This window comes from Mercenaria mercenaria, chromosome 10 (assembly GCF_021730395.1).
Source record: "Mercenaria mercenaria strain notata chromosome 10, MADL_Memer_1, whole genome shotgun sequence".
Lineage (NCBI taxonomy): Eukaryota > Metazoa > Mollusca > Bivalvia > Venerida > Veneridae > Mercenaria > Mercenaria mercenaria.
In genome coordinates this window covers 65,290,026-65,362,114 of record NC_069370.1, presented here as the reverse complement: position 1 = coordinate 65,362,114, position 72,089 = coordinate 65,290,026, and the positions used below count along the sequence as shown (strand labels likewise).

Genomic DNA, 72,089 nt, shown 5'->3' with positions numbered 1-72,089 from the left:
GCACGTACTAAACACATATTGTCAAAACGCGCCATAGAATACTCAAAACGAAATGGAAAAAATCAAGGTGAATCACTTGGAATTGTTGAAATTAATGACCAACCAGAACGGTCCTTAACTTATTTATAAGTAAACGAGTTCCGTACAATTTTTGTAATTGGTGGTATTTGACCTCTTGCGAAAATAGAATTGATTAATATGAAATTATGTAAAATAAATGATATTTAAACAATAGAGACATTAATAAGTTAATGCACTTTGTAGTTTATATCACCATTTAAGATGATAAAAATATGTATATATATATATATATAATACATGTATTTGTTTGTATTTTTAACTTATGAAATTGTATCCTTATAGACCACATACCTAGAGAATATTTGTTTGTTGCAGTGTGATATCGAAATATATCATCACAAGGCAACGAAGGGAGGTAATTTAAGAATATATTTCAAGGGAGATAACTTTATCTTAAAAAACAAAGTTCGGCACTGTGAGTATATGGAGTAATACCTCACTGATATTTTTCAGTATTTCACCAGTTAGTATAAAATAAATCCATTTCTGACATAGCCCTTGATAGAGGACAAACTGCAATTGAGACAGTGTTGACAGAAAATTTTAACATACACCTTAAATGTCTTGCCAATGGACATCAACCAGAGAAAGTAGTTAAATTGGATACCCTTTTTACAACAATCGAGGACCGGGAAAATTACCATAATATAAGATTTAAAACTAAATCCCAAATATCTGCAATGATAGAAAATGAAATATCTGATATTGCTTCACTTGGCAATTCAGAGGAAGCTTTGGTCCTGGAAAGGCAGTGGGAAAAGATTAAAGGTATTACGTAACATGATAATATCAATATATATCAATAATAAACACGTTTTAAACATTTTATTGAGTATATGGCCAATAATTACATGTTATTTAATTAATTCATTTTTTCTTATTATTTTTGCACATGTTCAGCGCACATATATTTCACATGTTGCGGCATACATTGCAACTATCCCCTTGCTCTGTTTCTTGGCGATATATGAGCATTTTGTGTCGATTCGCCGTAAAACCCAACTCACTCACTCACTGTTTCTGCATTCACAGTTGGAGGATCTGGATATATGCCATCACTTTTTATGAGCATCTACTTCTTAAGATGGTATAGATGTAGAAACTGTGAAAATAATAGTGAAATGGGTTACTTAGAAGAATTTCATCAAAAGTAGATATAAAAAACGAGTTGTCTGAGGGCAGTTATGGTCGACTATTCAAAAGCATTGTCCTTTAAAATAAAATAATGAACCCATAGACATAAACAAGTGAGAAAGAGACGAACATTTGAACCTGTTATGATGGTTACATAATACACTTTAAATATTGCAAACTTCACAAAGGGGTATAATTCTATAAAGTAATTAAATTTGCAATATTTCAAGTTTTTGAACCTGTGCGCTGCATTTGAGATCATCAAAGTGAACATTAATTTACTGACATACTGACATACTGATTATTGATACTGCGATACCAGGCTTTATACAAAACTTCTCCAAATGGGGACGTGGACACTAACGAGTGCCATTGTTATACATATTCTTCGAATAGTCTATCTTAAACATGAAATACAAATATTGCCTTTTTGGATATTATTTTAAGATATACAATCGCCATCTTTCACTAAAATATTTTATCTTAAGATATTTACTTTAAATGTATAAAATCCGCATAAATGTATTTAACTTTACTTAAATTAATGTATGAATTAAATTTGCACATAGAACTACATTCGTAATTAAATGTCATTGAGTTACAAACTTGCTAATTTAATGTTTACATAAACAATATGAAGTAATTGTTTATGTTTTTAAATATGAAATTTGGATCTAATACTCCTATAAATTAATTTTTGATAAGAGATCAGTACTTGCTGCATCTGTTTTATCTGTTTTAAAAGTTTCCACTGCCCCGTCTTTTCCATCTCTCCATTGCATCGAGATTTCCATCCCTGATTTGCTGCGCAGTTCCTACATCTGTGACAAAATACACGTTACATAGGAATAGAATACTAAAATTGCAAATGTAATGTTGTAATATGTCAGAATTATAAATTTATTATATATAATACCAGGGACAAAAGACACACTTCTTCGGTTCTCCAGAGAAATAACTAGAGCAGTACAAGACGCTACAAAACCCAGAATTAGAAACAAGTAAATCTTACTTTTTCTTTAATTGTCTTCGTACGTTTTGTCTTTGTTTCTGCTTTCTTTTTATTGTCTTCACATACTCTTGACATTTTCCCACTGAAATGTTTCTTTGCCCTACACTTTTGGCCTTTCACATTTTACCTGGATTTTTTCTGTACATGTAAATGCTATAGCAATATAAAAGGGTGTGTAGTAAATTTGTTCCTGTTCGTTTTGTTACCCTAATAAACTGAATAGTGTCGAATAGATTTTGTTGTTGCACGTCTTGCATTGTTACTGTAAAACCTGTTTAGTATACAAGAATGTCATCGAATGCAATCTGGCATGTAGACCGTAAGCTAGATTTCACTTTTAAAAAGTGTGCCAAGTTTGGATAATGCCATTTCGGATAAAATCAAGCTGTTGAATATTTTACAGCTTTTCAATTTCGTAACTAATATTGACTGAACGTTTTCATTTTCTGATGAACTTACCTATAAGCTACTTTAGCCAGAACCATGAATTCATTTAAGTGACCAGAACATGTAAACTGTATAATTAAGTGGATGGGGGCAGTGAAAATATTTGCCTTCTCGAAATTGAGTGATTTCAAAATATATATGTTTTATAGACGAAGAGTCCAGTTTGTCCGGCAATTATAATATTTTTATTCAATTTTCTAAAACTGATATGCGTTCTTTTTTGAATGTTTAAATTACAGCGGCACTTGAAAACTCATTTGAAAATGAAGCCTATGGTGAAAATAGGAACGAACTGTTTACACACCCTTTATAAGAAGAACTCTGATTTGTCTTACTTTCTAATCATACCAATAGGTTGAATTTCTATATATTAGTACATTGTTTTGAAAATTGATATATTTCAACTTCCAGAACAATAATAACAATGTTCACGATAACTTCAAATTTAGTTTACATGTATTATTACACACAAACAACCTATTTATGTTTTTCAGACAGCGATGAAACAAGTGAAGATGAGTACGGAGACGAACCCAAAGATGAAAACCTTTTATAAATAAATAATACTTACAGCCATAATGCCTCGTTCAAGGTACTCAAAATTCTACACTGTTCTTGTTCGGACGTCCTAAAGTCACGGTAAATCCAGCACGGAAAACACGTGCGACGTGTATATATACACACATTTGTATACTCTCTAACGATTGTTTATGAAATATACTATTCATGTATCGAAATATCGAACTGCCCAATTGAAAATATGTGCAGTCCAATATATCTTATGTAGACTGTAGCAGTTATTGAAACAATAGAATGCTGACAATATATGCGTTTTAGAACAGTCAATTCAGAATTTGCAAGGATTTTTTAAAGATTTCTTTCTCATAAATGTATTTATTTTGTCAAATGAATTAAGTTTAGGACTTTCAAGAATCGCCGTCTAGTCACTGTATGTGATATGGGCATAATTTCACACTTCATTTCACAAGAAGAACTTATTCGGTAATGAGCCCTGGCCACAAGACAAATGCTCTGAAAATTAGAGCACGAAAGAGTATAAAACACCTTTAGGTCATACGATTACTGTTCTTATTTCTAGGAAAATTCTTAGAAAAATCTAAAATGCCCTGACAGAAATACATATAAAGTATTAGTTGTGCGCTTACAATACGGCATGGAATAAAGTAAAAAGTGTTGTTTTTTTTTTCTTTATAAAAAGTCACGTGTTTTACATTTTTCACTTACAAACTTTTCTGTCTGGAACAACGATGTAGTATTTCCTTTTTTAGCTCACCTGAGCAATGCTCAGGTGAGTTTTTCTGATCACTCGATGTCCGGCGTCCGTCGTCTGTCGTCCGTCTGTCGTCTGTCTGTCGTCTGTCTGTCAACATTTAGCTTGTGTATGCGATAGAGGCTGTATTTTTCAATTAATCTTCATGAATATTGGTCAGAATGATAACCTTGATGAAATCTAGGCCGAGTTCGAAAATGGGTCATCTCGGGTCAAAAACTAGGTCACTAGGTCAAATCAAAGAAAAACCTTGTGTATGCGATAGAGGCTGAATTTTTCAATTCATCTTCATGAATATTGGTCAGAATGATAACCTTGATGAAATCTAGGCCGAGTTCGAAAATGGGTCATCTCGGGTCAAAAACTAGGTCACTAGGTCAAATCAAAGAAAAACCTTGTGTATGCGATAGAGGCTGTATTTTTCAATTGATCTTCATGAATATTGGTCAGAATGATTGCCTTGATGAAATCTAGGCCGAGTTCGAAAATGGGTCATCTCGGGTCAAAAACTAGGTCACTAGGTCAAATCAAAGAAAAACCTTGTGTATGCGATAGAGGCTGTATTTTTCAATTAATCTTCATGAATATTGGTCAGAATGATAACCTTGATGAAATCTAGGCCGAGTTCGAAAATGGGTCATCTCGGGTCAAAAACTAGGTCACTAGGTCAAATCAAAGAAAAACCTTGTGTATGCGATAGAGGCTGAATTTTTCAATTCATCTTCATGAATATTGGTCAGAATGATAACCTTGATGAAATCTAGGCCGAGTTCGAAAATGGGTCATCTCGGGTCAAAAACTAGGTCACTAGGTCAAATCAAAGAAAAACCTTGTGTATGCGCTAGAGGCTGTATTTTTCAATTGATTTTCATGAATATTGGTCAGAATGATTGCCTTGATGAAATCTAGGCCGAGTTCGAAAATGGGTCATCTCGGGTCAAAAACTAGGTCACTAGGCCAAATCAAAGAAAAACCTTGTGTATGCGATAGAGGTGATATTTTTCAATTGATCTTCATGAATTTTGGTCAGAATGATTACCTTGATAAAATCTAGGCCGAGTTCGAAAATGGGTCATCTGGGGTCAAAAACTAGGTCACTAGGTCAGATCAAGGAAAAACCTTGTGTATGCGATAGAGGCTGTATTTTTCAATTGATCTTCATGAATTTTAGTCAGAATGATTACCATGATGAAATTTAGACCAAGTTCGAAAATGGGTCATCTCGGGTCAAAAACTAGGTCACTAGGTCAAATCAAAGAAAAACCTTGTGTATGCAATAGAGGCTGTATTTTTCAACTGATCTTCATGAAATTTAGCCAGAATGATTACCTTGATAAAATCTAGGATGAGTTCGAAAATGGGTCATCTGGGGTCAAAAACTAGGTCACTAGGTCAAATCGAAGAAAAACATTGTGTATGCAATAGAGGATGTATTTTTCAATTGATCTTCATGAAATTTGGTCAGAGTGATTGCCTTGATGAAATCTAGTTCGAGTTTGAATATGGGTTATCTGAGGTCAAAAACTAGGTCACTAGGTCAAATTAAAGAAAAATCTTGTGTATGCGATAGAGACTGTTTTTTTTCATTTGATTTTTATGAAATTTGGTCAGGATGATTGCCTTGATGAAATCTAGGTCGAATTTGAATATGGGTCATCTGAGGTCAAAAACTAGGTCACTTGGTCAAATCAAAGAAAAAACTTGTGTATGTGATAGAGGCTGTATTTTTCAATTGATCTTCATGAAGTTCGGTCAGAATGATTGCCTTGATGAAATCTAGGTCGAGTTTGAACATGGGTCATCTAGGGTCAAAAACTAGGTCATATCTAAGAAAATGCTTGTTTTATCGCAAGAGACCAAATTTTTGGTCCAATCTTAATGAAAATTGGTCAGAATATTTGTTTCCATGAAATCACTAGGTCAAACATGTTTTACACTGTTATGGTGTGTTTCTTAGGTGAGCGACCTAGGGCCATCTTGGCCCTCTTGTCTTTAAAACGGATTGTACTTACATACCAAAGTAAGATATGATTTTATATCTCGTGTTGCTATAAAGTTGTATTAGTTGATTCATTACCAGTAGCTATTTCACGTTCATGCGAAATTTCCTATTTAAGAGGCTCGTTTCTGTTTGTCTGTTGTGTCACTAAATGAGACAATTAACAACTTTTGCAGACCATATAAAATACGTTGTTGCAATCCTGGTTAATTTCTAGTAAGAAGTTAAAAGCTTAGGAAACAGACTGCAGTAAATCTATCAAATATGCACTTGCTTAAGTAATCTTGACATTGATTGATCAATGGTATTAAAGTTGGTCAGAACTGGCGCGCACATGGAATAGACACAAATGCTGGTAAAAAAAAGAAATAGCGTTTCATCAAAACTCCATTATAGGCTTGTCTATATTTCTGACAAGAATAAACAGTAATGTAGCATAATGTGCTCTGGTCGGCCGAAACAAGGTTAATCGCTAATACATTTTCTTAAATGTGAGACCTTCATAAACAAAGTTGAGCGTAAATTTTATTGCAGATAAAGGAGCCAGAACTGTCGCAGGTTCGACTCTAAATATTTGATAATAATTTCTTCACTCAAGTGGATGTGCAATTATCTGAACAAACAAAATAATCGTGTTGCTTGTACAAAAGTTTACTTCTTACATGCTTTTGTTTCACTTAATGGCAAGACTTCATCACTGTTTATGTAAGCTAGAAATTGGACACTTGTACAAGAATTCCATTATACCGAGCGTTTTGTGAACTGAATTCGAGAATCTTCTCGTCTTACCGTCTCGGAAATATCAGTCGAGCACACCCTGTTTGTCCGGAATGTAAAACAGGTGTCGTATAGAAGTCTGTAAAAATGTGCGAGTAACAGCATATGTAGACTGTATCAGTTTGCTTACCAATTTGAACTCGGTAAATAACAGTGACGACGACCATAACTTCTTATTTTGTACTGATTAGCGTCCTTCAATATACAAAAGAAAAATTGGTAATGTGAAGGGTTACTGGTTACATGGATAATGCTATATGTACCATTATTCAAATAACGTCAAGTATGTGTATTTTAACACTTCTCGTACATGCATTTGATCAGGTAAATAACATCAAAACCATCTCTAAATGTTTATTTCGGGAAATGAATACAATAATTATTCAGTCGTCTTAGTTAACGAAACGTGTACACCACTAACGCCCCTAGCACCGTAACACATCAAATGACCTCTATGGTCACAAAGCCCGGAAAATGGCCAAGTAAAAACATTTACTTCTTACATTCTTATATGGTGTGCTTCATAGAACTTTCTGAAGTATCGAGTAATCAAAGGAGAAAGCAATGTACGCAGAAAAATATTTAAAATTCGTCTTATATAGATGCTGTGAAACAGCACAGAGATACTGAACAATATTGCTTGGAAATTTTATCAGTAAACATAGACTTCAATGGTTACCACAAATATGGAAAAAGTGTCACCTGAATTAAAATGGAAATGAACGACCTTTTCCCTGTCTTTTAACTGCTTGTTATAATAGATAAAAGGGCATTTTACCTAGAAGTTGCATTTTAACTGCCAATTATTCAGCGCTACGCAATTTGATTTCCTGGTAGGAAGAATTTTATCACTAGAAATGAATGAATGATTAAAGCATGTTGACACAGCAGTTCAATATCCAAATAATCTATAGACTCACATTGGGGAAGAGCAGACATATTTATCTTTAACTTAGAAAAGGTGTCTGAGACGTTCTGTGAAGAAGTTTGTTTACGCTTTTTCCCTTCTTGACAAGACGCATAATGTAAACAGAATGTTGTTCAATAGCCAAAAAGTTACCTACTACGTTGTTCAATTGCACATGACTTGAGTGTCGTATAGGCGGCAGTACTTTCCCTGTTGGACGTTTGTCCTTTCTTTTTATTAAGTTTTGTAGTTATTGTAGTTATTTCTGCTCCATTCAAAGTATAAAAAATGCGTTTAGTGGGCGTTTAAAGTGTACCTGCCATGAACAAACTCAGAGTCAAAGCTAGTCTGCTGTTAAGTTGCTTTGATGTGGTCTGTACTTCAAAATAATCTCTCTTTAGGTTCGATTGTACATTGAAAATATCGTAAAGCTTTATAACTTTATGAAAGAAATATAATATATTATGCTTCGTTGTGTTGTGGTGTGTATTGTGTTCTGAGTAGTATTGCATTGTATTGTATTGTGTTTTGTTTTGTTGTGGTGTGGTGTGGTGTGGTGTGGTGCGTTGTGTTTTGTTGTGTTGCATTATATTGTATATTGTATTGAATTGTCTGTAAGGATCCACTACCTTAATGACACCTTCTGACAAAATATAATAGTGTCAGTATTAATTTTTACTTATCTAAGACAAAACCTAATACAGTCATGCATCATTGTGTCATTTTGGGCCTTTGTATTCTTCGCTGGACAAAATTAAAGTATGTTGATAATTAAGACATGTTCACAAACGTTCAATTTCCAGCCACGACGTGGTAATATCGACATAATTATTCATATGATTTTAGAACCTTTGTTAATACCAGCTCTCTTGCACTGTAGAAAAAATTTTCTTTCCTATCTTTAACTGTAATAGAAACATTCACCAAATTTTCATAATGTTCATCTCGTTTCATTTTTTTCTCTACTGTTACGAACGAATCTTGCAAAGCTGCAATCAAAGATATTAAACAGTATGATCTTTGCATCCAGTTCGTTAATTAACGACAAGATCGAGACTCATTTTTAAGGTGTAAATGCATCATTTTGACATACATGCGTAATGAACGTCTAGGTTTTAAACAAAAAACTCACTTCCTTTTGATGGAAATTCATATGACCGTACTTTCTGCTTTCCAGACAGAACAGTTGTGTGTTTAATTATCTTCGTTACAGATGAAATAGCAAGTACATTGATAGTATTTAAGTAGAGAGTACAGGCAATGCAAACTAAACTATATCTCCAGAAGTCGATCAAACTATTCCACGTTGCTTTCTCCTCAAGTCATTCCAACGTCCATGGCTTAATATCAGAGAAAAACAAAACGTGCTTTACATTTAACTATGTCACTTATAAAGACAGAAAGACATGGCAATAACTGGTAAAAAGGCAGCACCGTTAATGACGTCATTCAAAAGATACACACTAATTGGTTCCTGTTGCAAGTAAGTGTAGACGAAAAAGAGATCGCGTAGGATCGATTCCCTGTCAATTTACAGCCTCCGCGCAGTAATAATGTCAAATTATACTGATGTGCAAGACGTTGCGGTTCGGACAAGTTATGTGGACGCTTATTAGGCACAAAGAAAAGCGTATTCTTCCAAAAAATCTGAAGTCAGATGCTCTGTGCACGTGCCGGAAGGACACATTAATTTAAAATCAGTAGGATCGATTCCCTAAAAACTGCAAACTGATCAGCCATGTAGCATCTTCGTTCAGTTTTTACCAGACACATAAAATTTCAAATAAATTTTATCTTAAGAGCCATGTTTCATTTGTTTGTTTAAACAGTTGTGTCATATTACATACACTTAGGAGTTCTTACAGCAAAGTCTAAAGTCACTGGTTAGTTCAAATCCTACATATTTATTTCTTAAAAACACAGTATTCAGATGTGGAAACATTTTGCTAAAGTGAATTGTACGTTTTCTGTTTTGTATGTGTGCCTGTTTGGATTAAACCATTACGCACAATTTAACTGTATTCGGTTATGCAATCGCGACCACATACAACCGAATCGGTTACCGATGTTCCTGAATTCTGGATCAAAAGTACATGTAACATGTCTGCAAGAACCTACGTTTCTCAGAGATCAAGGGGGAAAGAACTTGGAAACTCTCTCTCGTGTGAGATCGTCACTGAACACACGCCACACCCATTTAACAAACTCTTGTCACTCGATTAATAGTTTTCTGCTCCATCTACTAAGTTTATAGGGCTGTTCGGAAATGAAAATTAGTTTAAAACAACCTGTAAGAGTAATAAAACATTGAAAAGACAAATTAAATGAGAAAATATGCATTGCATTTGTGAACTATCGGTACGATACAGAAAACAAATTTCGCGAGCTTTTAAAAAAGCGTCAAGCAAAATGCGTTTACTTTAATAGCAGTGCATTGTTGAATTCTGCGACACGTTATTTACGTAATATCTGGTGGAAATCCGATAATAAAAGGCGATGTTTCTCTACAAAAGCATTAATCAGCAAACCGTTCCTTGTGTCTGAAGGCCCAATGCCTCATTTCCCATTACCTAGAAAACAATTAACATCTTGTCTAGAATGCAGTTCATATAGGCACTCGATTTTCCCTACAAGGCTGAACTGATTGCGCAAATGAGAAAAAAAAAAATATAAAGTAGATGTCCATTTCTAACTAATATTCCACTTTTTTTATAAATAGCATTGAAACTCAACAGCATATTGAAGCAAGTGTATCGGCGTTATCTATGGTGGCTGATTTCTGCCATTTCGTGTTGGCGGGGAGAAAACACGAAAACTCGACAAAAACCGAATTTCTCGAGTTTTCGTGTTGTCGTGTCGATTGGGCGAAAACACGACATATTTTAGGCGAAAACTCGACGATTAGAGGGCACCGACACGATAAATTTATCTGTCGAGTTTTCGTGTTGGCTGATATAAATATGGCGTGTTGGTGCCCTTTATTTGTCGTGTTTTCGCCCCGCTGACACAAAAACACGACAAATACATTATTTGTCGAGTTTTCGTGTTTTCACCCCGCTGATACGAAAACACGACAAATACTTTTCAGACATCTCTTATAAAACGTAGAGTTATTTTAAGCCAGCGGAAAAGTGTTTAAGATGCACTTTTGTTTCTATTCGAACGAACCGTCAACTCAGAATTTATTTATATTCACTAAAGCTGCATTAGGAAATTTGAGATTATAAAACAGTACAATAATATGTCAGATGTCAGTTAATATCGTTTTAAAAATATGAAGCGTATGTATAACAGACCCGGTTTCAGAAATATTTCATTTGGATGGTGGGACGGCACCAGTTAAGAATGAAGGCTGATTTCTGCCATTTCGTGTTGGCGGGCGAAAACTCGAAAAATAATATATTTGTCGTGTTTTCTTGTCGGTGGGGCGAAAACACGAAAGCACGACAAATAAAGCGCGCCAACACGACATATTAATACCCGCCAATACGAAAACTCGACAAATAAATATGTCGTGTCGGCGCCCTCTAAACGTCGTGTTTTCGTGTAAAATATGCCGTGTTTTCGTCCCGCCAACACGAAATGGCTGTAGTTTCCGTTGTCAAAATATAAAGTTATGGATTATAAACTAATATGGTTATTCAATTCATATCATTTTATACGGGAAACTACGGAATCCTATTGGGGCCATTTATAATGTCGCCGTCGCGTTTGTGGGGTCGACACACGACAACGCGAAGTGACATAGCGACATTACGAAGTGACACCCGACAATCGCAAACAACGGCGACAATCCCAAACGACAATGTCGCGATATCCACTTTGAAATGTCGCCTTTCAAAAGCACGATATATAGCGATGTCACTTCGCGTTGTCGAGCGTCATGTCGCATTGTCGCTTTGTCACTTCGTAATGTCGCGATGTCACTTCGCGTTGTTGTGTGTCGACCCTGCAAACACGACGGCGACATTATCAAACGAAATGCGATAATCACAATCGACGCTCGACAACGCGAAGCGACATTTTCCAAATGTCGTATCGTATGTCGCGAGTTTGGGTGAGGGTCGACGCGCGAAAATTCCAAACGATACACGACACGCGAAGTGACACTCGACAAAACGAAGCGACATTTTCACTTCGTGTGTCGTGTATCGTTTGGAATTTTCGCGCGTCGACCCTCACCCAAACCCGCGACATACGATACGACATTTGGAAAATGTCGCTTCGCGTTGTGGAGCGTCGTTTGTGATTATCGCATGTCGTTTGATAATGTCGCCGTCGCGTTTGCAGGGTCGACACACGACAACGCGAAGTGACATCGCGACATTACGAAGTGACATAGCGACAATGCGATACGACGCTCGACAATGCGAAGTGACATCGCGATATATCGTGCTTTTGAAAGGCGACATTTCAAAGTGGATATCGCGACATTGTCGTTTGGGATTGTCGCCGTTGTTTGCGATTGTCGGGTGTCACTTCGTAATGTCGCTATGTCACTTCGCGTTGTCACTTCGCGTTGTCGTGTGTCGACCCCACAAACGCGATGGCGACATTATAAATGGCCCCAACAGGATTCCGTAGGAAACCTGAATTCTGTCTATAGTATATATACGTGCATATGTCAAAGTAAAACTAATGTATCGTTGGACTTGAGAATATTTTCTACTTAAGGACCGTTTTGATGTTGTTGTTACCATTGTGTTGTTGTTGTTTATGAAGTTACTACCACAATGACACTACTTCGCAGTGAAGAGCAAGCATCATTTTATAGATCAAAAAGGTAAATCATATGTATTTGTCAGAAATTTCTGTGACACTGGCTTCCATTTAATTGCTCAATTGATTAAAGTACTTTACAGATACATTTCTGAGAAGGAATGGAACAAAATTACATTTACTTTTACAGGCAGGGATTAAACAGCGTAACGCTTTTTGCGCTGACGTCATTATTTTACGCGTGACGTTATGCAGGAGAAATGTATAAATTATTCTTAAAACCTTAAAACCGACGAAAACGACATGCAATAGTATTTAAAAAAAAACAACATGTAATAACAAAACTGTCTTAAACTCCTGAACACAAGATTTCTCATTTTACGTTGTTACTCTTCTGCTACAATGACACAACTAAGAGAAACAAAACTATGTTAATTAAATAAACACATATTCCTAAATTGCATGAATGCAATAGACGTCTCACTGACAAAACATATTGCAAAAAGAACTTATGCGGTCGTACGAAATTAGTGTACATTTCCCGCCGAATGGGCAGCCGATAATTTCTTTTGAAATTTTGCAGATTAATAACAGTTATGATAATATGTAAAAATTTGATTTGCATTCATTGGCAATTATTTCTCATCAAATAATTATAACAATATCAGCTTGAAATTGAGAAAGTTTATGGATATAACAAAGTTAAGTACAAGAAGTGCAAATAAAATTTTGTAATTACATACACAACCTAACAACGTAATAGAAATAAGCTCAGTTAAAACAGCTTACAAACTCATTTAATGAAAAACATGTTTACGACAGCGAAAACGGAAGTACATTGTGTCATTTGAACTTTCTAAAATAGGTCAAGTTCAATACGTAAGCTTCAGCCTACAGTCTCGCGCCAGTCAGAACTGACCACAACTGATTGAAGAGCTTTCATTATGCCAATTGTTGTTTTCCTGAGGTGAAAAGCTGTATATCGCCACGTATTCACGTCACTGCCAAATGGAAACAGAAAGTGAAAACGTGCTTTTTAGCTAACTATGCTATTTACCAAACGGGAGATATATTCCCCAATCAAATTACACCAAGTTTTCATAGAAGTATCTCCGAAAACAAGAAAGAAAAGAAACAAAACAATCGATTAGCAACAAACAAATTTCCGTCTTCGCAGAGTTTAATGCCCCTTTGTTGAATTTTAAACGTTTTAATGATACGAAACAGTAACAACTGTAATTTAGTGTTTTACTTACACAAAATGTAACAACTATTAAAAAAAAAGGAATACGTGTTTAACTATGTGTACATATCTGAGTTGTAAAATCGTTGTGATGCATAAATACTGATTTTACAGGAATGCATAAAACATCGTTCATTCTTGACTAGGTTCACAAATTTGGCCTTTACTTTGGCAGATTATGGGGCCTCCGTGGCCGAGTGGTTAAGGTCGCTGACTTCAGACCACTTGCCCCTCATCGATGTGGGTTCGGGGCGTTGAATTCTTCATGTGAGGAAGCCATCCAGCTGGCTTACGGAAGGTCGGTGGTTCTATCCAGGTGCCCGCTTGTGATGACATAATGCACGGAGGGGCACCTGGGGTCTTCCTCCACCATCAAAGCTGAAAAGTCACCATATGACCTATAAATGTGTCGGGGCGACGTTAAACCCAACAAAATAAATAAATAAATAAATTTGGCAGATTATACAACAATGGACAAAATGGTATCACAGCAAAGTCGTACAACACTATCTTCTAAAACTTAGTTCTAGATATGGTCGTTTGTTCGAAATAAGCGTGCCAATGTTACAGAACAACAACATTTTAATTTTGGTCGTGTTTTCATGTTTTCTGGTTTACATTTTTGACTAAAATCAATCGTTATTGTTCACTTTCGTCATGTCAGTTACTAATAACATTCCTGAATGTTGATCTATGAATGATACGAAAATCATCCGTATTAATTGAAATGAGAGCAAATGAGCCGTGCCATGGGAAAACCAACATAGTGGCTTTGTGACCAGCATGGATCCAGACCAGCCTGCGTATCCGCGCAGTCTGGTCAGGATCCATGCTGTTCGCTAATGGTTTCTCTAATTGCAATAGGCTTTGAAAGCGAACATCATGGATCCTGACCAGACTGCGCGGGTGCGCAGGCTGGTCTGGATCCATGCTGGTCGCAAAGCCACTATGTTGGTTTTCTCATGGCGCGGCTCAAATTACCTCATCTCGAAATATGTTTGTGACACACCAAAGTGATCTTTGTAAATCTTTGTAACACACCAAAATGAAATAGTTGGAAAGTGGACGACAGTAACGGGTACCTTGGTGGTAGAACTACGAATCTTCCCTTAGACAACTGAATGGCTTCCTCACATGAACAATTCTATACCCTATGCAAAATATTTGATGTCGCCACAATGTTTCATTTGTATATGTTACATATATGACATATAAGACTAAACTATACGTTTAATTGTATTGTGTTTATGTTTCATGCGAAGCATAGTGACAACAACAAAATATCCGAACGAATTTATCAGTTTATCTCGTCCATTTAATGTTACAGCAAATAATTTAATCCATTGTTTCAATGTAGTTTCAAAAGATGCTTGTCAAAGAATCAGTGTAATAGCGGAAATGTGGTTGAAAGTATATTAAAATTGCGTGGTGTTTCTGAGGTATACAGACATTTTGGATCCAAATATCATGTCGTGTACGAGTATATGAAAGCACAAAGTCATATTTTGCATTAATTATTATGGCAAACATACTGTTGTCTTCAATACAACACAATGAAACTGAAAATGGTTTCCTTAAGTAGATTATTTTCATTTAAAACAAAGTTTAACAAAATATATGTTGCTTGTAGTAACTTTTATTTTCAATTTTCTTTTGTTTTCCGTACTGGCGACCCAGATTCGGACAATTTTACAACATTTTCAGCTGTCATATTTCTTTTAAAGCAAGATCCATGAAATGTCACCTGAAATAAGTTCAGTTCTTCGGTGTCATAAAACGCGAATTTGTTTGTATCTAAAAATAAACTGAACACGTCATTGACGCCCGAAAGAGGGTATGTAAATTTAACGTTTTTAGCGTGTTGCAGGACCCAGAAATCGGACAGTAGGATTTGCAATTGTTGCAGTGGATGCTACACATAAAGCAAGCGTCTGTGTACTTGTCAACAAATGATCAAAAAGAACGCCGAAATAAGCGTTTACGCGACTGTCCGGGTTTCTGGGTTGTCTGAAATTCTGGATCGCCAACCAGTATGCCTGGAGAACATTCAAAATATTTCTACTTCGTGCTTTATATTTATAACATATTTAAAATGAATGGTACTGTAAGAATTGAAGTAATATTGTGCCTGCTGCATATGAATCAGAGGACGACGACGACGACGGAATTCAGACACAGTGTATTTTATTAAGTCTTCGGGGAGTACATACGGCCTCACCGGAGAATTGAACGCACGACCCTGCGATCCGTAAACCTGCACTCTCCGTAATGAGTGGACATTGTGTGATGTGTATGACGTTAAAGAGGGACTCGCAGCATTTAACAGTATGACCGATGATTTCTTCTCATACCACATGGGAAATAGCAATTTTCATACTGTAGGCGGGCATATAATAAATCTTATAATTATGACAATGGATCTGACATAAAATCACTATTTCAGGGCAGTATACGCTATTTAGAGTGTCCTAACATTGATCAGATAACGTCATACTATTTTGGAAATGGACAAATTTGCATTTGTCGTGACCTCAGTGGGGCTCGAACCCACGACCTGTGTTGAACGGCCGACACCTTAACCACTAGACCAACGAGGCTCCTGTCGAGTTACCGCCTAAAGAGTTACCCGAGAGCCGGATATTCCCATCTGCACCTATAACCAGTGACAGAATCTTTTTTTTTTTGCATACCGATTTCAAAAAATGATAATAAAAATAAAATCAATCGAACGGCTTTATTTTTAGAACTATTTCTTATAGCAGCATATTAAAACAAAGCGCGGGAAACCAACGTCCGTAAACACGAAAGACGTCATTACGTTTCAAAGACAAATAACAATGTTTAGTTCCGGTTTTGTTTTATCAGTTGCAGCGTAACGTTATGAATTTTTGATAAAATAACGTGTTTTGAATCGAGAAATATACTATCAGGAACAAAGAGGAACTGTCAAGGTATTGGATTTTTATTCCATTTTTTAAAATAAAAGATAAATTACTACATAAATCTTCTACATATATGTAGTTTGTAATACGTCATTTACAGCACGAGAGTCATCTTACACCCTTGGGTAAAAATACCGGAAATCCCCGTCTGGTATGCAAGAATTTTTCTTCTATCACATTTCCAAAACTTCTACTTTGTTATTGGCAGAAAAGGATTGATTAATCAATTGCATGAAGTGAAAAAAAAAATGGCATGGAATAATCCATCGTTCCTTCTTGCGCGGCGTTTTCCAATATGTCTATATACAGACGCATACAGATAGAAAAAGATAATTTTGTAATGAAATACAGATTCCCGGACCAGAAAAAAAGGACGAATTACCGGGTAATCCAAATTTGAACGAACTGAGTATGAAAGATATTTTTAACGCGTATGCATCGGAAACGCGAGATGCTTCATATATATATATGAATTAAATGAAAATATTAATCAAAATCATTCATTCATTCGTTCAATAGTGGTCAATCACCAAGTCAATAAAAGAAGTTGCATTGTAAGAGTTTGCAAAAAGGTTATATAAGATTTTTTTTAAAGATGTTATCATGCTAAAGTGTATTGTCGTGAATGTCATTGGGGTTTAACGAGAATAAAGTTGTAACGAAAAAAAAATAACTTAAAAGATAAAAAGTTTAATTTCGTAGAAGCATTTTTTTAACTTATGCAGCGTGTGCGTTCATTCATTCATTCATTCATTCATTCATTCCAATCCTGAATCTCATGAAAACAAGAATTTGCTATCCTTAGAAAATGGGTAGTCAGTGCATCATTTGATACTGATAAAATAAATGAGCCGCGCCATGAGAAAATCAACATAGTGGGTTTGCGACCAGCATGGATCCAGACCAGCCTGCGCATCTGCGCAGTCTGGTCAGGATCCATGCTGTTCGCTAACGGTTTCTTTAATTGCAGTAGGCTTTAAAAGCGAACAGCATGGATCCTGACCAGACTACGCGGATGCGCAGGCTGGTCTGGATCCATGCTGGTCGCAAACCCACTATGTTGATTTTCTCATGGCACGGCTCAAATCATAATAACTGTTGACATTCCAAAAGCGTGATCAATTAAGGCACGTTGACACATGCGTTCGATTTTCAGACAAGATTTTGATTCGCAATGTGCCATTACTGACATATCTAATAACGAGGGAAAAGGTTTTATGTCTATAATAATGTGAAGTATGTCTGTATGTTAAGTCGTTTGTTTATGCAAGATCTCTAATACTGTACAAGGACAAAGAAGTAGCAGTGTCTGGCCAGTAGGGTGACATGTTCTCCTATTTGCACTAATAAACATGACTTGTGTATCCTTAGACAGCTTAAATTCGTCTGTTTCTATTTCTAAGGAAAACGTGGTCGTAAAACCCAAAAATGCTCGTGTTAATAGTTATAATATAAAACAACAGGACAAAAGTCAATCACCTGACCTTGACTGTTTGATCTTGAATATAGGTATGACACGGTAACCACTGTGTTTAGTATTAACTAGAGGCCCCTAAAAGGAGCCAAGTGGTGCCACCATTCGAACAAGTTCGGTAGAGGAACTTGCAATGATGCTACAGACCAAGTATCATGAAAATGAATTGCGCAGTTCATGCGAAGAAGTCATGTAAATGTTTTGTTTTCTAATTTTACCATTAGTGAAACCTAAAAGGGGCAAAGTGCCCCCATTTGAACAAATTTTGGGGAGGACCCAATAATGATTATGATGCTACAGACCAAGTTTCGTGAATATTCATTATTCGGTTCTTGAAAAGAAACCGTTTTAAAGGTATTTTCACTTTTTAAATCAATCGGCCCCTTTATAAAGAGGCCGAGCACCCCCATTTAAATGTAGAAGAGGACCTTATTATGATGCTACAGGATCCATCAAGCGATTCATGAGAAGAATTTGTTTAAATGTATTTTATCTTTAGCTATAGCAGCCTCTAAACGGGACCAAGCGACCCCATTTGAACGAAACTGATGCTACAGACCAAGCCCCGACACAATTAAAGAGGAATGTATAGTGTCCAGCTGTAAAAGGGCTGAACACCTATCATGCGGAGAGTCTAAAATGTCGAGTCATTCCTTCTTTATGTAATAAAGTGTTACAATTACACCAAAAAACAGTTTGAAAATCCAATGGTACAGAATCTTATGAAGTTTGTGAATAATGTTAATAATGTACATTTTGCCTGCGACATATTTCGTGAAAAATATCGACTTTCCTGCAGATAATGTCACTGTATTTAAACTCATCTGTTGCCAATCCGTTTAATTAGAGACAGTCTGTCTAAATTCATCACTTTCTTTTTTTTAAAGGTATGTTTCCGTTTTCCTTTTTTACTTTAAAGTCAACGATCTCCTTTACATTACGATTAGACGGTATGTCACTGTTAACCTTACAGCTAGCACTCTCTCTTCCTGTTTTTTACGTTGTCTTCTAGCAAGCTATATATCTAGTATCAATCTCATTGATACATCTACGAGTGTATAGAATATTAAGTTGACACTAAGTCAGATAAATATACTTAAAAATACAATAATATAACTAGAGATGCATTTTAAAAAAGCGCATGTCTCGCACAACTGCCTAATCATCTGAATAGTAGTATATGAGTCAACCATGCACCAAGACCTCAACTGCCTAACCATCTGGCATGATTAAATCTTGAGCAATAAAGGACCCATATGCTACTATTCACATTAGTAGTATATTGGTCCTTTATGTCCCCACGACCTGAGCGATTTTCGGTAATTCAAGGGCCATAATTCAAAAGTGCCTTGGCCGATTTGGCTAGTTATCGAACTTGGCCGAGGACTTATTGGCAAACACATTTTGTTCAAGTTTTGTGAAGATCGGATGAGAAATGTTTGACTTAGAGTGCGGACAAGATTTGTGACACACAGACACACACATACACACACACACACACACACACACAGGAGTAAATCAATATGTTTCCCACCACACAGTGGTGTGGGAGACATAGTTATAAGCGTATGATGCAAGTGAATGAGTGCAATGTAAATCTGGAGAAAAAAAAACATTCAGCTTGACATGTTAAATATTTTTTATAAACACATACACTTGTTTCTTTTAAGCGAAATGAATGTTTCTCCTTGGACAAAATGCATGTACGCATTAATACTAAAATGGTTTTTATGTTTGCCATATAACATTTCCGGATTTACTTCATTTATGGTGACATAATAAGCTACTAGGAAAATGGGAATCTGTAGTCGCATTAGATTGACAAGCATCAGATTGCCAATTCCAAAATTGGGAACAAAATGTTAGTACCTGTCCGACTGGTATCATCTGGTATGTATAGGCAACGTAATATTTAGGACTCGCAGGACATCTTCACTGTTTATCTTCTGTGATAAAAGATTTTGCAAGATTTTTAGAGAATGAGGATAAACGACAGGGAAAAATATGAATTCCCTCCCACAATCAAAGGTTGTAAAGGAGTCAAAAAGGCACAAATATTTTGTTTCTAGATTCATTTTTTTAAAACATCCAGTTTTTCCAGGTTGTTCTGCACGTTCGAGTCATTTTTTTTTACAATGTAGAAATTGATAAAACCCTGATTTTTCGAAACTTCAGTTTATACGAAAAAAGTTTGGAAAATAAAAAAAGATAGGATCATGTGCTTTCTTATATAGATTAGAAATTGGTGAAATCTCACTTTTGATGAGACAGGAGCGCTGAATGTTTAACTCTGATTGGGGTCTGTCATGTAAACAGACGCAAGAAGTGATTTTTTTTTTTTCAAAATTAAATTGTTTACTGCATAAATAGTAATTTATTTTACATTTTGACAAAATTTACCACATTTCAAGTGTATTGAAAAAAACGTTTTATCAAACGAATTTCTCCCGCCATGGCAGCAGTGAAAACAGAGGGTCATCTCATTCACACGAAAATTATATATGTTTTTCGTCGAATATTTTGGTGGATCTAAGATAGTTCTCGAAAGAAATGTAATTAGATATACATGTTTTTCGATTTATGGAAGGTTGTACATGCCATTTTTTAAAATGGAAGTCTATGGGAAAACAATTGTGTTCTCTAACCTTAACAACAGAAGTCAGCAAATACAACTTCGATAAAGCTAATACTACGTATGTAGCAACAGAATTTTTAAAGGTATTTTCGGACATTGAATCATGTCCAATCAGTTTGTAGATTTTTCGCTTTAGATTCACAGTAAGATTCGAGAACAGTATTCATAAGCTGACTGGTGATATTGCGGATAACTTGAAAATCGAGGTGAACCAAGTGCATTCTATATTGCCGAAAAGGTGACGGAGTAAATAAGTCGTCTGCCCTCGCATTGATTTTATAATCATTAAGAAGACACTGTCATTCTAACAGACAGCTTGACAAGTATATCCACTTATTGATAAGGACAACACTTCATCAAAATTGCAGAAGAGCTGAGAAAAAGTTAGACAACTAGACTGATCGAACAACATCAACTGTTGTTGAAATCACCAAGGTTGAAAAATAAGAAGTGTAGACAAAATTGTGCCACTAGTTACATATATTAACTGAATTTACCAGAAAAAAACTTTCTCCGGTCTTGGCATTTTAGAATGCAAATCAAAAAGTATTTGTCAGTGAAAATGGATACTATTTAACAGGTCATTAGAATTTTGTTTTCTTAATTGCATCAGTTCGTGAGTGATCCTTCTCCCATAAAAAAAAATCCCGTTTGTTTTATACTTAGAATTTGAAGATCTACATATTTAGTTCAATAAATGTTGGAGTGTTATGTCTTATTCTCTTGTTATCCTTCGAAAATGATCCTTAGATGTGAAGGCCTAATTGTAGTGGCCATATTGAATTTTTGGGGGAGAAATTAAATCATTTTCGTGTCAATTCTTTCACACAAGTTTTAGTACTTTTAAATCATTATTAATCGAGTGTTGAGCGCAATACTGACGTAACCCCTTCTTTATTTAATAGGAGTTATGGCAGTATTGCGCTCAACCCTCGATTTGTAATTTGAAATATACTGCCAAGGTGTAGTTTTTCCTCTAGTTCCTGTTTATATAATTGGTTTTTGATGACATTCTTTCTGTTTCTTGCATTGGATGAGAAACTTTTTGCAATCTGGGAAAATATCATTGACCAATCAAATTGCAGCATTTTTGTGCTTCTCTATAAATATGGACTTGTTATTTCTTTGTTCTTCTAATTTACAATTTTGGATTGATTTAACACTTCTTGGTTTGGAAATTATGGAAATTTAGAGCCAAGTTCAAGAACTTTGGACTTTATTTTTATTAGAAAATCAATTAGAATTTTCGAGTTTTATATTTAAGTGTGTTTGCTTTAGAATATACTGAAATTTATGTGAACTGTATATAGAATTGGTGTATATTTTAATAAAGAACATACAATACTTCCGCGCTCAGCCTGCGAATTGTAACCTGAACTTGAATTTACTTAAAAGTAAAGAGTTTTTATTACGAAAATTCGTTTTTCAGCAGGTGCCGTATCAAAGCAGCTAAGTCCCAATGGACACTTTCATCTGTTCGTCTGTCAGGAGCTTATACTTGAAACCCATGTCGTAAACCCAGGTCCTCGGGGATAAATGTTCAGGATGACCGACACCCCGGGTCCATTATTTCAAGGGTAAGCCAGGATTCCTTATAAAACCACTTTTTGGGTTAATTTCCAATTTTAAATGCCAAGTGCTGCAATAATAAATTTAACTATCACACCACTTTGATTATAAAGAAGAAAAGTCAATACGCATGTAAAATTAAATGAAGACACAAGTATAAGCTCAGTTTAATAAATCTATTAAAATCTAAAGTCCACTCATAAACATACACTCACAACTTCAAAGATCTAATATGTTTATTGATAACTTTCTACAATTAAAATTTTTGTCTGTTGTGACACTGGTGTTTTTGAGCTTTTGTGATCGCCCTGTGTCCGTCGTCGTCAACAATTTGACTGTTAACACCCTACAGGTCACAATTTTAGCTCAGTCTTAATGAAACTTGGTCAGAATGTTACCCTCAATAAAATCTTGGACGATTTCGATATTAGGTCATCTTGGGTCAAAAACTAGGTCACCAGGTCAAATCAAAAGAAAAGCTTGTCAACACTTTAGAGGTCACATTTATGACAATATCTCTATGAAACTTAGTCAGAATGTTAAACTTGATGATATTTTGGTCAAGTTCAAATCTTGGTCAGGTGGGTCAAAACTAGGTCACAAGGTCAAATCAAAGGAAAAGCTTGTTAACTTTCTAGAGGCCACATTTATGACTGTATATTCATGAAACTTGGTCAGAATGTTTGTCTTGATGATCTTTGGGTCAAGCTCGAATCAGGGTCATGTGGGTTTTAAAACCTGGTCACCAAGTCAAATCAAAGGAAAAGTTTGTTTACATTCTAGAGGCCACATTTATGATTGTTTCTTCATGAAACCTGATCAAAATGTTAATCTTGATGATCTTTAGGTCAAGTTTGAATCTGGTTCATGTTCAGTCAAAAACTAGGCCACTAGGTCAAACCAAAGGAAAAGCTAGCTAACACTCTAGAGGCCGCATTTAAGACCATAACTTAATGAAACTTGGTCAGAATGTTAATCTCGATGATCTTTAAATCAAGTTTAAATCTGCATCAGGTGGGGTCAAAAACTAGGTCACCAGGTCAAATCAAAGGAAAAGCTTGAGGAAACACTCTAGAGGCCACATTTATGAAAATATCTTAATGAAATTTGGTCAGAATGTTAACCTTGATGATCTTTAGGTCAAGTTCGAATCTGGGTTATGTGGAATATGACCTACTGACTTACTTTCTTGTTTTTTAAGTTACAGCCTTGAAATTTGGACATGTACAGTTTTGCACACCGATCTTTAAACTTTCAGTGACCATGAATGTGACCTACTGACATACTTTTTTGTTTTTTAAGATACAGCCTTGAAATTTGGATGACATGCACAGTTTAGCACATCGATCTCAAAACTGACTTTCAGTGACCTACTTTCTTGTTTTATAAAAGATACAGCTTTGAAATTTGGATGACATGTACAGTTTTGCAGACTGATCTTCAAACTGAATTCCACTGACCATGACTGTGACCTACTGACCTACTTTCTTGTTTTTTAAGATACAGCCTTGAAATTTAGACGTACAGTTTTGCAGACTGATCTTAAAAACTGAATTTCAGTGACCATGAATGTGACCTACTGACCTACTTTCTTTTCTTTTTTTTAAGATACAGTCTGGAAATTTGGATGACGTGTACAGTTTTGCATACCGATCTTAAAACTGACTTTCAGTGACCATGAATGTGACCTACTGACCTACTTTCTTGTTTTACAAGATACAGCTTTGAAATTTGGATGACATGTACAGTTTTGCAGACTGACCTTTAAACTGAATTTCAGTGATCATGAATGTGACATACTGACCTACTTTCTTGTTTTTTTAAGATACAGTCTAGAAATTTGGAAGGCATGTACAATTTTGCATACCGATCTTAAAACTGACTCAGTGACCATACATGTGTCCTACTGACCTACTTTCTTAATATTTTAGCATCAGTTTGACATTTGAAACATGTAGCTCATATTAATCAGGTGAGCGACCCAGGGTCATCATGACCCTCTTGTTTAAAAAACCTTGTTTTCATTATTTGGCAGTTAAACAGTTTTTGTAACTTCTTTCTCAAAACTGTATATTTACATTTTCTCAAAATAGATAAATCGTTGCAATACAAATTCATCGGCAAAATAGGTTAAATTTGTCAAACACGGAGATACGACGATTTGCTTCTTCGTCCGGTAATTTGCTGTTACTCGACTACGATCGACACTTAGTTCACAACTTACGGCAATGCGTCATTTATTTTTTAAGTCAAATTTGGCTAACTCAACCCGGTAGACAAGGATATATGAGATGTAGCATTTCGTTACCGGAAATTCATTTTTGCAAAAAATGAGGATTTCCTACAGGCGACTTGTCTCCTGGCGTGTATCTTTGGACCGCTGTTAATGGTCTTTCTCTTGTTGATCTGCCTTATGTAAAAGACATTCGCGCAAGTAAATGGTTCATGACCTCACAATTTAACTCTTTCGTTTTTTATACAGACCTATTCGTTTCCATTGCGTGTCTGGAATTCACCAGGCAGGGATATTTGTTTGCATTTTTCTGTAACCTTGAAGCATTGCTGGAGTATATAAGGTTTGTTGCGTACCATTGACCATACAAAACTGCGGCCAATGACCGTCCGAAGAAGTATCCCACTGTGTTCCTTCATTTGTTTGCTATGCCAAAGTTATCTAACTGTTTAACTTTGTCTATGTATTATGTGCATATCATAAAGTCTATCATTAACATACTAGTATACACTGATGTAAGTGGCTGCTTTCTTTGAACGTGCCTTTATTTATTTTTAATTTTCCTGGCTATAAGTAGGAAAATATCATACGGACAGATGAAAGGACCCTTATAGAAATATTCCTACTTTAAAACTCAGATGTGTAAATGCATATTTTTTAAGTTTTTTATAATGTATGTACCATTCTTAAGGATGTGTGTGTGTGTGTGTTCGGGGTTAACGTCTTTTTCAACGGTTTTTCAGTCATATAAATGACGGTGTCTACTTGTAGCAGTAAGCACAATGCCCAACTTTATAGGGCTGCCTCACTGGAATATCACGCCGTACACACGTGAAATGACACCCCGCCCAGTCACATTATACTGACACCGGGATGACCAGTCCTAGCACTACCCTCTTAATGCTGAGCGCCAAGCGAGGAAGCTACTAGTACCATTTTTTTACGTCTTTGGTATGACGCGGCCGGGGATTCTTAAGGATGTAACAGCCAATTAAGCTAATAGTATTGTATGCCTTTTCCAGCTTAGGTGGTGGAAGAAGCAGAACCACACACTTTCAATGTACCACCTGGATGGATTCAACAAAAGAAAAAAATTATACCCGAAGCCAGGTTTGGAGCCTACATTTTGGTGAGGACCTGTGATCAGAAATCAGCTATCTAAACCAGTCGGCCACGGCAGCCCAGGTTAAGTACATGCTACTGCTGACAATATGGAAACGTTCGCTTGTCTGTGATCTGTTTAAGTTGAGACTGGCTTGCTTAGTCAAAAAGCAGATTTATCTGGATAAGTAAAGTGCACGCCTGCCCTAAAGTAAGGCAAGGTTCCTTGAAAACTGTAATACGTGGGTCTTTCAATAAATTTTGTAACTGTCCCAAGTATTTAAAGTATCTAAGATACTAGTTTTATTGAATAAATCGAAAGTTAATGCATTATGTTGTAGGATGTTTCTTTGGAAAGACACTAGAGAAAGTATGATCAGATTCCATGTATAAGCATTATAACAAAACGCATAAACTATGATTGCAACGTTCTCAGTATCAAATTCAGTGTTACCTTTGACCTAATGATCCCAAAAATAATAGGGACCATCTATCAACCACAAGCAGTCAACAGTCAACTTATGCAAGTTTGACGGTTGTAGGATACTGCGTTGCGTTCTCCAGTTATTGAGCGGGCATCATTTTCAGTCTCAATGTCAATGTGACCTTGACCTTTGACCTACTGACCCTCCACGATACAACAGGGTTCATCTACTGTCAAGTAGAAGTGTGAAGTTTGCTGACTGTAAGCAAAAGCGTTCTTAATATATAACTTATTATCCAGAAACTTATGTCTCAAGGTTACCTTTGACCTAGTGAACCCTAAAACAATTGGTATCACATATTAAGTTTGACCATTGCAATACCAAACATCCTCTAGTTATTACCCAGAAACAAAATGATCTGCCAAAACAGGACCATGATGGATCCTGAATCACTACTATCCCCAATCCCAGGTTGAACCGGTAAGACGTCGTATTCTAATTATTTGACATAGTACACTGTTTTTTGACACATGTGACTAATATCATCAAGATAAAATAATTCTGACCATTTTTCGATGATCCATTGAAAACAAAATATGACCTATAGGTCACAAGGTTTTTCTATTATTTGACTATGACCTAGTTATGAAGCATACCACTTTTAAATCTGACCTAGATATCATCAGGTGATACATTTGACAATTTCATGAAGACTCATCGATAAAATATGGCCTCTAGAGCAGTCACAAGGTTTTTCTTTGATTTGACCGGGCTGACCTAGTTTTTGACCGCACATGACCCATTTGGAACTTGCCCGTAGATATCATCAAACATTCTCACCAATTTTCATGAAGATAGAAAAAAATTGGGCCTCTAGAGTGTAACAAGGCTTTTCATTTTTAGCAACTGACTAGTTTTTGACCTACGTGACCCAGATTCGAACTTGACCTAGGGATCATCAAGATAAAGATTCTGATCAACTTTCATGAAGGTAGGATCATAAATGTGGTCTGTAGAATGTTAACAAGCGTTCCTTTGATTTAAATGGGTGACCTAGTTTTTGATCCCACATGACCCAGTTTCAAACTTGGCCTAGGAATCATCAAGATAAACACTCTGACCAAGTTTCATGAAGATAGGGTCATAAATATGGCCTCTAGTGTTAACAACTTTTTCCTTTGATTTGACCGGTTGACTTAGCTTTTGTCCCGAATGACCTATATTCGAACTTGACCTACAGCTCATCAAGACAAACATTCTGACTAATTCTCATGAGTTTCAAACTTAAAACTGTGAACTCTTAGAGTATTAACAAGATTTTCCTTTGATCTTGCCTACTGACCTAGTACTTGATCCCACATGACCCAGCTTTGAACTTGGCCTAGAGATAATCAAGACTAACATTCTGACCAAGTTTCATAAAAATTGGGTCAAAATTAACTTTGGCTACTAGTGTTAACAAGGCAAATGTTGATGGATGCGGGGGTTATGGGAATTTACGCTGTGATCTTGTTCAACTGCACCAAACTTATGTGTGAAGTTTCAACCAAGTATCTACATTATTTTTGGAGATAGGAATGTCCATGCAAAACGTGAACCTGCATTTTCCAAGTCCAAAAAGAGGCATCACTTTGCCAAAATACAATTCAGAGTGAATCAGTACTGTACTATTTGAAAAACTTTCACAACTTTAAGTAAAATTTCTAAGTTAAAAAAGGGCATAACTCCGGAAAGACTGTAGGTAGAGTTAAACATCCTGTCATACTAATGTACAGTGTCTCTATGAGAGAGTACAGCAAGTTTAAATTAAACATTTTAATAAAGAAGATGTTGGACTTTATAAAACCTTAAGGAACAAAAGGGCCCATTTCATCGAGATAGATCCTTATTAGAAATGTTTGTTTATTATTTTTCATGAAATTTTGAAATTACTCCACTTTAATACAGACGTTTTAAAAAAGTGGACTACTGCTTTCAATTTCAATATAATTTCTAATTTCACATTTTGCATTTGAAACATATTGAGATAGTTTCAAACTTGCCTAGATATCAAAGCAAGATAACATTCGATAATTTTCATGAGATTCTTGAAAAATATAGGCTTGAGATGGCGGATACTCACTGAGTAACTGGGCTTTCAGCCTCTAGAGCGTTAACAGGTTTTTCTTTTGATTTGACTGGGTAACCTAGTTTTTAACCCACATGACCCAGATTGGAACATGGTGTAGTCCAAATTTTTTTGCAATAGACAGACAGACAGGTGGATATGGATAGACAGACGGAGAAATGAAACCACATATTTATGAAACCTATGAAATTTACTGATTGCAATGGGTGTCAATTTCAAAACGAACAGCTTTTTTATATGAAAGAAAACAAAGATAAACTGTTTCAAGATTTCTTTCTCTTTTTCAAAAGCAGCATGCATAGACAAAAATATTTACATTTTCCCCATTTTATACAAAGAAAGAAATTATTTTTGATTCCATAATTTTAGCAAACTTATGACAGAATTACACTTATCAAAAGTATATACCAACTAGAAGATGCTTTTGTAGAAAAGCGCATGTCTCCCCAAATGCATAGTCATATAGGCAGGAAGTCAATAGGGGACAGGAGCAAATGTCAAAGTGACACTGATGGTTGGTTGCAATAGGAATCATCTACTTGGCATGTCCAATCATTCCACAATGTTTCAACATTCTGGGCTAAGTGGTTCTCAAGTTATGAACTGGAAACTGTTTTCCATGTTCAGGCCCCTGTGACCTTGACCTTTCATCGAGTGACATAAGTAGGGTTCATCTACTCTGCATGTCCAATCATCCTATATACTATAAAGTATATAGTTTCAACATTCTGGGGCAAGTGGTTCTCAACTTATTGATCGGAAATGGTTTTCCTTGTTCAGGCCCCTGTGACATTGACCTTTGATGGAGTGACCCCAAAAACGATAGGGGTCATCTACTCTGCATGTCCAATCATCCTAATATGAAGTTTCAACATTCTTGGTCAAGTGGTTCTCAAGTTATTGATTGGAAATAGTTTTCCATGTTCAGGCCCCTGTGACCTTGACCTTTATTAGAATGACACCAAAATCAATAGGGGTCATCTACTCCACATGGCCAATCACCCTATGAAGTTTCAACATTCTGGGTCAAGTGGTTCTCAAGTTATTGATCGGAAATGGTTTTCCATGTTCAGGCCCGTGACCATCTTTATTACAGTGACCCCACCAATTTCAACAGGGGTCATCCACTCTGCATGATCAATCATCCTATATAAGTCCATAATGACAACAATGAAGTTTCAACATTCTGGGTCAAGTGGTTCTCAAGTTATTGATCGGAAATGGTTTTCCATGTTCAGGCCCCTGTGACCTTGACCTTTGACGGAGTGACCCCAAAAACAATGGGGTCGTCTACTCCATAAGCCCTGCCATCCTATGAAGTTTGAAGGTTCTAGGTCAAATGGTTCTCCGGTTATTGATCGGAAATGAAGTGTGACGTATGGACAGATGCAAGGGCAGACAGATGGACAGGGCAAAAACAATATGTCCCCCCAGAGTAGGGAGACATATTAAATCTACATATATTGGAAACTATCACAGTCATCTTTTCTAAACAGGTTCAAGACATTACTTTTTCCTGTATTTCAATTTAAATACACAGTGCTTGTTTGAAATGTTGGCATGTTCTCTAATATCAGAGAAAAAAACAAAAGTGTGTTCACAGGCAATCTTGTTCTGAACATATGCATGAAAGCTGTTAAATTTGTTATTTTCTTCACTTAAGGCTTTTTGCAAATAAATAACCACAAATCAGTAAAATTCTAAGTCAACCATTATATATATTTTTTACATTAAACAACCAATTTAAAAACAAGTTTGTATAAACAATTCACTGACAAGCAAACATTATATACATTTGTAATTTCTAATGCAGCAATCAGGTCTATTCTCAAAACTGAATAACACAAGGTTTTTACAGATAAGAAAAGTCAGTTGTCTGGTTGGTTATCAACTTCCATATATTCACAGATAATGAAACAAAAAAAACTGCAGCTAAAATGCACAGTCAAAACAGCAAGACAGACAGACAGGTTTTTAAAAAACAGTATGTGAACTGCACAAGAATTTACTGGATATTCTGCCACATACTGGAAAACAGAACCATTCTGAATGTGTTATTAATTTAAATATATCTGAACATTATTCTGCAGTTTTTCTGCCCATTCCAAGCTATCAAACAAAATAAATATCCTGTCAATTTCAATTGTTTTAAAAAGTATGTTACAGCCACTGTTGAACCAGCAAACTTCTATATTGTCCATGGTAACTCTGTATCATGTTAACTAGAAAACTAGAGGTATATATCTTATTTCAAAAAGTCAGCTGTCCATTATCATAAATGTACCCAATCTTTCAATAACAGCACACAATCATGTTGTTTTTAACAAAAACCTATAACAACCTAGTAATTGTTATATACAGAGATTTTTGTGCAGGATTTATTTTCCCTATATTCGCCAACATTCTGTAATCGGAAATAAATACTCACAAAGTGCCACAAGCAACTGTTCAAAAGTTGGCTATATAATGCAAGTATTCTCATCGATGAACTAATTAAATTTTTTTAAAAAAAGAAAGAAATTTTTAGCATCAATAAAATACCTGATTTTAGAGTAGGTTTCCCACAGAGAAAGCAAGATGCTTGTCTTTTCCAGTTTAAGAGAATGTACAAGGATTGATGCAAAAGTTATGTCACTGGAACCATTTAAATGTGTATAAAAAGAAAGCAACAAAAATTCTTATCAAAGTTCCTTGATCAATTTTCAATATTTTTTGAAATATCAAAAATTATTGCTTACTTATCTAGATACTGACATGCAAAAAAGCATGGTAATGAGGATTGCCACATATCACTGATGTAAGAGACGTCAGAGATCAATATTTTTGTCACTAAGCAACAACAAGGCCTAGCACTTTCTAGCAAACTTTAACCTACTATAGTTTTAACAGTTGACTGCTGAAAAATGTAATATCACATCATTACAATTTCTTATATGATAAGGTACACTGCTTGTTATTTTGATGTCAGACAGTGATTGTAGTCGTAATGTAGTCGGTGACGTATTTTGAAGTTCTTTGTATTTAAAACAAAACAACTCTAAAAAAAAATTTTTTAACTTTGTAATCACAACTGAATGAACGTACCAATATATCTTGATATAATTTATATAGTAATATAACAATGAATAATGCACAATGAATGAAGTGACATTACTTTTGGGTCAGCCCTTGCACCTGATCTTTCAATTATATATATGCTCAAACATATGCTGTTTGTAACAAAAAAATGATCACATCCATACAGTTCTATTTTGGTTTCCTATTCAGAAAGCCTGCTGTCTGTTTCAGTTCCACAAGATATCAATCAATGAGATTTTTCAAAAGCTTCAGACGTCCTTTCCTATAATCTTCCTCATCAACCGAAACAAGAAGACGTAGAGGTTCATGTCCAACGGCTTCATTTAATGACTCTGGAAGTATACAAGAATGTTTATTTCACAACAAAAGATAATTTGGTGTGACAGACATGGCATATTCATTTTCAAAGAACAACTAATAAACAGTCTGACATATAGTTTAATTCATGTTCAATCTTCATGAGCATTCAAAAATTTGACCTACTGACCTAGTTTTTGACCTACGGTACCCCATTTTTGAAGCTGACCTAGATTGCATACAGATACACATTTTGACAACGATTTAACATATTTAAGATGAAACTGAAAAAGTGACTACTAAAGTGTTCACAAATTTTTTTCTATTATCTGACTTAATGACCTAACTTTTTCCTAAGTTACAAATTTAACCTAGAATTTAAACAGACAACAAAGTCTCATGAAGAACTGGTAGAAAAGTAGCCTATTTGGTGTTAACAATGTCTTTCTATGAGTTAACCAAGTAACCTAGATTTGACCAAGATGATTTTTAAACTTGACCTAGATTTTAAAGAGACAAAAATTCTGACAAAGTTTTATGAAGATCAAATGGAAAATGCGGTCTCTACAGTGTTAAGAAGAGTTTTCTATGAATTGATTTTATGGCCTAGTTTTTGACCTAAGATAAACCAGTTTTGATCTTCGTCTAGATTTCACAGAGCCAAACATTCAGTTTGGCTACTTTTAAACTTATTCAATATTTCATGGAGACAAACATTCTGACAGTGACTTTCATGATGATCAAGTAGGAAAAACTGACCTCTAGAGTGTTAACAAGGTTTTTCTATGATCTGACCTAGAAACCAAGTAACCCAGTTTCAAACTTTTCCTAGATTTCATAGAGACAAACATTCTCACTAAGTTTATGAAGATGAGGCAGAAAATGTGGCCTCTACAGAGTTAACAAAGTTTTCCTATTAATTGACCTTGTGACCTAGTTTTTGACCCCAGATGACATGGTAATGAACTAGCTAGATTTTATTGACAGTAATATTCTGACGAAGTTTCATTAAAATTTTCAAAAGCTGTGACCTCTAGAATGTTTAACAGTCAAATTGCTGATGACGAACTATGCATGATGCATACAAGACAACAACAGACAACAAACACAGGGTGGTCACAAAAGCTCAACTTCCTTGAGCACTTTGTGCTCATATGAGCTAGAAAATTCAAGCTCTTCTATAAACAAAGGGGAATAAAAGGTGTAGGCAATATATTCTAACAGGGTAAGGAGTAGTCTCCCTTGCACAGACAAATTTTTTTTTCCAAAATAGATACTTAACAAGGATTATCTGTCACTGTATGGTCAAAGACTCTTGTTGGCAATACAGGACTAAATAAACTTTCAATTTGTCTTTCACTGTTAAGTAATAGAAACTGGAAAGTTATGTCTACCAGTCTAGCAGACATTACCAGAGAAAAACATGCAAGAAACTGAAACAAGAGGGCCATGATGGCCCTATATCGCTCACCTGTTATCATTGCACTTGAGGACAAGAAGGTCCTCAGAAAAAATATCTAAGTTCAAAGGACAGGAACAACAAAGGAAGAAATCTAACCAAAAAGAAAAAAAATCTTACAAGGTACAGATATGTCAAAATACACCTAAAAATTGGAGGTACCATCCATGCTGTGCCATAGAAAAGTGGTCTCGATTTTTCCCTACGGCCAATAGTAAAAAAGTTACTAAAATAAGCTATTTATATTAACGTAAAGGGGAAGTAATCAAAAGAAAATTATTGTAAGTGATCAAAAGAAGAAACTGCCAGATAAATCTGTTGACATATTAAATGAAATTTCAGATCAGTATCTCCATTAGTTACGGAGATATACCCATTTTAATTTGAAATAAAGGGAGGTAATTTGACATAAAATCAGTCCATAGTTATCTACTTTGATTGGCTCAGTCCAACTAATGACAACAATGAAATTTCAAATAAGTCCTATAAGTACTTACTGATATAAATCCATTTTGACTACAATCAGGGGAGGTAATCAGATATAAAATAACTCTGGAACCTACGATTGGATCTATTTTGTCATGGAATCCAAGATTTATTGTTGTTGAAGATATTTCAGAAGTTTGTATCAAATAAAACCATAAATGAAAGCTCTATATGGCTGCAAAAGCCAAAATAGCCAATTTTGGACCTTTAAGGGGCCATAACTCTGGAACCCATGACGGAATCTGGCCAGTTCAAGAAAGGAACCAAGATCTTGTGGTGATACAAGTTATGTGCAAGTTTGGTTAAAATCAAATCATAAATGAAATTGCTATTGTGCAAACAAGGTCAAAATAGCCAATTTTGGCCCTTTCAGGGGCCATAACTCTGGAACCCATTATGGGATCTGGCCAGTTCAAGAAAGGAACCAAGATCTTATGGTGATACAAGTTGGTAAAAATCAAATCATAAATAAAGCTGCTATTGTGCAGACAAGGTCAAAATAGCTAATTCTGGCCCTTTCAGGGGCCATAACTCTGGAACCCATAACGGGATCTGGCCAGTTCAAGTAAGGAACCAAGATCGTATGGTGATACAAGATGTGTGCCAGTTTGGTAAAAATCAAATCATAAATAAAGCTGCTATTGTGCAGACAAGGTCAAAATAGCTGATTTCGGCCCTTTCAGGGGCCATAACTCTGGAACCCATAATGGGATCTGACCAGTTCAAGAAAGGAACCGAGATCTTATGGTGATACAAGTTGTGTGCCAGTTTGGTAAAAATCAAATCATAAATAAAGCTGCTGTTGTGCAGACAAGGACAAAATAGCCGATTTTGGCCCTTTCAGGGGCCATAACTCTGGAACCCATAAAGGGATCTGGCCAGTTCAAGAAAGGAACCAAGATCTTATGGTGATACAAGTTGTGTGCAATTTTGGTTAAAATATAATCATAAATGAAGCTGCTATTGTGCAGACAAGGTCAAAATAGCTAATTCTTGCCCTTTCAGGGGCCATAACTCTGGAACCCATAACAGGATCTGGCCAGTTCAAGAAAGGAACCAAGATCTTATGGTGATACAAGTTGTGTGCCAGTTTGGTAAAAATCAAATCATAAATAAAGCTGCTATTGTGCAGACAAGGTCAAAATAGCTGATTTTGGCCCTTTCAGGGGCCATAACTCTGGAACCCATAATGGGATCTGGCCAGTTCAAGAAAGGAACCGAGATCTTATGGTGATACAAGTTGTGTGCAAGTTTGGTTAAAATAAAATCATAAATGAAACCATTATCGTGCAGACAAGAAATTGTTGACGGACGCACGCACGCACGGACGAAGGGTGATCACAAAAGCTCACCTTGTCACTATGTGACAGGTGAGCTAAAAAAAGCTGGTCGAGGTGGAGAAAGGGAAATAATGACAAAACTATAATATCAAGAAACACAGGATACAAAAAAGAAAAGAAATAAGTTGTTATTTCTTTTTTGCTGTTGTCACATTGACTAGTTTAGGTCATATGGTCACTTTAGAGCTTTAGGTGGTGGAGGAAGACCCAAGGTGTCCCCCAAGCATTATTTCAGGCACATGCTCGCCCCTGGGTTGAGCCACCTGCTTTCTTTAAGCCAGTTAGATGGCTTCCTCATGTGAATGAAGTGATGTGAAGTTTTAAACCCCTTAAGCAGTGAATATTTAAATGATAAAAATTACTTTCAGGGGATTAGCAGTTTTGCGGTTTATAACAATCAAAACACCTATTTGCACATCTTCACATGCTGAACCTATAGCATTTCTTTAACGTCTGATGACTCTAGGTAAAACATTTTCTGTGACACATGGAACTCAATTATTTAGGCCCTACATGCACATTTTGACCAGGTAAAGGGTCATAATCATAAAGTCTGACAAGAATATTTAAGTGTTCCCAATGTATACATATAGGGAAAAATGGCCACATCCCTGGCTGCCATGTTTTTCAATGAATCAAAATAATTTGAACCATTTTTGTAGAGGGTCACACAAGGACCATTTGTGTAAAATTATTTCAAAATTAGGCCAGCAGTTTTATACAAGATTTTTAAACTTTCCACTATTATACATATACAGAAAAGTGACCATGGCCCCTGGCAGTGATGCTTTTTTGATGAATCAGAATGATTTTAACAAACTTAGTGGAGGATCACACAAGGACCATTTGTGTGCAATTATTTCAAAATCGGGCAAGCAGTTCCAAACAAGAAGACAAGAATCAATGCCACCTTAAATATGACAGACATTTATATGATCCAAAACAAATGAAGCTGAATTTTGGTTATTAAACTAAAAACATGTACCAAAATAATATTTTCTATGTCAGCTGATTGTGAAAAAAGATTTCAAGCACAAAATTAAATTGGAACTAGCTTTCTGTAAACTTCCGATGGTAAAAAAAAAGTTACAACGAATTTTAAGGCAATAAAAGACTTTTATAAATATCAAATAGATAGGAAATTCTAAGAACTGAAGTATTAAATGTATGTTTTAACAAAGAATCTGCTGAAATGTTCAATGTTGAAGTGTTTTAATATATGAAGTTTTATTCATTGAGATAGAACCGATTGTTTTCCCTTGTACCTCACACAATCTCATTCTTGAATTTATGCTCGTGGATATAATTAACACATTTATTGTCAGTCAGTACATCATAATGTTTATCACTATGAGTCAATGACAGTGCTTTATTTACCTGTAATAAAGACCACTTTCAGGGCCTCAAGTAAAGCACCATTTGTATAATCCCTCCAGAAAGCATCAAGGCTGGTTAACTCTGAGAACTTTATATCACATATGACAGTTCCGAGGTCTCTCGATTTCAGGATCGTACTCGCCTGGTTAAACTTTTCAAACTGTCGCTCTATCTCATGTTCTTTGTGACTGTGTACGCTATTTCCTAGTACCTCCTGATGGTCCACATACTCAACCTTCACCCGTAATCTTACATCTAAGGGAAACAATATAGTAATTAGAATACTTTTATACTAAATTATAAGGTCCATTTCTAGATTTGTACGAACATGGGTTTAAATGTGTTCAAAGCAATAAATATTTACAAAAATACTTAATATGCAGACTGTAAAATGTGCGGAAAAGCTGTTTGGTTTGCTGAGCTTTAACTCACACTGATACATTATGTCAGATGGTGAATTTCAGGTTTCAGGTGGTGGAAGAACACCCAAGTGAGCCTCTAGGATTTAATTTAGACATAGGTGGCACCTGGATAGGACCACCGAAATTCAAGCTTGCCAGAGGGCTTCCACACATGGAAGAATTCTACAATAGCAAGGCTGGAAGGTGACAGGCAAAAATAAAACTCATCAACATTAACAACTTAGCAATGGAAGCACCTCTCTGCTATTCTACATCAGTCATGCAGAAGAAGTTTAATGTAGAGATTAAGGAGTTTAGTCTACTTTACTTATCATGCTCATACTGTATGTAATTAGGACTGGGACGATTACTCGGTTAATCGGATCCAACTCGATTACTAGGTGAAACCGGTTTCAATTTTGCAAAACTGGTAATCGCTCCCAAACTATAAACACCACGAGTTGTACTTTATCTTTGCACATTTCTTTGACCAGCATATAGATCCACAGTATATTTCCACTAAAACACATCAACTTGAACATAAACAATATTCTCGGATTTGCCCGTCATGATATATTTTAATAAAAAAAAAAGAAGAAAAAATACGACTTATTAACTGTCATACTGCTTGCAAACGATAAAGCCGGTAAGTTTTTAATGAATTCAGCTGCTTGAAGTACCTTGATACGGTCGTGAGGAAAGAAAACAGCATTTTCAATATGGCTGCTGATTAACCGGTTCGATTCAATTTCAAACTATTGATTAACCGGTTTTAAAATTTTGAAATCATCCCAGCCCTATATGTAATACTGATTTATGATTAATTTTAAGTTTCATAGACCTTGTAAATTTTATTAAAAGTGGCAGTCCAAATACATTAGAAAGTATACAATCATAATGACATGATTAGAAGGCACTATTTTCAATACTGCCCAATGTCATGATCTTATATGATCAGCTACATAAAGGAAGGTATCAAAAATTACAGCTTCAATAATACTTCCTACTACCTGAACCAGATATTCAAACTTTCGACAAATATGAAAATAATTATGAGAAAACAGCTAACAAAAGCAAGACTTAATGAAACAGTAATGAACTTTACGTTTGTTATAAAAAAAATGTGACAGCCACATCAAAAACAAAGTCATTATGACTTATGAGCCTTCTGAATATGTTGGTATTAATATGATGTACATCTGGAGGCTTACACCACTTCAATAACTGTTTCTGTATCTACATGTACATTGTAGCATCAAAAAGAATGCTGGTTTTATGCAACACTGAAATAGTTATGTAACAAAACTAAAATTTTAAATTCACATGTAAATTGACAATCTATCACATTATTTTTACCATGCAATTCATGTCAGAGTTTTTTTTTTCTAAAGGTTCGTGATGCATACCTTAAAGGCTGTCAATCACATTTGAGCAACATTTTATGACACTTTTCAGTTTTCATATACATATATTCTGTTAAAAAGGTTTACTTAAGGAACAAAAAGACCCATTACATAGAGATCCCTAATAAAAATGTATATTTTATTTCTTTTTATGAAAATCTGTAATTACCTCCCTTTAATATAAAAGCATCTAGAAAGTGGTATGTTTCTTCTGATTTCAATTACTTTCTAGTTATTTTAAAATCCCTTTATGGATGGCAGAGTTATGGACCGGACACAAAGTGTGACTGATGGATAGACAGAAGGAAGGACGGAAGGAAGCAGCCTATTTCTATATCCCCCTTTTTTCTTTGAAAAAAAGTGGGGGGACAATAAGGCCTTCACATGGTTTACTGTCCAATTCACCATGGCTCAGAGTTTAGATGCACAAGAATTGAACCACAGAGCCTATAGCCTTAGTGTTAAACATCCAAGCATCCGAAGGATGAATCATAGTAAATCAGACAATAAAGCACAAGAAGTTATTGTTTATTTTCATATACATTGGAAAATAAGGATAAGAATTATGCTGAACTTTATTAATCAGAGTAGTAATGAGCCACATGTAATGTGACAATTTGAGGTTATTATGTTCTACCACTGATTTTGACATTAAAGATACATGTAGTTTATCACAGATATATACAATACTTGATTTCTTCTATGTTTAACTGAACAACAAATCATGTCATCTTAGAATTATCAATACACATAAATTTTGCCATCAATAACAGCTTGAAATAAACCTACCACAAGAATGTACTTGCTGACAATGAATTGGAGGATATGAGGTAGGTTCAGAGTTGCAGGTTTGGTCCGAGTCTGTCGTTGGACTTCTCTTCTTCTTCATCCTTCTCTCTATCTTGTCACTTGTTGTTTCTTCTTCACATTTACGTTTCTGCAATTTGCATGCAATGTTTACATTTGATATCACAGGCTTATGGCCATTTTTAACAGTAACTTTTGGAATGACGTAACAATGGACAATTAACCTACAATTCATTCATAAATTCCATACCGCTAATATCAGTACCAACTTAGTGTCATCAGGTTACTTTCAAGTTTTTCATACGGTACAGAGCAAAACACAAATGACTTCAGTTTTCTGTTAAACTGTCATGGAGAATATTTACCTTGCGTGAGAATTAAGTTATCTAGAGTAATTTATTCCACTAGCTACTAAGCTTGAAAAGAAAACTGGTAAAAATACTGATGAGAGGAACTTATCTAATGAACTATTTTTACCACAACAAATATAAGTCAAATGGCAACTTTTAAGCTTTTAATGGTGCAGGAAGGCCTAGGTACCCCTCTGGGCATTATTTCAGGCACAACCTGACATCCAGGTAGAAACACCAACCTTTTACATACTGTATAAGCCAGCCAGGTGGCTTCCTCACATTACACCCCTGCAAGGCCAGGTGGCTTCCTCACATGACACTCCCTGCAAGGCCAGGTGGCTTCTTCACATGACACCCCTGCAAGGCCAGGTGGCTTCCTCACATGACACTCCCTGCGAGGTTGGGTGGCTTCCTCACATGACACCCCCTGCAAGGCCAGGTGGCTTTCTCACATGACACCCCCTGCAAGGCCAGGTGGCTTTCTCACATGACACCCCTGCAAGGCCAGATGGCTTTCTCACATGACACCCCTGCGAGGCTGGGTGGCTTCCTCACATGACACCCCTGCAAGGCCGGGTGGATTTCTCACATGACACCCTCTGCAAGGCCCAATGGCTTTCTCACATGACACCCCCTGCAAGGCTGGATGGCTTCCTCACATGACATCCCCTACAAGGCCAGGTGGCTTCCTCATATGACACCCCCTGCAAGGCTGGGTGGCCTACCTCACATGACACCCCCTGCAAGGCTGGGTGGCTTCCTCACATGACACCCCCTGCAAGGCCGGATGGCTTTCTCACATGACATCCCCTGCAAGGCTGGATGGCTTTCTCACATGACACCCCCTGCAAGGTCGGTTGGCTTTCTCACATGACATCCCCTGCAAGGCCGGATGGCTTTCTCACATGACACCCCCTGCAAGGCCGGATGGCTTTCTCACATGACACCCCCTGCAAGACTGGGCGGCTTTCTCACATGACACCCCCTGCAAGGTTGGGTGGCTTTCTCACATGACACCCCCTGCAAGACCAGATGGCTTTCTCACATGACACCCCCTGCAAGGCCGGATGGCTTTCTCACATGATACCCCCTGCAAGGTCGGATGGCTTTCTCACATGACACCCCCTGCAAGGCCGGATGGCTTTCTCACATGACACCCCCTGCAAGGCCGGATGGCTTTCTCACATGACACCCCCTGCAAGGCCGGATGGCTTTCTCACATGACACCCTCTGCAAGGCCGGGTGGCTTTCTCACATGACACCCCCTGCAAGACCGGGTGGCTTTCTCACATGACACCCCCTGCAAGGTCGGGTGGCTTCCTCACATGACACCCCCTGCAAGGTCGGGTGGCTTCCTCACATGACACCCCCTGCAAGGTCGGGTGGCCTCCTCACATGACACCCCCTGCAAGGTCGGGTGGCCTCCTCACATGACACCCCCTGCAAAGTTTTGAACCCACAGCAGTGAGGGGCAAGTGGTTTGAAGTCTGTGACCTTAAACACTCAGTCACAGAGGTCCCACCTGTGTGATCTAATCTTAGTATCCAAACGAAATACTAACTGGTTGGTTTCTTCTAAAGAGAACTCCTGACATGGATACCCATGTGATGATTAAATATGTATACATGTATAATTATATATATTATCCTCCTAGCTTGAACTTTCCTTCTCTGGAAGTGGTACCAAGAGCCACATGATGTGTCAATACCACACTACACATTATGTGACATATATCTCAAACAGGAGGGCCAAAATTGCCCTAGATTGCTCACCTAAGGTAGACAGTTATGCAAGGAAAATGTTTTGACATGGTGCTAGTGTTTTCTGACAAAAATATTTTAAAACTTTCTACTAAATAAATACTGGCAAGTAATATGTGTGTGTGTTGGGGGAATGATGACATAGGATACTAAGAGACAATATCAAACAGTTTCCACTACATACATATAAAGAAAAGTGACCTCTCCCCGGCGGCCATTTTTTTTATGAAACTGCCCAACAGTTTCACGCAAGAAATTTTTTTTTTTTAAGCATCAACTATATACATAAAGGGAAAAGTGACCATGCCCTCTGATGACCATGACAAATTGGAATAATTTTAACAATCTTGGTAGAGGGTCACACAAGGTCAATTTGCGTGAAATTATTTTAAAATCACCCAGCAGTTTCATATAAGAACTTTTCTTTTAAAGTTTCCAATATATACATGTACATATAAGGAAATGTGACCTCGCCCTTTGGTGGCCATGTTTTTTGACCAATCAAAATAATACGAAAAAAAACTTGGTAGATGGTTTAACAATGACCACTTGTGTGAAAATATTTCAAAATCAGACTTGTGGTTCACGAGATTCTGTCTGAATATTTTTTTATTTTTAGGTCTGTAGGTCGCTATGTGCAACTAAGCAGAACGGTCTGAACAATTTTGGAAGAAGACCTGGTGACCTTAGGTACATCCTGGTCAAGTTTCATCAACTTCCACCACATGGATTAAGAGATGTCATTTTAAGGGAAGTGTGGACCGACAGACCCCAAATGGACTCCAGACTGTGAGCTCACCCCAATCACTTTGTGCTCAGGTGAACTAAAAAACGTCTTATTCCAAGCTGGTGTCACTCTAGGATAACATACCTATTCAAACAGCTCTGCAAAGTACACCACACAAGTGAGATACATATAATAACAAGAGCTGTCTCCATAGGATGACACATGCCCCCGATGGCACTTTGAATGAATAGTTATGGCCGATGTTAGAGTTTAGGACCTTTGACCTATGGACCTGGGTCTTGCGCGTGACACGTTGTCTTACTGTGGTACACATTCATGCCCAATAATTTTAAAATCCATGCATGAATGACAAAGATATGGACCGGACACGCCCATCAATGCACTATCATGAAATATGACCTTTAACGTCTAAGTGTGACCTTGACCTTTGAGCTACGGACCTGGGTCTTGTGCGCGACACGTCGTCTTACTGTGGTACACATTCATGCCAAGTTATTTGAAAATCCATCCATGGATGACAGAGATATGGACAGGACACGAATGCACTATCATGAAAAATGACCTTTAATGTCTAAGTGTGACCTTGACCTTTGAGCTACGGACCTGGGTCTTGTGCGCGACACGTTGTCTTACTGTGGTACACATTCATGCCAAGTTATTTGAAAATCCATCCATGGATGACAAAGATATGGACCGGACACGAATGCACTATCATGAAAAATGACCTTTAACGTCTAAGTGTGACCTTGACCTTTGAGCTACAGACCTGGGTCTTGCGCGCGACATGTCGTCTTACTGTGGTACACATTTATGCCAAGTTATTTGAAAATCCATCCATCGATGACAAATATATGGACCGGACATGAAAATTGCGGACAGAATGACAGACAGATGGTTCAAAAACTATATGCCTCCCTTCGGGGCCATAAAAAAACAAAGCATTAGTCATACATTTAACTGCACCTCTATTTCCTAGCAGTGACTTTATTTAGAACATGATAACTACAAACCTTCAGTCTCTCACTCCTCCTGGCAGGAACACCAACTGGCCAAGATATGCCAAACTCATGCGGCTGAAGTGGAGCTGTCTTCTCTATGTAGGCCACCACTGGATCCACCTCAACTGCATTAAACCAAAATGAATGTGATGATAATAAAAGAAAAGTACAGGAAAGCTACCATGGTATGATCATTTTCAAGTCTACCTTTTAATAATTTAAGGTGCATATATTTGTCAAATCTCATGGTTGATAAAATCGTTAAATAATTTCTCACACATTTCAATTAAAACAAAATGAATATAAAATCAAAATGAAAAAAAATCTGTTTTTTTCCACTACATTTCATAATTTACACCCTCTCCTTTATAGTTTCAGATTTTCAGTTATAAATTTTCAAATTGGGTAATGGTTTACAAAAAGCTTTAAATATTTACAGTATGGCCTACTTGCACAAACATTATAAAGTAAAAACTGGCGGAGAAAATACCAAGGTCACTTTTGGGATCAAACCCGGACCTCATGATTCGTAGACAGACACTCTAATCATGTCACTAAACGATTAACCCAACAGCATGGCCGTTGGAAGTGGCCTATCAACCTACTATCACTACACTTTTCACCTGCTCACTAGCTGTTCAGAACGACCCTCCATGCTCACTGCATGAGTCTGTCAAACATCCTCGTCACCATTAAAGTAAACCCTGGGAGAGAAAAATACCAAGGTCTTTACTGGGGTCCAAACCTGGACACTGTGATCCGCAGGCACACACTCTATGTCACTAAAGGGTTAACCCAACAGCATGGCTTTTGGAAGTGGCCTATTAACCTACTATCACTACAATTATAACAGATTTTTCAAAACAAGAGGGCCAAAGTTGCCCTAAGTCTCTCACCTGACCTTGACTACTTGACCTTGAATATATGTATGACACACTGAATAATGAATTGCTATATCTGTGTTTAGCACACACAAACATAAACCAGGTAAAGTACCCCCTTTGAATAAAGTTGGAGGACCTTAAAATGATTCTACATACCAAGTTCGATGGACATCCATCCATCAGTTCATGAGAAGTTGTTAATTTTTTTTTACTTTTAGCTTAAATGGCCCCTATACTAAAATGGGCCAAGTGTCCCCACTTGAAACAAGATAGCCATGATAGCCCTTGATCGCTCAACTGAGTTTCAAAGCTTAAACAGGCTAGAAGAGTGTGCAACTTTGGAAGAGGACAATAATACGCTTCTGGTGTCGAATGTTCCAGAAGCAGCAGAAGTTGATTTCATAAATAAGGCCTAAAGCAAATAAGGGTACATTTTATTGAAGCAAAAAATAAGGTTAGTATGAAAGAACAGTCTTTGCACAAATATAGATTAACAGTTGACTTTTTTGATAAGGCAGTCTTAAACCATCTATGTTTCAAATTTCAGGCAAATCGGTTGATTGGTTAAAAATTTATGAACATTTGAAGTTACAGAATTTCTCCAAAAATAGCTATTTTCGTGTGACATAACTTTTTTTGTTTTATTGTTTCATTTAGAAAATATTCTGTATCAACTGTTTTACACATTTACCATGTTTATACAATGTGCTGACCACAAATCTATAAATTTTAACTACTGAAATATTCAGATTTAGTTTCAAAAATTTTTTTGAACGTATTTTGAAAAGTACCCAAATGAAGCCAAACACTTTAATTTATACCTTTCTCATATATACATATGTTAAAACAAAATAAGTTAACATATTAGAAAATAAAATGTTCTTTTTGATAGCTAATACAGTATACTTTAATACAAACATTTCAGTTTTTACATTACATTTGCATGTCATCACACATTAAGTATCCTTTTATGCTTGTTTTTTGTCCCAACCCTAACGGTTTTACAGTTAGCTTGTTCCTTTGTATGCATAATGTTGTTTTAATGAGTCTTGCATACCTGTCTTGTCTCATCATGTTCCTTAAGGCTTATTGTTTGCACTAATATTTCAGTTATGGCTGTGTTTCTACTATACCCACTATCAGGGCATCCTTAATTTTGTCCCAACCCTAACGCTTTTTTGTCCCAACCCTAACATGCTTTTTTTAACTTGTTTACTGTAACAGGATTAATGATAAAAGGTTTTAGAGACATTATTTACAACAACATATTCAAGCTTTTTCATATAAAATTTCACTTCAATGTTCTTGTACAAGTCCTTCTACTTTTTCGCATCATATAAGCTGAAAATTTCAGGAAAGGAAAAGTCAGGTACATGGAATGACAAAAATAAGGAAAGTGTTTCTGATATTAAACTAAATCTAGTTAATCCTAACTGTAACTTGTTGAAACAGTGCATTTCAATACATTTATTTAAGAATATAGCCTTCAGTAAGTCACTTTCAGCCTTACAGTCAGTACCGTTAGGGTTGGGACACTTTTTTGGCTTTAATGACAGCTGCTGAATTAATGGTGTGTTTTCAAAGCCAGAAAGGAGTATTAAGTATTAAACTGAAATTAACAAAGTTAACATGGAAAAAGAAATCATTTAGCAAAGAAAGTAAAAGTAAAAGCAAATCAAAAGCTGTGACATACGTAAAATTTAAAGACAATGAAATTGAAATGAGCCGAAAATAATGTACAGTAAACTCTTCTTATTACAAACTCCTTGGGGACCTTTCAAATGTGATCCTTACATCCAGATTTTTTTATATCCACATAACAAATGATTTCCTATAAATGTATGATATATGTATACTGTAAAAAAGGAATACATCAAACAAGAATTATCAAGTCAGATATGATAAAATTGGTGACCACCAATTTCAAACTTATTTTCCAATGTTGTAGTTTTATATTTCCCCTCCATATTCTGTTTTTTATTTATAAATGAGCAAGTAACTGAACACAGTGACTGTCTTTATTATTTCAATTCAAGAAAATTTGATTTTATCTTACATATCTTAGCTAGAAAAAAACATCTTGTAAACTCAAACCATTTTACCTTCACAATAAATCTGTTTTCTGGTTACATGGTAAGGCAGTTATATCCTTGAAAAGAGTTTATCTACATACATTATATAATTGCTCACTTTTATTAAGAATCAAATTTTAATCACACAAGTATTGCAGAATGTTATACATGTATGTATTTTTGGTGTTTTTTATTTGTCATAATAATATAAGTGCAGGCAATTTTCATTTATGCAAGACTGGCAGAGAAAAATATGATGCAGATGACAAAAGAAAAATCCAAAAACAATTAACATAATCTTTTCAAACATTGATACTAAAGAGTATCATACAGATCTTTATAAACAGGTACAATATTGTCCAGTCTTCATTTTCTGACAGAAATATACTGTTCCTTATATCTAAAGATTTGTTATAACTGGTTACATGTACATTAAATAAAACAAGAGCTGTCCGTAAGACAGCCAAGCTCGACTATTCGAAATATTGTCACAGAAGCAGGAAATTATTACCCAAAATGTTAAATATCAAAAGAGTTTTAAGTTCGAAAGGGGACATAATTTGACCAAAATACATATCAGAGTTATGGGACTTGATGCTATCAACTAGTTTTATAACCCCGAAGAAACATGTTAGGTTTCAATTCAATATCTGCATTAGTTTTGGAGATAGTAACTTGCATGTAAACTTTAACCAGAATTTTCTAAGTCCAAAAGGGGGCATAATTTGTTCAAAATACATGTTAAGAGTTATGGAACTTGACCTAGTGAGGCTGGTTATTGACCTAGAAAAGGAATAAATATGATTCAAAGCTATATGCCTTTTGGTAATAGCTGTATGTACTTGCACGCAAAACTTTAACCAGAATTTTCTAAGTCCAAAAGGGGGCATAATTTGCCCAAAATACATGTCAGAGTTATGGGACTTGATTCTATCAACTAGTTTTATAACCCCGAAGACACATGTGAAGTTTCAATTTAATATCTGTATTAGTTTTGGAGATAGTAACTTGCATGTAAAACTTTAACCAGGATTTTCTAAGTCCAAAAGGGGGCATAATTTGCCCAAAATACATGTCAGAGTTATGGGACTTGACCCAGTGAGGTAGGTAATTGATCTAGAAAAAGAAAAAATAAGTTTCAAATCTATAATTATGCCTTTTAGTAATAGCTGTATGTACTTGCACGCAAAACTTTAACCAGAATTTTCTAAGTCCAAAAGGGGGCATAATTTGGCCAAAATGAAGGTCAGAGTTATGGGACTTGGTGCTATAAACTAGTTTTATAACCCCAAAGACACATGTAAAGTTTCAATTCAATATCTGCATTAGTTTTGGAGATAGTAACTTGCATGTAAAACTTTAACCAGGATTGATTTTCTAAGTCCAAAAGGGGGAATAATTTGCCCAAAATACATGTCAGAGTTATGGGACTTGACCCAGTGAGGTAGGTAATTGATCTAGAAAAAGAAAAAATAAGTTTCAAATCTATATGCCTTTTAGTAATAGCTGTATGTACTTGCACGCAAAACTTTAACCAGAATTTCTAAGTCCAAAAGGGGGCATAATTTGGCCAAAATGAAGGTCAGAGTTATGGGACTTGGTGCTATCAACTAGTTTTATAACCCCGAAGACACATGTGAAGTTTCAATTCAATATCTGCATTAGTTTTGGAGATAGTAACTTGCATGTAAAACTTTAACCAAAATTTTCTAAGTCCAAAAGGGGGCATAATTTGCTCAAAATACATGTTAGAGTTATGGAACTTGACCCAGTGAGGTTGGTAATTGACCTAGAAAAAGAATAAATAAGTTTCAAAGCTATATGCCTTTAAATGATAGCTGTATGTACTTGCATGCAAAAACTTAACCAAGGTGTGACGCCGACGCCGACGCCGACGCCAGGGTGAGTAGAATAGCTAGACTATTCTTCGAATAGTCGAGCTAAAAAGTATTAGGACCAGGCCAACAAATATATTAGTTACCGGTATATCCGAAGCTGTATAACCAGTGTTTACTGTAAAATCTAAGAGTGCTAAGAAAGTACATTGTATTGTTTACATTTTGGAATTGACAATACCTTTGAGATCAGTGAATAAGTCAAGACATTGTTACAGTTTGCAAGTTTTTAGTTCTCATTTGTTGAACATAAAACACTATGTCCCAACCCTAACGCTATAAAGGCTATATCTTCATAAAAAAGTGTGAAAAATGAATACTGGTGGTACTAATAACTATACTAAAGTATGTTTTAAATTTTGCATTGTTATGTTCGTAACTTATGTTGGTACTTTTGTTCATTCTTGTGACATTTCTTAAAACTAATGAAAACGGTTCATTTTAAAACTTCCTTATAGTGTAAGATTTCTGACAAGAAAGATCATATTTGGCAACTTACTTTGAATTAGATTTATGAAGGATCATTTATCAGTGAGTTGTGAAACAATATTACTGTACAGTGAATGCTTCAGACAAATCCAACCACTTAAAAGCAGCATTTTTACCTTACTGAAAAATGTCCCAACCCTAACATTTTTTGAGGAATCCCTCATTTTGTGATTTTTTCTTAGAAAGGTAAAGTGGAGAATATATTTTGACTGCTGTATTGATTGACTGTTCCCCCAAAGTTATGTTAGAGACACTAAAATGTGAACAACAGTGTTTTAAGCCTTTTGTTATTAGTAAACTTAAAACATTAGATATTTTCTTGATAAATACATGTAGCAGTAATAAATTAAAATCGGGTCCAAGACTGTAATATTCTTTGTGTTTGTTGATTTAAGTTTCCCTGTATTATGTGAGTACTTTTAGTTCTGATGAAATCTAATTACTTATAACACTAGTCATTTCATAAATTCACATGCACATAATTTGTCCCAACCCTAACAGTTAAATTGAAAATACTGGCTAATTTCAGAAACTAATATCTTTTGGGTGGTTCATATTAGAATAATGAAACTCGACACATACCTAGATGTTGCATTGTTATATGTGTTAAGCTGTTAGTTTTTATTTTACATGTTCATAATTACTCAAAATAAAATTTCTATTTCTCATTACTGACTTTCTCCTATTCATTTTCTGAAATATTCTGAAAAAAAAATACTGGAGAGCAAATATGGCACATGTAAAACACAGAAATCCATTTGTTCAAATCATATGCACCCCAGAATAAGTGTATTTGCTGTCAATCATCACTCACTTTGTGAGCTTTTTCAATGTAACTTTACCAATTATTCTTTAATTTTTGTATTATTTTGACAATATCCTTGTTGTTTTTTTTTCAAAACGGTCAATTACTTTTCTAAAACCTAACATTTTTTATAAACTTTGATGGTTTTGCTATAAAATGTAACTGAAAAAAGTTAATTTAAAGACAATAATTTTTTTGACAAAATGTCACACTTTATTTGCTCTAGGCCATAGCTGTATGATGTTTTTCTATATGGCTACTGTAAAAAGAAGGAATGGAAAGCTAACAGGGAACAAGAGTGCCAGAATGTCACAATATATGCCCATCACAGCAAATTTCTTTACTCTAGCAGCTGTATTTGCAAATGGAATTTTAATTTTGTGGTTGTTTAGTAATCACTGTAAGTCTTTTGTTTTTCTAAGTCCACAAAAAAACTCCATACCAGGCAGAGATACCTTAAAATACACCTAAAATTGGAAAGTAACATCCAGGTTGTACCACAGAAAAGTGGTCTTGTTTTTTCCCTGTGGTCAATTATAAAAATGTTACAACATAAGTTATTTATAGTAACAACTAATGGAAGTCAATCTTTAAAAAAAAAAAAAAAATTGTAAGTCCACAAAAAAATCTTTACTAGGTAGAGATTTGTCAAAATACACCTCAAAACTGGATGTAGCATGCATGTTGTACTACTGAAGAGTGGTCTCGATTTTTCCCTACGACTAGTAATGAAAAAGTTACAATAAAAGCTATTTAAAGTAACAACAAAAGGAAGTAATTCTAAAGAAGGGAACTGTGCATGACACTTTGTCTCATGATGGTGTTTAATTGTGCCAAGTTACATCAAAATTCCTCCATGCATGAAGAAGAAATGCTTCGGACAAAGTCATTATTGTATCTGACCTTTGGTCTCTAAGTGTGACCTTGACCTTAGACCTAGGGCCCTGGATCTTGTGCACGACATTCTGTCTTGTGGTGGTGAACATTTGTGCCAAGTTATATCAAAATCCCTCCATGCATGCAGAAGAAGTGCTCCAGACAAGGTTTTCGTTCTTGTATCCTTTGACCTCTAAGTGTGACCTTGACCTTAGAACTAGGGACCTGGTTCTTGCGCATGACACTCCACCTTATGGTGGTGAATATTTGTGCCAAGATAAATCAAAATCCCTCCATGCATGAAAAAGATATGCTGCGGACAAATTTTTTTATAGAAAATATGATAAAGGGGAATAAGTCAAAAAGTAGGCAAGGTAGAGTTATTGTTCTTGCACACTGCACTTCCTCCCAATGTGTTCTATCAGTGTATGAAGTTTGAAGAAAATCCCTCCAGTACTTTTGGAGTTATGCTCCGGACAAAGATAGTTGCGGACGCACGGACAGAGAGCATTTCTAATATCCCCTTTGCCTTTGGCAGGGGGATAAAAAAAGCGCATGTCTCCCCCAATGCATAGTCTTATATGCAAGAAGTCAAATGGGGACACGAGCGAAAGTCAAAGAGACACTGATGGTTGGCTACAATAGGGATCATCTACTTGGCATGTCCAATCATCCCAATAAGTTACAACATTCTGGGCCTAGTGGTTCTCAAGTTAAGAATTGGAAACTGTTTTCCATGTTCAGGCCCCAATGACCTTGACCTTTGATGGAGTGACCCAAAAAACAATAGGGGTCATCTACTCTGCATGTCCAATCATCCTTTCAATTTTCAACATTCTGAGTCAAGTGGTTTTTAAGTTATTGATTGGAAAGAGTTTTCTATGTTCAGTGACCTTGACCTTGATGGAGTGACCCCAAAAACAATAGGGTCATCTACTCTGTAAGTCCTATCACCCTATGAAGTTTGAAGGTTCTAGGTCAAATGGTTCTTTAAAAGAGTGACCCCAAAATCAATAGGGGTCACGCATTTACTCTGCATGTCCAATCATCCTATGAAGTTTCAACATTTTGGGTCAAGTGGTTCTTAAGTTACAGACCGGAAATGGTTTTCCATGTTCAGGCCCTGTGACCTTGACCTTTAATTGAGTAACCCAAAAATTAATAGGGGTCATCTACTCTGCATGTTCAATCATCCTATGAAGTTTCAACATTCTTGGTCAAGTGGTTCTCAAGTTACTGATCGGAAATGATTTTCCATGTTCAAGCCCCAGTGTCCTTGACCTCTAACAGAGTGACCCCAAAATCAGTAGGGATCATCTCATTTGCAAGACCAATCATCCTAAAAAGTTTCAACATTCTGGGTCAAGTTGTTCTCAAGTTACTGACCGGAAATGGTTTTCCATGTTCAGGCCCCTGTGACCTTGACCTTTGATCAAATGACCCCAAAATCAAAAAGGGTCATCTACTCTGCTTGTCCAACCATCCTCTTAAGTTTCAACATTCTGGGTCATGTGGTTCTCAAATTATTGATCGGAAATGGTTTTCTATGTTCAGGCCCCTGTGACCTTGACCTTTAATAGAGTGACCCCAAAATTAATAGGGGTCATCTACTCTGCATGATCAATCATCCTACTCTATATGTCCAATCATCCTATTAAGTTTCAACATTCTGGGTCAAGTTGTTCTCAAGTTATTGATCGGAAATGGTTTCCGATGTTAAGGCCCCAGTGACCTTGACCTTTGATGGAGTGACCCCAAAAATAATAGGGTTCGTCTACTCCATAAGCCCTAACATCCTACGAAGTTTGAAGGTTCTATGTCAAATTGTTCTCCAATTATTGATCGGAAATGAAGTGTGGCAGACAGACAGACGGAAGGACGGACTGGCAAAAACAATATGTCTCCCCAGTGGAGGGAGAGATAATTCTTTGTTGTTGAACTGGACAGGCCATTGATGGCGCAAAGTAACGCTTTTTTTGTGTCATTCTAGACAAAAATGCATCAACGCAGTGTTTTGTATATGTCAGGGAAAACCCTGCACCCTGACACTCCACGTCAGACCTAGACATTTTTTGCCAAACAGGTTCAACTGGCAGATAGGATTTTGTCATGACTGCTTTATCTTTTTACATATATACTAAATTATAGCTATCTTCCAACTTAGGCACCATCTAAGAATGGCCGGCATCCAAAATTATGGCTGTCACCATAACTTACACACTGTAAAAAGAGAGGAGGGCAAATGCAGGGGAGCACAAATGCAAGGGGTGGGAGGGGTAGTCTTAATATTAGTCAGACTTACTTGCTTTAATAAAATGAATTAAACATTAGTGTTCATGTAGAAACTTCAAATAGGTTGAATTTAATTCATATTTTTAAATAAGAGACTTAAATATTCGAAAATATGATGTGACAGGTGCGAGGAGATATCTACCCTGACACCGGTTTCAATAAACAACCGACTGCTGAGGACACTAAATTACAGAAAGAAAACACAAACTATACATTCATAAAATGTCCGGGAGACAAGTTTATGCTTTAAAGTCAACATAAATTTATTATCAGAGATGTAATCATTGCAAATACTTTGTACATATTCCCAACGGATTTCATTGGGGATTTCCTAAAAGAAATATGCAAGTCTAGACATGACTGAGACAGCGACAGTCAGAAGTTGTCACGCTGTCCCAAAAGGCAATGGCTAGAGAACCGGAATCGCTTCCCTAGACAGCGAAATTATTCGTCCAGAACTGGTTCTCTAGCCAAAATACCCTGCATTCTAAGCCTAGGGAACCGGAATTTCATTTCTATATATAATTATAAAGCTGCCGAAATTCACTTTGTTTCTTTTGCATGTTATTATCTTAATTAATTTTACCATATCAGCAAGCCATGCTCTTGCATTTGTCTGCATGTACTTTGTCTCCAAAAGTGTACTCGGTGAATACTGTCTGCCATATTGAAATGATATAAACTAGTACAAAATAATGCGGAAATCGGAGCAAGCCGAAATAAACTTGAAATTTGAACTTAAAAGGTACAATACAATAAAAGGAACAATTAAAACAAATTGAGTAATTTCTGTTTATTTGTACCGATCACATGTTTTTTGTTTGTTTGTTTTTTCAATCCGCTAATCACTTGCAAACTTTAATCCAATAAAAAACTTGTGCATGTGAAATGCCAAGGTGTTACTAACCAGAATTTAAAGTGATCAAAGAATCCGCTGGAAGATTCAATTGCAACTAAATTATTTTTACATCCGTAAACATCTAATGACGCACATACAAAACAATACAATATTACATCTGAATAATTTTGGCAGTGGCTAGAGAACCGGAATCGGTTCCCTAGACTGCGAACTTATTCGTCCGGAACCGGTTCTCTAAGCAAAATACCGTGCATAGGCTAGGGAACCGGAATTTTATTTTTATGCATAATACTGCCGAAATCCACTTTGTTTCTTGGTAACTGTCATGCATATTATATTATATATTATTATCTTAATTAATTTTACCATGCCCTTGCATCTATCTGCGTTTACTGTCTCCCAGAGTGTACTCGCCGCATACCGTGTCTGCCGTATTCAAATGATATAAACTAGTACAAATGCGTGAAAACTACTTTGCAGTTTTTAAATGTTATTAGCGTTTTTAAATGTTATTTGCTTTAAACTTGTATTATGTTTAAATTATTTAAATATAAGATAATATTGGTTTGTATTTGTGTCATTACATGTTTATGGATGAATAAACTAATTTAATTGCCCTTAAAACTTCATACATATTCTTTGATCACATTTCACGTTCAAAGATATGTAATCAATACTGAAATTACTTATTTTGTTTTAAACGTTTCTTTTATTGTCTTATACCTTTTAAGTTTAAATTTCAAGTTTATTTCGGCTCCAGTGTCGACGATTTCGCATTCATTCGTACTAGTTTATTATATCATTCCAATATGGAGGACAGTATGTGGCGAGTACACTTCTGGAGACACAGTAAACACAAATAAATAAAAAGGGTATAGCTTGCTGAAATGGTAAAATTAATTAACTAATTAAGATAAGAGCATGCACATGATACTTACCAAAAGAAACAAAGTGGATTTCAGCAGTATTATGCATAGAAATAAAATTCCAGTTCCCTAGCCTATGTACGGTATATCGCTTAGAGAACCGGTTCCGGACGAATAAGTTCGCAGTCTAGGGAACCGATTCCGGTTCTCTAGCCACTGCCATAATTTAAACATAGTACATGTTTAAAACTTTAAAGCAAATAACATTTAAATTAAAAAGCGGCAAAGTAGTTTTCACGCATTCATTCGTACCAACTAGTTTAGAGTGGTGGAACCTATGCTCGCGGTATTTTGTACATATATAATCTTTTTAAGAAGCAAGAAAAAAATATTATTTCCATTTGCCTATGCAAAACTTAAAGTTATCATCCTTTTATCAAAACATATTGTTGATGTGCGTCATCACGTGACTTGGTCGTCTCGTGAGCTATCGACACGGCATACGTGAAAAGGTGAAAATTCGCCCTGAAGGGAACCTATGCTGGCGGTATGTAATATCGATTAAACTAAGGACGAAAAAAAAAATTCAGCAGGCTTAAAATGAACAAACAAGCATATGCGAATACAATATTTAGCACATTACTCATTTATTATGTGAAAAACAAAAGAAATGAGGATAAAATTTAGTATGTGCCTCTATGTGTATATTTCCCTTACAGAAAAAGAGTCACTATTAGAAGCTTAAAAACGTATAATAATGTTGTTTAAAAACAGAATGTTCAAGTATTAAAGATTCAAACAACGACAGTGATTAACTCGCTAATGTTTTCTACACTTCTTTTTTTGTTTAGGAAATTTACCCCTCCCTACATCTCAGAAAGAACCATTTGGACTTTGTCAAAATACTTAGATCAACATCGATCTTTTCATGGTTCGCAAGGCTATCGTAGTGTAGCCAGGCGTCACATTCATCCCATCTTGCTCTTAAATGTATCTTATATCTGAATGTAATGCATGATTTCTAAAAAAACTAACTTTAGTTAGTGATTTTGACATATTTGTGTGAGATTTGTGCGACGGATACAGATTGTGTAAAATGTATCGGCTGCTGTATACGTCACGTGAGCGGCACGCGCGGGTATCACTACGTTTGTTGTAAAGGCATTTCACCACTGACCGGTGTTGAACATAGCATGATGAAATATTTTTTATCAGTGCTTCTGCAGAAAGAATATTTATCGAAATATCGCGAGCATAGGAATACCGCGAGCATAGGTTCCACCACTCTATATCATTTCAATATGGTGGACATTGTATAAAATCTCAAATCAACTGGTTGAAATCCCCATGGAAGATTATCTCATCTCTCTAACACTGCAATCATCATCCGCTGTCTTATCTATCTATAAATACTGCATGACACCCTTGTGAGTATTTTATGCAGTCTTATACATATTTAAGTAGTCAGGCCTCTAAACACCAGGTCCTGGTTTTCTTACTGAATCCCAGACTTCTGACAGAAACTGGGCACTTACCTATATTACTGGTCTCTGTTGAAGCCAACTCATATATTTCGGGCCTGACTGATCTGACTGCATCCTGCACGATTTTCGTATTTGTGCTGTCAATGAAACCTTTATTTTCTAGGAATCTTAAGAAAGTGAAAGCATCACACTTGTACAGTTTTCTAGGGATTTGCGACGTTTTACCCTTTTTCCAAAATTCTCCTAAGATCCCAGATATAAGTACTTGCGTTTTGAATCGTTCTGTATCGGTAGAATTCATATTTATCTCTAAAATCTCAAACATTCTGTGTAGATTGTTGTTCACTTTGCAACGGCGAAGTCTTTCCATGGAGGACGCCATTTTATTCTAACTTTAACGAATACAGTAGGTGATATCGTCGTCGTCTGAGGCTAGCGACAAAGTTATCACGCTGTCCCGAAACGTCCTATTATTTGGACTACAATACTACTTAGGTATTTACAGATATTAAATTCATGACAATTGATATTATTTTACAATTAAAATCAGGTTGAAATTTTGATACTATCCTGGCCTTTTTACGAAATAAAATCTGTCTGACTTTTTATTTGTTTGAAAGAATATTCTGGCTTTAACATACTGAGGATCAGATTAAAACTGAAATATTTCCGTTTCTCTAAAAGCCATATCATTTTGTTTTATTAAACTTGGCTGCATTCAAGCTATGCTTCCGATGGCAAAAACACCACTTTACAGATTTATTAAATACCGGTAGATCTAATATGTAAGTATCATCATCACCATTTATAGTAATGGTAAACGTTCAATATTGGTACATTATGGTCATACTTGGGGCTTAGAGAAAGTAAAGACTGTCGGGTTTCCTAGGCTACTCAATCCACCTGTAGTAATAAAATAACACCTTTAAACCAAATCCCTTAGGCCTAAAAAAATTCTTTGTTTCCGGTAACATGCTAAAAAAAATTAGAGTAGGTAGGTCGGAAATTTTTTTTTTTGGATTTTTTTTTTAAGTGAGACTTTTCGAAAATTATTTTTATGTCAAAAAATGAATACAAATAACGGGGTTATGCCTTTAGAGAATCAGTAAGTTGATTTCTAACATCACTGACCATGTTTAAAGCATAAAAAGTGAAGTTTTGCAACTTTTTGTTAAAAAGCTGAAAAAAAATCTCCAAGGCCATAAAAACATTTAGGGTCTGGCCAAAAATTTAGGGTAGGTCGGGATACCGGAAACAAAGATTTTTTTACGCCTTAACTGCAAAATGTATATACACTTAAAACAGATGTGAAGAAAGGCAGACGTTAGTAGTGTTAAAAACAGGATAAAAGCAAAAGATTTGTACTGGAATTATGGTGTAAACATCAATGTAGCCAGTGTTGATTTGAATCCGGAGATCGTAACGTTTCAGCACTGACTACATGAGATAGTAATGTGTTCCACTGAAGAACTGTTCTCGGGAAAACGAATGTTTATAATGATCAGCTGTAGTAAAGGTAAATGTAAAGATATGGTAAATTTGAATTTTATTTACCGTCACTTTGTGAAACAATGAACAGTAGAGCTTCTGAGCGATCCTATTTTAAGAATAGTTAAAACCAATTATACCTTTAAGGTAAAGGTAAAGATATGGTAAAGAAGAAGCTTAGGGCAATTTACTCAACAACACCAAAGACAGGCGCAACTCCTGGTTGGCCAGTTTAAGTCGGTCTCTTTATCCTTACCCACTACGGAGAGACACGGTAGATCCTCTATAGCCGCACTTAACATTATTACTAAAGGAGTAGAGAAACTATTAAAGAATATAAATGTACAGAAAGTAAAACGGTCCAGACATCACTGCCAACTCAATCTTGAAAAACTGTGCCACTCAAGTTGCTCCAGGGCTAAGGGTGATCTTTCAACTGTCCATTAACTCCAGACTGGGTTAACGCTAACATCGCACCAGTTTTTAATAAAGGGGATGTTCACCTACCAGAAAACTACCGTCCAGTTTCATTACCTTGGCGTGTTACCTGCAAGCTACTAGAGAATATCATCTGCCGTCATATTTTAGACAATCTTGAAAAAAAAAATAGTATACTGACCGATCTTCAACATGGCTTTCGATCTGGTTACTCGTGTGAAACTCAACTTCTTACAACTGTACATGACCTTTTTCAACGACATGACTCCAAGAAGCAAATCGACATGGTCATACTCGACGTTTCGAACACTTTCGACTGTTCCCCATGAGAGACTTCTGCACAAGATAGAAAAACTGTGGTGTAGATGGTCCTATCAATGACTGGCTAGGACAGTTCCTCACGAAGCGTCATATGCATGTAATTGTTGAAGTGGAGTATTCATATCCTGTAACTGTGGATTCGGGTGTGCCCCCAAAGAACAGTACTGGGTCCCCTGCTCTATCTATGCCATATAACCGACCTCCATGATAAGTCAAATCACAGGTCAGATTATTCGCTGATGACTGTCTCCTTTACCGCACCATACTAACATACCAAAGATAATAGGTAAGGGTAGATTTCTCGGAAGCACAGAGCACCACAAACACAGCCTCGGAGCAACGCAATTGCAAAGTAGGCCCACAACAAAAGAAGCTGTAACGGAAATTAATACAGACAGGTTGCTTCAAAAATCCAACAAGTACGTTTTAATTTTATGCAAAATGTAGATAGAGGGGAAGGAAGGGATAAAGTACAGAACTTATTTTACCTTTGTATTATATTATGTATCCCATTTTACTAGTTCCGAAGCATGTGTTATTGAATTAACACCCAGAAGAGGCATCTAGTGGGGAAATGTGTAAACAGCTGATTTCTTGCAATAATTTTGAAAAACAAAATTTTGTAATATTAATTTGCCTTTTAAATGCAATTCTAATAACTTTTTCTGTTTCCAAAGGTATCTGTCTTTCTGTCTGTCTGCCTGTCCATTTGTCTGTAATATTACTCTCTTGTTTTAATTTAAAACCTGAATGGAAATGTGGGCTGCATATTTCAAGAAATTGCAGTGTTTTAGCTATTCGCATGATGAAGGCGGTGTGCTCTTGTATGCCCAACAGGACCCCATAAAAAGTAAGAAAGTGGCCTGTAGAATTCTTGTTAGCCCAGCACAGAACAAGGCAAAGAAAGTGGCTTTGAAATATTAAAAGGGGTACAGAAAATCACCTGGAAAAATTGCCAGAATAAGAGACGCTATTACTGAGGTAGAAAATGGTAGTTCTGTTCGCAAAACAGCCAAGAAATTAGGTTTTAGTGAAAGCTACATTAGAAGAAGATTGAATGGTGAAGTAAAACTGACAATATAAATGATCTGAACTTCATCTCCTTGACAAGCCACACAGAGTTTACAATGCTACGAATCAGGGTTTTCAGTTGGAAGTAAGTTTCCACTTTTCTCTATTCTGTTGTTTTAGGTCAAACTAAAAAGAGTATCCTGATAATCTTCCTCGCTTGTGTGGACAGACAAAGAAACGCCTAACGGGAATGTTTTGTGCTAATGCTGAAGGAGAAGTCATTCCTCCATTCCTTGTATACCCCCGGCTAAAACCAAGTGCATATGACCCACTAACTGGTAGTAGAAAAGGTACTGTAGTAGAGTATACATAAAACGGTTGGATGAATGGAAAGACATCTCTAAAATATTTACAACATTTTGACCAGTATGCCAGTCAGGAAAGACCAGTGATATTACTTGCTGACAATGTGAGTAGCCACATTGACTTGAACATTTTCACTTTTGCAGAAGGGAAACAAATTGAACTTTATAGGTTAATACTTAATGCGACCCATTTTCTTCAGTCACTGGATAATGGAGTGTTTGGGCCTCTGAAAAAAGTATGGTATAAAATTGTCAGGAAATATACCAAGGAAAATCCAGGTAAAAGCATAGGTAAAAAAATTGCTGGTAAACTTCATGAAGCATTTATGCTGTTATACAAGCCACTTACAGTGTCTAGCAGTTTCGGATCTACTGGTATACATCCAGTTGATAGGTCAAAAATTAGTAAAAAATAAACTGAAACCAGCATTAACTTTTCAAACAGAACCAGAAGTGTCTGCATCATTAAGTTCCATGGAGGAAGATTGCCAACACTCAGTGTCATTCTCAAATAATGACATTTCATCAGTGGAAGACAACCAAGTGAACCCACAGTCAAACAATTCACTATCTGGTCTGTCCCTTCTTGCAGACATAGCCCTGACTGACTGTAACAATAATGACAATAAGACTAGTGTAAACAGTGTTTCTGCATGTTTAAACTATGGATCTCCTAGTGTAAATCTTGAATCTACTTGTTGTATCAGCACTGCCTCCTCATTTGTTCCATCTACTGACTGTGGTGACAATGTATCTATGCATTTAAAAGAAGCACTTGTATTCCCCTCTTGCAGCAATAATGTAATTAAAAAATCAATGTCAGATTCTATACCAGACTGCTTATCATCATCGGAAAGTATTAGAAGTGCAGCATTACAAAAACTAGAGTCTGTAAGAAAATTTGCAAAAAAAAAAAGAGAAAAACTAACCAGGTCTAAGTATATTAAGGGAAAGGCTAAGCAGACATTAAAGGAAAATAAACTTCTAAAAAATGCAAAACCAGCGAATAAAAGAAATACTAACAAAACTGGTGCTAATAATCCATTTACCTCTAAGAGAACAAGAAACGCTAAGAATGTCTTGTCTTTAAAGATAAAAATTCTGATAATTGTGTTGTTTGTAAACTGATGTCTGAAGATCAACTAGGATGAGTTCAGTGTGATTTGTGTGCCTACACGTGTCATGTATTCCAGATGAATATGATAAAAATGCTGTAAGCCAAGAAAATGTTGACTTTTATTGTCACATATGTGTAACTTAAATTATCCACTGACTTAAATACAACATTGCAGATAGTCAATGTTTTTCTGAATTATTACAACCTACGACATTATAGAAAATGTTGATAAATTGTTTGTTATGTATCTAGTATTACCATACATTTTTGTTGCTTCTACTTTTAGATAGCTTCTACTTTAGATAGCACTGTGGTCAGATTTTGCTTTACTCAATTGATTATATATAATAAACTTTGCTTTGACACAACTACTGTTTACAAACTAAACAGTACCGTCAATAATAAAAGTAAAATCAACCATGTAACAATATAAATTTCGTTGTTTTACAATCAAACAATTAAAGACATGGCATCTTTCTCAGGCATGGTATATAAAGCCTTCTCCAATTAGTCCACATGTTTCTGGTTTTCAGATTTAATAGCATAGTCACATGGGATAACAGCCCCTCCTCCAATGTCATACACATCAGGCCATGGTAGGAAGCTCTGACATGGCTCTCCTTTGTCTATGGTCCTGACAGAACCACCTGACTCTATGACTTCCCGAAACGCAGCTGCTAAGCCTCTTGGAACATGACCAATAGGATGTCCAGCAATGTCACTTAGCTTCAAAAAGCGTTGAGGGTCAGTAACTTGTCTATGCATGTTCGAAGGGAATTTTTCAATAGGTGGAATCCATACTAGAGCAGCATTTTCATCATGCACATCAGAGTATTCAAAATCTACCGTCAACAAAGTGTTCAGTGGTGGTTTAATCTGAAAATGATGATATCCCTTTACTTTACAACAGAATCCTCTTTGTTAGCTCAATCATGATTAGTTGTTATTATCTTGTTTCTGACTGATCTCCCAGTACAACTGCGAAAACGTTTCGAACCCAATAACTTTTCATCCGTTCCTCACCTGAATGCAGATAAAAAACTAAACATCTGGATGAATGAAACCTGATATATAAGCTAAGCCTGTCCTTCGAGCTTTTCATCTGTACCTCACCTAAATGCTGATAAATACTAAAAACAGAATGGATGAAACCTGATATATAAGCTAAACCTGTCCTTATAGCTTTTCACTGGCGCCAGACCAGAAAGAAAATGCCTCTGTACATGTTATACCCTGTCCCTAGGTATTCTATAAGAACCATGGTCACGAAGGGAAAAATATACTAACCCGTTTCAATCGCGCATTTCATACCTAAAACACGCAGATCCGTAAATGTGTACTATGGATATCAAACAAGTGGTAATTTATCTTCCATTGTGTACCGGTCACTTTTCTTCAATACATTTTATCTTAGAAAATCAACGCGTAGTTTATAGTTATTTCAACGTTACACAAAAAACTTGCTTGAACTTTCCTGGTGAAGTTCCGTTCTAGATTACAAAACCATTCTGATTTGCTAATGTAAAATGTATGTTAATCGTCATTTTACTACACGTGTTCGTGAAAATGCAGCATAAATGTGCAAAATGAATAAAATAAACAGAACAGATCGATGCAGACCAATGTACGAGTTCAAATTAAAGATCATATACAAGATGAATTACATTCATCATTTCGAGTTTTATTGTAAAAATGTGACTTTTTTTAATTCTGTTTTTGTTTGTTTACATTTCGCCAAACATGTGCACACTGCCGTGACCTCTAGACCGGATGTTCATTAGGGAAGGTCAAGCAAGTTTTTTCTCTAACGTTGACGAAAGCATAAACTATGTTGATAATCTCAGCAATATGGAATATGGAGACAATGTGACTGGCGCACGATGGAAGATAAATTATCGCTTGTTCAATATACTAGGTACCCATTCACCGAACTGTGCGTTTAAGTTGAGAAATTTACGATTGAAACGGGTTAGTATATTTTCCCGTTCATGACCATGGTTCTTATAGAATACCTAGGGGTAAAGTATAACATATACAGAGGCATTTTCCTTCTGTTCTGGTGCCAGTGTAGCTTTTCGTCCGTTCCTCAAATAAATGCAGACAAAAACTAAATATCTGAATGAATGAAACCTGTTAGCATGTTCTTATATCTTTCATCCGTTCCTCACCTAAATGCAGATAAAAAACTAAACATCTGAATGAATGAAACCTGATATATAAACTAAGCCTCTCCTTATAGCTTTTCATCCGTTCTTCACCTAAATGCAGACAAGATCTAAAAATCTGAATGAATGAAATCTGATATATTAACTTAAGCCTGTCCTTATACCTTTTCAATCATTCCTCATTTAAATGCTTTTAAAAACAAAACTTAAAATCTGAATGAATGAAACCTGATTATATAAGTTCAGCCTTGTCCTATAGCTTTTCATCCATTCCTCACCTAAATGCAGATGAAAACTAAAAATCTGAATGATTAAATCCTGATATATAATTTAATCTATTTCATATTGTTTTTAATCCGTTCCAAAAAAACAACAACTAAAATTCTGAATGAATGAATGAATGAATGAATGAAACCTTACATACAAGCTAAGCCTGTCCTTATAGCCTTTCATCCATTTCTCATCTAAATGCAGATAAAAACAAAACTCTAAATCTGAATGAATGACTCCTGATCCTGTCCTTATAGCTTTTCATTTATTCCTTACATAAATGCAGATGAGAACCTAACACTCTAAATGAATATAGCTTTTCATCCTTTCCTCATCTAAATGCAGATAAAAACAAAACTAAAAATCTAAATGAATGAAACCTGATCATGTCCTAATACCTTTTCATCCATTCCTCACCCAAATGCTGATATAAACAGAAGTAAAATCTGAATGAATGAAACCTGATATACAAATTAAGCATGTTCTTATTGCTTTTCATTCTTTCCTCATCTAAATGCAGACAAAAACTACAAATCTGAATGAATGAAACATGATATATAAGTTAGCCTGTCCGTAAAGCTTTTCATCCGTTCCTCACGTTGATGCAGATAAAACTCAAAGACACATGTGTATTCAGAATGTAACAATTTTTTTTTATACCACTGAAGTTAATGTTATGACTCAACGGGTCCTTAGAATCAAATGTTGACGGTTGAAGGAACGGATTTATAACACCAATATGCCATATTTCCGGTACCAGCCCAGTGGTGAAAAATAGCATCGTAAAGATATCTTAAAACTTCATGGAGCTATTTGACAGTTTTTCATCATGTAGGTATCGTGACCTCGAGACATTGTGACGCCACGAGGCAATGTGCCCTTGTGCTGGTAAAATGGGTATAGTTTAGTTAAGGTATTAGGCCCATAATATAGTACCTCCTTTTTGAATAGTATGCAATTCTTACCATAAACCTACTTCCTACTTTGACTGCAATTTTCAGGGGAGGGGAGGGGAGGGGAGGTGGAAGCATAGGTTCAAGCCCAACTGGTACCATTTTTTAAAAATTTATTCCTTTTTTCTACTAAGTTTTTACTTCTTTCAAGACTTGTTATTGATTTATAGTACAAAAGTGGAAAAAAATCATTTGATAAGTCATTTCTTACTGTTCAAAGTGAATTACCTCCAAAACACAAAGGGTAGAGTGAGACATCTTTAAGAATACTGAGTTACATGCGGTAAAAGTTCTCTATTTTGCCTTCACTCTTTAGATTACATATTGTGGAAGAAATGTAGATAGCTTTTACTTCTGCCCAAGGTTATTTTTTAATAAAGTGAGCCAAATTCTAAATAGACCCGCAGGATTCGACCTTAATTTTTCAATGTTGGAACCTGATTGGAGTTAGAACTCTCTCTAATTAAATCTGTTTACTCTAAGCACCCTAGGAAAAAATGATATTCGCAGTTTTATTTTGTGTTTTATAACAGTTTGATGTTTCTTTTATCAAAATTAATGGTATAATGAGTTCTCTGAAAATGTTTTGGATAGTGGCCATCACTTTGAAATTTTCTCTACTTGAGCTTGAGAAAATACCATAAATTATACAAAATTTATAAAAAACGGCACGGTAATAGTTGTTTAAAAATTGCAACACAGTGCGAAACACGGTCAACTTTAAGAATATACCAAGCAAATGGCATTTTTTAAACATAACTATTAGGGGTCCAATACCTTAAAATTGTTGAAAATCATAAAATGAAAAACAAAATGTGTTTGTTTTGCAAGAACGATCGAAATATATTCACTCGTGAACACCATAATTTACATTTTCATTCGCGGCTACGCCACTCGTAAAAATATTGCACACGGTGTTCACCCGGTGAAATATATAACGATCTCACACTGGAACAAACACGTATCCCCAATTGAGTAAAATATATAATGATGTAACTGCTTATCACAATGTTGCAAACTATCTAATTATCAATAAAATCATTGAGTATATTCATTGTTACAGTCTGTTCAGTGTATATTGTAATTGATCTTATGGAAGAGCATGGCTGAACCGCTGAGTGCAAAATAAAATTTATCTTACTGAATTTTCTGCTTTGCTCCAAAATGATTATTAAATCTGTAGATTATATAAATATGATCCTGTCGTCAAATGGGTGAATAGGAGCAAACATTTAGATCAATAAAGTATATGGCAAAAAAGTTACCATGCTATGAACATAATTTCCTGTAAAAGTGTTCCCTTCCTAAACATTTACGTATTAGTAAATAAATAAGGCATTTAACAGTTTTGCACAAAAGCTGTCCAAAACAGTAAAACAATATGCTTTACAATTCTCAGTGCTCTCACCAATGTAAAAAAACAATGTCAGTAAAATCCAAACTTAAGAGACTGTGTAAAATTGACCATTATGAAAATAAATATTGACAAAATTATGTACTCCTGCAAATAGAAGATGGTCATAATCCAAGTTTCAAAGATAAATGGTACTTGAAAAAAGAAAACAGGATATTTTGTAAACAAAAAGACACTGACACATAACTATAAATACATACATGACACTGAATCAGGTAGTGTTTGAATCACTTGTTACAAAATTATTTCATCAGTGGCATAAAACAAACATTTCAGCTAGACACAACTTTGACAGATTTATACAATGGTATAGAAAAAATATACTACTATTTTATTCTTGCATACAGCTCAGAACATAAGAACATATATATAGTACAATTTGGAAATTGTTAAAAGCCTGCTCAGTTCCAATAGCATTTAGAAAATACCAATCTGTCTGCTCAGAACTAACAGTAAATGTCAATCAACTTGCTCAGTACTGGAAAATATGTCAGTCAGCCAGCTCAGTACCAATAGTACCATTTTGAAAAGCTAAGTACCAATAATATTATTTGGAAAATGTCAATCCATCTATGATCTACACAGAAGTAACCAGTGTTATCTTTCATTAATATTAACAGTATTCAAAACTATTCTCTATCTAGAGCTTCTTTTGATTCAGTAAAATACAAACCAGAGTGATATTTCAGAAGAAAGAAATATTTGTTAATGGCTGCCAATTTTATTATCCTCCAAAAACCATAATCATGCAACTCACATATTAAAATACTGTTCTAAACTTCTCACAGAAAAAAAAAACTTAATTTATTTAAGTTTCATTTGTATACTGTTCTTCAAATACAAATTGCTGCAAGAATCCTAAAACATTGCTTAAGAATGGATATTCAATGTTGAAAACACAAAACGTTGCAAATAACTGAACTGAAATAAGTCTGGACATTCCCTATAGCACCTAATGGCAGTACAATCTCCTACTACATAGGCTGCCTCTGCTTTGTCATTTCGGTAAATATCACCAATTTTGGAGGAGTGTTTTCTTTTACCTCCAATTTGACCTCAAACTGAGTCCTGGCCCCAATTTCACGAAACAACTTAAGTAATTACTTAGTTGAGTCTGTTATTTAAGAACCGTGCTATTGCTTTTATTGTTCTTTAATGTTAATTTTTTTTCTATAACAATTTATTTAGAGATTAATTATACTATGGCTAGTAGTATTTGTCTGCAAAACATATTTCTGTCATGCAAGTATGATATTTCTATTTTAGCACGATCTAATGAACTTAAGTATTTGCTTAAGTATATTTCTTATTTCTATACTTAGTTTTAAGTAAAATTCAGAATTGTTGTGTTTTGATCTATGGAATAGTCGTATACGGTCCTGTTATAGATGAAAAAGTCAAGACTGAAAACATATAAAAGGCAAAAGGAAGCATTTGAAATAACATACTTAGTTAAGCAAATACTTAAGTTATTTCGTGAAATCGGGGCCTGTTCTTTAACAGCCTGGCAACAGAAAAATGGATTTCATTACATACACAGCATTTAAAGCATTAATAAAACTAGAGCTATTTGCTGTTTTAAAATAGATACAGAGATGGATACTTGATAGTGGTATGAACAATAATACTTTTTAAAATTAGGTATTAAAGCTGTTTCCTGTGTGATATTTCTAGAAGTTACCATGCATTTCCCTGGCCAATAGCTGGTTGCTATGGTGGCTGATTTCTGCCATTCCGTGTGTTCGTGTCGGCGAGGCGAAATGTCGAAGTAGCGAAAACACGAAAGGTCGAAATAATGCTTATTTGTCGTGTGTTCGCCTTTCGACTTTCGAGGCGAATACACGAAGTAACGAAACGTTGATGGCGAAATAACTAACTTTTGTATTAATCACTTTTCGTATCGGCGGATATTAAAACTTCGTTATTTCGCCTTCAATGTTTCGTTACTTCGTGTATCCGCCTCGGAAGGCGAAAGGCGAACACACTAAAATTGAGCTGTTTTCAGTCTTTCGTTACTTCGACCCGCCGACGCGAACACACGACAAATGTTTCGTGTAGTGTCTGCCTTAATACAGTTACACTATAATAATGGCGCAAAATGGGGCGTAATGTATATATGAATTTAATACCAGAACTGAAATACTTGAAGAGTGGCATGTTTTAATGCATATGAAACATTTTCTATCATAAATTGAGAAGATTTTTTGTATAAATAGTAAAAAACATTATCTAGATAGCAATCAAAGTTCAGGTCGACGTAATGATATGCCCGTAAGACTGACAGAAGCTCAATTTATGTACAAATTTAATACTAGTGATAAAATAATTACGCAATGACATCTTTTATGGAATATAAATCATTATCTTTTGTTTTAGGACAAATATTATTTTATAAATGGTAAAACACATTATTTAGATAGCATATTCATTTCAGCAGCATAATTGTTATGCGCATGCCTACCGGAAGGCGAATACACGAAAGGTCGAAATTGCACATTTGTCGTGTGTTCGTGTCAACGGGTCGAAGTAACGAAAGGTCGAAAAGTCGAAAACTGCTTATTTCTCGTGTGTTCGCCTTTCGACTTTCGAGGCGAATACACGAAGACACGACAAAAAAAGGGCGACAACACGAAGTTTTGATACCCGCCGACACAAAAAGTGATAAATACAAAAGTTCGTGAGTTTGCCTCTGAAATTTCGTTATTTCGCCCAGCTTAGGATTCAGAAAATCATACTAGATGGTACGGAATCCTGTTCGTGCCACTTAAATTGTCGCCTCGCCAACACGCGACAACGCGATAATTATCGCGTTGTCGCCCTGTCCAAAAACATTTACCCAGCAAAAAATGACTAAATACAAATGTTTAATATATATTTTATTTAATTAAAGATTGGCACAAAATGTCATGACTGGATTAAGATTACTAGTAAATATATAGCTTAATAAATGCAGTTGAGTAAAATCTTGAATTGAAATTATTCAATATGAATCGACGTTGTTTCTTGCCCCGTCCACGATCGCAAGAGTTTTATGATATTAAAAACGCTGAAACACAACTTTGTCCCGACACCGGCGACAAATGTTTAAAACAGTCTTTTTGTATTTGTGCTTTGTTCGTCATTAGGATTCAAAGCATCTGGTTGTAAACCCAAATGTTTCAGCTCTCTCCAGTCACGACGATGGGTGATATCCTGCAAATATAAAACAAACACGAGAAAAACGGGCAGGGTTGGGAGGGAAGTTTTAAAACTAAAATTTTTGTTTAAAGTATCAATGACTCTACCTCGTTCAGTGGACTCAGAATCGAAAAGACTGGAATCTGGCGAGACGGGCGTTTATATACCTGACCCAGAATTCCCTGGTCACGTGAAGGTATGGTGTACAAGGGGAGTCATTTTTGCCGAGTAAAGAGTTTAACCTTAATTCGGTTAAACTGAATATTACCCAGCAAAAAATGACTAAATACAAATGTTTAATATATATTTTATTTAATTAAAGATTGGCACAAAATTGTCATGACTGGATTAAGATTACTAGTAAATATATAGCTTAATAAATGCAGTTGAGTAAAAACTTGAATTGAAATTATTCAATATGAATCGACGTTGTTTCTTGCCCCGTCCACGATCGCAAGAGTTTTATGATATTAAAAACGCCAAAAAGGTGACAGAGAGTGAACGAACGAACCTTCCGCCATAAGCGGAATATCATAAAACACCTTCAAACAGTCATGACAATTTTATGCAACATACTGATTGAAAGTAATCGAAAAATTATAATAATAAAAAAAATAAAAATAAAATAAAATAAATAAATAAAAATAACAACCACAACGACAACAACTCAAAAGAAGTTTGGATATTTCCAGTTTCCGGTTAAAAACATTGTAGTCCACGTTAATGTAGCCTTTTTATTAATCAGTAAACAATTATAAATTCCGTGGCAAGGGTTAAGCCGTATCATGTCTCATCTGTGTTGGGAAAATTTTTTCACTATTCAATTGGAACATATAAACATCACCCGAGATAGCGTCATCCATAATGTCATATCCCAGGAAAAATGTCAATCGTCTGATGAAAAATATACAAAATTTTTGATTCATATCGGGGAATTTCATTTAAGCCCCCCCCCCCCCCCCCCCCCGTTTTTTATGAAGTAAGTTCCCAGAAAACTGTTAACTTTTGCTCGTATTTTGTTTGCTGCAGCATAGTGCGGAATATAATGCAACGACTTCTCGGTAGAATCTTAGACCAAACAAACAATCCCTAACCACTGAAATAGCATATTTTTAATCATCCATGTAATTCTGGCGTTGTAATTTACCTAAATTCATTTCCCTCACAGTGAATATTCAAAACTTCTAATGTCGGAATAAAAGACGGTATCATATAAGCAACAAATATCCATCGCTTTGACGCTTAACGAAATTATCTAGACCCATATTTGGTTTGCAGCGCAAAGGGAGGCAAATCATTAATGCTTATTACATCGTGGACAGTTAATTCGAGTGCAAAACTTAAGAGGAAACTATTCTGTTAATCAAAATGAACATGTAAAGATGTTTCAAGGCTATTTAACCTGACAACAGAGTTAAAAAGCATGTATACTATTCTAGGGGACCTACGTATTTAAAAGCCAAAAGGTGTTGCCGGCATTCACCTTACAGCATATGGCAACTGATAACATCACTTTATAATTTTGAAAGTGATGCCCCTTTTTTAATAAACACGGACTGCCTGCCTCCACTTTAGGCTCAGCAGCCCTTTAGCCAAAATTGTATATATCACTTTATTTTTTATTTATTTGGATTTGAATTTAATTAAAATGGGGGCGTCAAATGCAGTTTTGGGCTTTTGGGTGGCTGGATATATATAAATTAGTAAGATAGCCCGAAAATATTTTGTTTATTTATTATATTGATAATCACATTATAAGACAACTTATACATGGCATCACCTTCAGTAAAGCTCGGTTAGCCGTATTATAAAACATGTAACTTTTTTCTATATGGCACAACCTTCAGTAAAGCTCAGTTAGCCGTATTATAAAAAATGTAACTTTTTTTCTTTATGGCATAACCTTCAGTAAAGCTCAGTTAGCCGTATTATAAAACATATAACTTTTTTTTTCTATTATATGGCATAACCTTCAGTAAAGCTCAGTTAGCCGTATTATAAAACATATAACTTTTTTTTTTCTATTATATGGCATAACCTTCAGTAAAGCTCAGTTAGCCGTATTATAAAACATATAACTTTTTTTTTCTATTATATGGCATAACCTTCAGTAAAGCTCAGTTAGCCGTATTATAAAATATAATTCAAATGGCATATCCTTCAGTAAAGCTCGGATAGCACACATGTAGGCCTACATTTCAGCTTTGTATGAATAGTGCGAAAATGCGGGAAAATGTTTCATGAACCGGAAAACTAGTAGTAATCTATAGATGGCTCGATTATCTGAGGAATGTGATGTAGGCATTTGACGATAATTGATTTCTGAAACGGGGAATCCAGATTTTCACGGAACTGAATTGAACTTCCACAAAAAAGAAATTGACAGAAAGGTGGGACGGATGCTTTATTTCTGTAGTCCAAGCTTGTGGTTCTATGATCACTATATTGGGTATTTTGGGGATAGATTTTAATTGAGTACCGCAGCCCCTTTTGCCTGTTTTCGATAACAGGAATTTAAGTCTACGCATGTTGCTTCCCATAACAATATCTTGATGACGTAGGACATATTTTTTGGAGTTTAATTTGGTAATGCGAACTCACTAATACGAAGCAGAGCTGAAAGGGAGAAACATGTTGTAACAACATAACCTCGTATTATGATAGGAATGCATACGTCCTAAGGATGTAAATGAGCTTGCTGAGGATTGAGCCTGTCTACAAACCCAGTTCTTGCGCGTCTTATGCAAATCAACCAGCAAATCTTTGATCACGGCATGTTTTGTGTATTCTGGCAATCCATCGATTTTGTTAACGTAAATTAAATTAATAGTCGAGTGAGAGTACTGATTCAAGGACAGGTAGACCATGGATTCTGCTATGACGTAAAGTTTTAGGTGGAAAATGATGTTCGAGACCCAAGATGTTCGCAAATGCAGTAGATTATCTAATTAATGGCTGTAGTTCTTTTTTGTATAATCCGACAAAGATGCTGCTATTAGGGTATCAATTTTGGATTGAAGATCTTCGCGCAAGGAGTTTGGCATGGTTCGAGAACGCAGAGATCTCAACATATATAATCAAAAACTCGAAATTAAATGAAGGCATTTATGCACAGGCGATTTTAATTCATTTATTTATATTTATTTATTTCTAACTTATTTTATTTTATTTTATCATTTGTAACCAGTAACCTCCGTCGGGTTTGATACTCAGTTCAAATTCACCCGACCAACCCTGCTTTAGGCCAAAACCTAGTCTGTCAGTGGACCATATTTACTGCATTATGAATATGAGAATAATGGACATTGTTATATTCTGGACATAGTGAATTCGTACACACCGCCATCAAATAGGACGTGAAAAACTTGTAACAAGTCTTTTCACCGCCAGAATGTTTTGTACAAGCCTACTGGATTTATACGTAAATGTGAGATCGGGGTGGGGGGAGGTGGAGGGGAGGAAATGTCCTATAAGTCTACCTAGACATTTTCCCTCAAACAACTTGACTGGAACTACAGATATACAGATTTATGTTGTGGCGCAGAAAACGAATTTTCAGTCATTACTGGTATTCGGCCGCAACAGTGGAGTTTAAATCCTGAACAAAACCAGTCAACAAAAATTTTGCATCGTCCCCTTTCGGTGGTAAAAGTGTATTCTTTCTTTTAACACGAGTGCCTTGATAACTAGCAAATGAATTTTGGTTGTTTCTTAGACTTTTATGAAAGTAAAGCGGACATTAGATCTATAGGCTAAAGCAAAGTGATCAGTAATCAAGCTCGCGACATAATTATCACTTACAATTCATTTCAGTCAGATATTAAGTCCAAATCAGCCACGTCCGAACACAGGCGAAATCATTAGTGATTAAAATACGAACATAAATAAAAAGCTACACGGTATCAAAAACAAATTAAATATTTTAACTTGCTGTAGATTAAACATTTATCTCGTGAACAGAAACGTGATTTGACATGTTCTGCAGAAAAAATAAAACTATAGAAAAACAGCTATCAAATAGATCTATATGCATGAACGTGTTAGGCCTACAATAATTTAGCAAAGTGTGAAGCCGTACTAAATCTAGCTCATGATTTGATCATCAAATTTTATTCCCATTGTTCTTGAAGAAACAAGCACGTGAGAATATATATGAATAGATCTCTCCCAATATCTGCTTTGTTTTCAAATTTTGCTATTTAACTTTAGATCGCAGTAAATATA

General features: G+C 35.7%; 1 protein-coding gene across 1 annotated transcript; it reads right to left on the bottom strand.

Annotated features, from left to right (window-relative positions):
• Positions 1–28,373: 28,373 nt before the first annotated feature.
• LOC123561387 (death effector domain-containing protein-like) lies at positions 28,374–55,543 on the bottom strand. Its single transcript, XM_045353725.2, has 5 exons — positions 55,198–55,543; positions 42,637–42,749; positions 38,748–38,895; positions 36,155–36,409; positions 28,374–31,527 (listed from the first exon to the last, which is right to left on the bottom strand). Exons 1-5 carry the CDS (start codon positions 55,526–55,528, stop codon positions 31,418–31,420), a joined length of 957 nt encoding a protein of 318 aa, XP_045209660.2. The 5' UTR covers positions 55,529–55,543; the 3' UTR covers positions 28,374–31,417.
• Between the last annotated feature and the right edge of the window lie 16,546 nt (positions 55,544–72,089).

What these genes read in the sequence shown, in the direction of transcription:
- LOC123561387 (XM_045353725.2), bottom strand. Translation starts at nt 55,528, where the DNA reads ATGGCGTCCTCCATGGAAAGACTTCGCCGTTGCAAAGTGAACAACAAT. An exon ending in GGAGGAGTGAGAGACTGAAG is followed by an intron (nt 38,896 to 42,636) that starts GTTTGTAGTTAT and finishes TGCAAATTGCAG; the next exon opens with AAACGTAAATGTGAAGAAGA. An exon ending in TCAGCAAGTACATTCTTGTG is followed by an intron (nt 36,410 to 38,747) that starts GTAGGTTTATTT and finishes TGTTTCCCTTAG; the next exon opens with ATGTAAGATTACGGGTGAAG.